This window comes from Dromiciops gliroides, chromosome 2, assembly GCF_019393635.1.
Source record: "Dromiciops gliroides isolate mDroGli1 chromosome 2, mDroGli1.pri, whole genome shotgun sequence".
NCBI lineage: Eukaryota > Metazoa > Chordata > Mammalia > Microbiotheria > Microbiotheriidae > Dromiciops > Dromiciops gliroides.
Genome location: NC_057862.1, coordinates 556,605,700 through 556,677,788, shown reverse-complemented (window position 1 = coordinate 556,677,788; position 72,089 = coordinate 556,605,700). Strand labels below are relative to the sequence as shown.

The 72,089-nt window shown below is 40.8% G+C and overlaps 4 pseudogenes; all 4 read right to left on the bottom strand.

Annotated features, from left to right (window-relative positions):
* Positions 1 to 34,629: 34,629 nt before the first annotated feature.
* On the bottom strand, positions 34,630 to 35,072 carry LOC122739303 (annotated as a pseudogene).
* A 4,339-nt stretch (positions 35,073 to 39,411) lies between these two features.
* On the bottom strand, positions 39,412 to 40,001 carry LOC122739302 (annotated as a pseudogene).
* Positions 40,002 to 44,105: 4,104 nt separating this feature from the next.
* On the bottom strand, positions 44,106 to 44,589 carry LOC122739301 (annotated as a pseudogene).
* Positions 44,590 to 48,606: 4,017 nt separating this feature from the next.
* LOC122739300 lies at positions 48,607 to 49,216 on the bottom strand (annotated as a pseudogene).
* Positions 49,217 to 72,089: the final 22,873 nt, after the last annotated feature.

The following is a 72,089-nucleotide window of genomic DNA, read 5'->3' as shown; positions in this document are numbered from 1 at the left end:
CTAGGCTCATCTGTAACCTTTCTGTTTTCTCCTTCCCATATTCAGGGATTAAAGGAAGCTGAAGATATACATCAGGACAACTGGAGATGGCCTCAGATGGTTAAGGCAATTGGGGTTAAGTGAATTGTTCAGGGTCACAAAGCTAGTGTCTGAGGTGATATTTGAACTGAGGTCCTCATGACTCCAGGGCCAGTGCTTTACTCAATGTGCCTCCTAGCTGTACACCTAGATTCCTAAAAGGGAGGACACTAAGTACCAAGGGTAGGAAACTGGACCTGCAATTTCATTGGTAAGGAAAACTTCTCTGTAAAATGTAGACTCTTAGAAAGTTGCTGGGAGTCCTGTAAAGTTAAATGACTTGTCCCAGTCCTATAGCAAGTCTGAGTGAGAGGGAGAATTTAAATCCAGATCTTCCTGGTTTTGAGACCAGCTCTACACCATGCTGTCTGTACTGAATAGGCAGAAGCAAAATTTCTTCCCTGCAAATTTAGAGGAGATTAAATCTCCCACTCAGTCTCTTGTCCTTGTCATGGTTCCTAAAATGGAACCAACCTTAGAAATTTAGGAGAAAACTGACAATTGGACCCTGGGGAGTCACATCAGTTATATGCCCTAACTCTTCTTATCCTCTAAGCCCCAGTGGCCCTCCACCCTTAAGAAAGTTCATATGAACACCCAAAGACAGGCATTTCTTCCTTGTTAAGTGAACTGAGTCATTGCTGTGATGCTCCAAAGGTTTGGAATGTCCTGTTGGTTCTGCTGCTATGAAAACAACCTGTCCAAAGAAAGAAATGGATACCCAACTTGGCTGCACAGCTCAGTCCTGCTCTAGTTGTGAAAGCACATTCTTAATCAGAAAAGAAAACAAATCATGCTCTTTTCACTTAGAGGAAAGAGCTAGCAGTGGAATGAGAGGCACATATTGTCTCTTAGTTTACCTGAGATAGTTTCAAGAGGGGTTATCTCTTGAGTCACTATTGTAGAGTCAACGGAGACTGTCATGGGAACGGCAGTCCTTCTGACCCCCATTTTTGAACAATTTAGTATGAATGAGTCTGATTCCAGGGTTTGGCTAGTACTGTCTTACTCTGCTTGCTCCAGAGAAAACTTCACCAGGTTTGTTCTTTACCATGGGTACAGTCGTATTCCAGGTAACTGTCTTTTCTAGACCATATCTCATTCTCTGGACATCCATCAGCATCTAAGTTACTCATTTCACTCAAGTTTCAGGAGGAGCTTTTGACCTGCTTGTCCCCTTTCCAAATGTCACATGATATGCATTATTACTCAGCCAATAATCTAAGTCGAAGCCATTGCTTTCACTAAAAATAATACCGGCAAATGGTAGATTTTTAATTGTCAATTGAGACCCATCCCCTCCCAGAACTTACATTTTAAGGAAAGTAACCTGGCCAGCCCTATTTACTCCTTCATTCCTCTGTTTTGCACTCCTGACACTCCAGACTTCCCCTACCATACCAATCCTCAATTACATTCTCCTTCTACCCAATGCCACTCTTCTACTTTCTTTTATGTATTGCATTTGCCCATTAGAATGTAAGCTCCTTGAGGGAGAGACTGTCTTTCTTTTGGCTAGCATCTGTATTCCTAGCAATTAGCACAGTATCTGGCACATAGCCAGTGCTTATAAATACTTATTGATTTGACTTTACCATTTCAGGCTTGCTTGCCACCCAAGAATACACAAAACAATGAGCTGCTCTAATATCCTTGCCAGATTACTAGAACATCCTGTGATCCCCTCTATCCTCTACCTTATACTATATTCTAGTTTTCTATTTGATGAATTGTTATGCCATTGGCTTACCTGGTCTAGTGGAAAACAAAGATCTGGACTGTAGCCCCAACTCTACTATTAACTTGTATGGTTTGGGAAAACTTACCTTACTTTTCTTTTCTTTTTTTTTGTGTGTGTGTGAGGCAATTGGGGTTAAGTGACTTGCCCAGGGTCACACAGCCAGTAAGTGTTAAGTGTCTGAGACCGAATTTGAACTCAGGTCCTCCTGACTCCAGGACCAGTGCTCTATCTACTGCTCCATCTAGCTGCCCCTTACTTTTCTATATCAGCTTTCTTTTCTATAAAATGGGTACAACAATATTTGCTCTATCTGTCTCTCAGGGATGTTGTAAATTAATTGGATTTAATCCAACAAGCATTTACCAAAGGCTTACTATAGGCAGGGCAGGAAATAGATTGGAGAGTATTTTGAAAAATGTTCAAAGCACCATAAAAATGTATGGTGTCATTATCATGATGTTTCTCAGCGTTGATTATCTTAATCTGTAACTCTTGATTTGTTTGCTACTTGTGGTGGCCCAGAGATCTTGGCATCTAGCATGGAGGTTTATAAAAATCATTTTGTGACAGGATGCCATTGCTTCCTAAGCTTTGATCTGTTTTGAATGCCCTGTTTTATATTATACATTTTTGTCTTTCCCAATATAATGTTTAATCCCTAATGGGCCATTCCTTCAGTATTGTTTAAGCTGAATTCTGTATCTTATATAAAAGTTTCTGTCAACCAATCAACAAACATTTGTTAATTGCTTACTATATACCTTACATTGTGCTAAGTTCTGGGGATGCAAAGGAAAAGCAAAAACAGTTTCTGCCCTCAAGGAGCTTATAGTCTAATTGAGGAGACAATATGCATATATCAGAGTAGATGGAAGGTAAACTTTGAAAGGAAAGTACAGCTCACAGCTCATTCCTGGATTGTCTCAGGGCAATACCCCTGAAACGTTCCTATGTGTTTCCTGGTTGGTAAATACTCCAGTGACAGCTGTGTCACTATATTGGGTTTCAGAGGTCAGGGGTTCTGAAATCTTGTGTGACAAGAAGTGGCATACATTTCTTTGCCCAATAAAATGACTTTTTTTTGTAAATGAGTGTTGTGGTAATACACCTTGGAAAACTATAATGTGGAGACACCTGGTAGAGTTAGAATATTATGCTCCCACACAGGGAGAGTCTATTGGATGTGGTTTTAGGAACTCTGGTTTGAAGAAGGCAGGCAGGACCGACAGCACCAGAAGCAACAAAACAGTGAGTTAAATGATCCTTGACTTCCTACACTCTCAAGGTTGAACTTATCAGAATCTTGGAGTTCAATGAAATCATAGGCTCTTAGAAAAGACCTCAGGGCAGCTAGGTGGCGAAGTGTATAGAGCACTGGCCCTGGAGTCAGGAGGACCTGAGTTCAAATACGGCCTCAGACACTTAACACTTACTAGCTGTGTGACCCTGGGCAAGTCACTTAACCCCAATTGCCTCACTTAAAAAAAAAAAAAAGACCTCACAGGTCATACAGTCCAAACCTCCTCTTTGTGGGATCCCTGACATGTGACCATCCAATCTCTGAATTCATTGTGTTTTGGTCAGTAGAATGTATCTCAAACTTACAAATGAGTAGTGTTAAAAAATCATTTGAATATCAGTTGATTGGAGCTTTGGAAAGCATTCTCTCAGATTTTTAAAAATTGTATTAAGTTCCTAGGCCAATTCATAATAGTCCATTTAGCCCGGACTGTAACTGGATTCTTATTCTACAGAACTGATCCACCATTATACTATTTTTTCCTACATAAACTGACTCTGAGTTACAACTCGGAACGCTAGAAACACACTTCTCTCCACTAGGCAAGAGCCTCAGCAGTGGGTGGGGGCTTCCTTTCCCAGACTCCTGTGCCAGATCACAATGGCAGAAATCAGACTTCATGACTGGTTCTCTGGTATTAGTGTGAGGCAACATGGGGCAGAGGATTTGAACCCAGAACCTGTGACTCAAAAATGCAGTGCCATTTCTTGACATGTACATAATTTCATATTTTATGTTTTAGGGAGAAAATATTGGTAGCAGCAATACTTAGAGAACTCCTGATCAGTTCTATAGGATACATTTTGGTAAATATTGACCTAAAGTTAATCCATATTCCAGTGGAGCCTCCCTCATAAGATGACTCATGGAGTGACAAGTTTAAAAACTGAGAATATGGTCCTTATTGAAAAGTTAAATACCATTTGAAATTGCTTCCATTTCTCAGGGCCTCACTTACTTACCTGTTAAATGAGAAAATTGAACCAGATTATCTCTAGGTTCTTTATTGACTTGAAATCTCATGATTTTTTTTTTTTGGCTGCTAAAATCTCACCCAATACATTCTTTCATATGAATGTATAACCAGTTACAGGCACATAGAAGAATATACAGAAAAGCCCATTAATATGTCAAGGACCTGTGATTTCTTAGGTATGAAAACTCCCTCCACTGTAGCTGATGGCAAGCCATTTAATAAAACCTTAGAGAACAGTATGAGATCTGGAGGTGCCTAGCCTTACAGAGACAGCAATTGTCAAAAAAGGAATTTGTATCCTGGTCTTCCTGACTCCAAGGCTAGGATTCTAGCCACTCTTTCATGTGGCTGCACAATAGGCCAAATCCAAAATTTTGTGTATTTCATTAATTAGTATCAAGGGTGTGCTGGAGTCAGTTTGAAACTGTGATTCTACAATTATTAAATTTTCAGTGCAAGTATATACACCATAAAAATTAACAATACAAATCAGAGGTTGATTTATTATTTTGTTGGTTATCTAGATTTAAGAAAAAAATGAGAGGAAATCTTAATAATATAGATTAAATTTATACATATGCATGCTTGTTTTTCCCCTGCTAGGCAGCTATTTGTTAAATATTTACTGCCATACCTCCAGTATTTTTATTATCAAAGAGAGACCTGCATTCCTTACAAAAAGTATCTCTGAAATTAAGTTGAATCAAGCCTGCTTGCTGCCATATTTTCAATGCTTCATTTTTTGTTCCTAAATTGAATTCACATATTGTCTACTTTTGCACCAGATTTTGCTTGAGACCAGGAAAAATTGATCAAATGAACTGTCTGCCAAACAACTTGTTCCTTCATCTACTCTAGCTATCCTGTTAACCACCAGCATTAAGTCCATGTCTCTGCCTCTCACTTTCTCACTTGAAAGAGCCTCTTGTATCCCATGTAGCACCTAATGGCAACTGTGATTCATAAGGAATCACTTATGTGGGGTGCAGGTTCCACATTGCTGGATGGAAGCCTTCACTCTTCTACACCATGGAGATGGAGGGGAGGAAACCGAAAAGGTGAATGGAATCTCAGTTGACAAAAACTAATTTCCTGAGTTGGATTTGGCCAGAAGACTATAGTTAAACACCTCTTTATCTTCAAAGGCTTCTAGGAAGCCTGGGGCCCCACCCTGGAGGTCAAGACCTCGATTTGACACCTCATTCCAAAGGCTCTACCTTCAAGAATTTGGAGTTGAGGTAAAAAAGGAACTTTCATCTACTAATTCAGTATCCCTGAAGTAGCCCTTGGAAGGTGCTCATCTTGTCATCCAGGGAGGCCAAATCTTGATTGCACATGCTTGTGGATTCTCTCATACGTGGCAGCAGAGGTATAGACAATATTAAGCTGGATTTTTCTTCATCATTTTCTTGTTTTTCTAAAATATCTGCATATATTCAACCATGTAAATACTTTTTCTCACTCAAAGAATGGCTCTTGGGAAGTAGGGAAGAAGAAACATAGGACTGGATGCTCCTGGTTTTGGCTTCTTTCCTATTGTTCATTGCTATTGAAGGCAAATCAATTAGCATGACAAGTCTAGGTTAGATAGAAAAAGTATTTAGTAATCACTTACTATGTGCCAGGCACTGTGTTAAATTCTGGAACTCCAAATATAAGACAATCCTTGTCCTCAAGGAGTTTATTTTCTAATGAGAGAAGGCAACATGTAAAGGGCTTGGATGTGGTGTGGTGATTGCTAGGAAGTGGAGTGAAAGCCTTGTTCCAGGCAAAGTTCACCATTCATAGCTAAGGCACCCAGGGGTATACAAAGTCGAAGGCTGCAATGGGTAGATGTGTTGGGGATAGGATGGGGAGATAAGGATAGTGTTTGAAGTGCTTGGCAGTTTGGTGAGGAGATGGCTGGAAAGTGGTATGGAGGCTTGGTTGTAGACAGATAAGGTGAAAATTCACCTATCAGAGCCTAGCAACTCAGGGGTGGAGCCCACAGTTTTGGTTGAGAGAGAGATAAAGATGATGGTTAGGTGCATAGAGTCCTTTACAGCATATATAATAAGCATTCAATAATTTGTTTGTTGAATGTTTGACTGATAGATTAGGACCGTGGTTCTCAAACTCTTTGGTCTCAGGACCACTCTACAGTTTTAAAAACTATTGAACCCAAAGAGCTTTTGTTTATGTGGGTTTTAGCTATTGATATCTACCACAGTACAAATTAAAATTAGTTTAAAATATTTAGTAATTTATTAAAATAGTTGAAATTAACCCATTATATGTTAACATAAATATTCTTATAAAAACAACTGTTTTTCCACAACAAAAACTTGATGAGAATGGATTTATTTTTGTCATTCTCTAATGTCTCACTTAATAAAAGACAGCTTGATTCTCATATCTGCTTTTGCATTAAATCTATGGTGATATGTTTTGGTTGAAGTAGGTTAAAAAATTTGGCCTCATACAGATATGTAGTTGGAAAGGGAGGAGTATTTTAATAAGTAAATAATGTATTAGCATTATTATGAAAATATCTTTGAGCTTGTGGAATCCCTTATAGGGTCTCAGGGGCCTATCAGTGTCTACAGACCATACTTTGAGGATTGCTGAATTAGGAAGATCAGTGGTGTCCCTTTGGGATGATTTTGATTCAGTCTTGCCTAAAATGGGGATTTGATTGATAGGTAGTCTGGTCATGAGAACACTTAGAAGGGGGGCTAGTAAAGATGGAGATAGAGATATGATAGCTGTCTTCAAAAGTCTAAAGAGGTGTCAGATAGAAGAGGGAATAGATTTGTTTTGCTTGACCCCAGAAGACAGAACAAGGAAGGAACAGGTAGAAGTCACAAAGAAGCAAATTTAAATTTGAGGTAAAGAAAAATTTCTAATGATTATAGTGGCCCCAAACTAGGATTTGCTACCTGGGGAAATAGGGTGTCTTCCATCACTGGTCATGTTGTGTGGTAATTAAAATTAAGGTAAATAGGCACAAAGTTCTGAGCATGTGCAATTTATTGATAAGTCTAGCAATTACCAACAAAATTGTTCTCTTCCCTCCTCGGCTAGCCCAAAGACCATAAGGTAGGGCTTCATATCATTTCGGGAAGTACAAGAGAACAAGGAACAGGAACCATCATATTTGACAAACAATATTAGTTAAAAAATCTGAAGTATCAAAGATGATAGAAAACAATATGATTGAATGAAAGTCTGGAATGCAGGGCTAGAAATAATTCCTCCTTCCATCTTGTTGCTATTGAAAGCTTGTTGGTGTTGTCCACTTGCTTGGCTAGCTAGAATCACAGCAATAACCGACTAGACTTTCTTGAAGGTAGTCTATGTTGGAAAAATAACAGACTTCCTGGCACTCACCTCTATCTTGCAAGTCTTGTTGGTGAGATAATAGAGCTCCCTTAATTGTGCTTGGGCAGTAAGATGCAGAGAGATCGTATATTTCTTTGCATTAAGGACAGCAACTCAGAGATGAAAGCCGAATTTTTGAGTTTAAAAATATGGTTTAGGCAGTTACAGAATAGAATCAATTACAGAATGGAATAAAATATAAAACCAAGATTTAATTTTCTCAGTTGTAGAGATGATTCTCATTCAAGTATGAATTGGCGTGGATGGGCTCTAAGGTCCTTCTAACTCTGAATTTCTATGATTTTGTTCTCTCTAAGCTTTCTCATAATGTCATGGGGGCAGGTTGGGGAGGTCAAATGCTAATGAAAACTGTATTTGGAGTTAGGAAGCTTGGCTTCATGTCTTGATTTTACCACCAACTTTCTGCTACTGTCTTAGAAAGATAATATATCTTCTCTGGGTCTCTATATTTCCTCACATTTAAGAAAGAGAGATCAGACAAGATGGTTTTGAAAGTCCCTTTCATCTCTAAATTCCCATGTCTTTAATTGCCCAAGATGATACTTGAGAAAACAGCTACTTAAACTTGGAAGAGCTATCTTGGGGAAGGAGATTAGACTTGCCCTAGAGGGTAGAAGTGGGAATAATGAGTGGAATATGTAAAGAGACAAGAATAAGCCTGATGTAAGTATACTGCACTGGATAAGGATATACCCCATAACAAGGAAAAACTTCCTAATAATTAGAACCAGCCATTAAGTGTAACAAACTACCCCAGGGGGGAAAAAGGCAAGCTAAGAACCAGTTTGAGGATGGCTGAGGATACCCAGGTGTGCCTGGTTGTGTCAGCATCTTATGGGGGCAAGCATTATGACTTGTCCTTCCTCTTCCCCTAAGCAGAGAGCTCTTCCTCATTGAGGGTCTTCAAGTAAAGATTAGATGACTCCTTATCAGGTATATTATAGAGAGGGCTTCTTGTTTAAGTTTGGATCGACTTAGATTGCATCTGAGTAAACCTTCCTCCAACTTTGAGATTTGGTCATTTAGAAATTCTAGCCTCAAATAGTTTAGATTGCTATCACTGTCAGATCTCAGAAGAGCCTTAGTTTTTCCCAGAGCCTGCTTCCTTGTTTATCTCCTAGTGGCTAATCTCCCCCCTTGTGGTGGAAATTATGAATACGTAAAATAACTGCATTTTTAATATATCACATTCAGGAAGAGTTCCATTCTTCCTCTTGGGAATACCTGAATATTGGGTCATCAAAGAAAACATGGGCAAGCAGATAGAACTGGTAACCCAAGTTGGATGATTCTCAGGGTGTGTCAGTCATAGGTATTTGGCTAATTAACTGCACATCTGAAACATTCTTCAAACAGGAAACAGGAACTCTTGAAACCAAGAAAAGTGAGAATCTGCTTCTAGCTTATAGATGCTGTAGTTCTGAAGGTCTCTATGTGAGACTGATGCCTTCCATCAAGGCCACTTCACAGTGTGAGCGAGGAGAGCTTCTTCCTTAGAAGAATAGTAAAAGTGCTTAGCTTCATAGGACTACCCTTAATTACTAGGCAGCTAGGTGGCTGAAATGGATAGAACACAGGAGTCAGGAAGCTCGTACTAGCTTCTTTCAGCTTCAAATTCTTCATCTGTAAAATGGAGATAGCAATTTCACCTACCTCAGAAGGTTGTTGTGAGGATAATCCAGCTAGTATTACTATTTATTACTCATTACCACAGAGGATTGAAAGTTAGGGTAGAATAGTAGAAATTGTAATATAATTGACTACTCTGAGCTTTATTCACCCTCATTTATGCCATAAAAAAGAAAGAGCACTTTGTTGTTCAATCATTTTTCAGTGATGTCTGACTCTTTGTGACTCCATTTGGAGTTTTCTTAGCAAAGATACTGGAAGGGTTTGCCATTTCCTTCTCCAGCTCAAGAAGCAAACAGGGTTAAATGCCTTGCCCAGTTTCACACAGCTAGTAAGTGTCTGAGGCCAGATTTGAACTCAGGAAGATGAGCCTTCCTGACTCCAGGCTAGACACTCTAGCTGCTGTGCCACATAGCTGCCCATGTGACAGCATTCCACATTTTTGAAGACATCAAGGGCAACTAGTTATTCTCTTACTATCTTTCTACTTAGCCTGGGTTTTGATTTTATAGTAATCATTTTTTCTCCTCTCTTTATAATCCAAAGACCATTTTCCCTGGCAGAGAAAAAATATATGGAATAGAAATTGAGTTGCTTTATCTTCTCTGTTATATCTGTCATAAATTATAATTGGCTTAGGCAGCTGGGTCACACAGTGGAGAGAACACTGGGTCTGGAGTCAAGAAGATCTGAGTTCAAATTCAATCTCAGATGCTTATTATCTATTTGACTCTGGGAAAGGTATTTAACTCCTATGTGTCCCAGTCTCCTCAACTGTCAAATGGGGATGATAATAGCATCTACCTCCTAGGGTTGTTGTGTGAATAAAATGAAAATATTTGTAAAGCATGTAGCACAATACTTGGCATATACTAGGTACTTAATAAGTCATTTTTTCCTTCCTTCCTCCACAAGCAGCACAGCTAGCCTATCCCCTTACTTGGTTCTCTATTTTCCCCTTCTCTATTTTCATCCTTTGTTTTCTGCCCTTAATTTCACATCCTATACATTAAAAAATATCTGTCATTGATGAGTTCTCTACATCCACATTGGTCTTTTCCTACAACTCTTCTTTTTCAGACTTCTGGGGGCAGAGCCAAGATGGCAGAGGAAAGACATTAAATGCACAGAGCTCCTGACACAATTACCCCCAAAACAGCAATAAAACAATCCCTGGAGCAGCAAAACCCACAAAACACCAGCTTTTCTTTTTCTTCATCATTGGCATTTCATTCTTGAGAACCTCCTAGTCTGACTTCTGAATTTTAGCCTTTGGGATCTTTCATATCCTTTTGTAAATCCTTTAAAATTTCCAGACTCTATGATGCATGTCAGACTATTGTTAGCTTTCCTCTGCTCTACAAAACAACAACAACAACAAATATAAAATGGAAATGCCACTTTATGTCAAGGTTCCCAGGAATCAACACTTCCCTGTTCATGGAAATCCTATCAATACAGGTTTCCCTTTTTAGTAGCTCCAACTTTTTTTTTTTTTTTTGTGAGGCAACTGGGGTTAAGTGACTTGCCAAGGGTCACACAGCTAGTAAGTGTTAAGTGTCTGAGGCCAGATTTGAACTCAGGTACTCCTGACTCCAGGGCCGGTGCTCTATTCACTGTGCCACCTAGCTGCCCCCGTACCTCCAACTTTTACAAGATGAAATTATCATTAATGCAAATGTAACATCAGTTCTGGATTTACTCTCCCAATCTCTGCTCACATTGGCAGGGTAGTTCCCTAGAGCATGTCTGCTATGTCTTTTTTGGCAGGGGGGGTGAGGCAATTGGGGTTAAGTGACTTGCCCAGGGTCACACAGCTAGTAATTGTTAAGTGTCTGAGGCTGGATTTGAACTCTGGTCCTCCTGAATCCAGGGCCGGTGCTCTATCTACTGCACGACCTAGCTGCCCCTGCTATGTCTTTTCAAGATTTTAAGGAACCTTAAGTGGCTGATGGGTAGTTTTCTAATCATTAATGGGCCTTAATCAGTGTACTCCCCTCCTACCATTACCAGTTGATATCTATTAGTCATTCAGGTTTAGCTAGCATTTAGTTAGTATTTATTGGGATGGCATAATAAAGTTAATTGGTATAAAACATTCTCCCATGTCCTGAAGTCTGTAACATACTTTTCCCCAAGAACATACAGAATCAAGGGGAAAATGGGTTCAAGCTTTGAGGACATGTGATGAAGGAGATTACTCACAGTTCTTGGAAGTCCTTTTGCTGGAGTCAAGATACTTCCTTTAGTTATGAAATGGCTTTTCTGCTTGACTCCTTGGAGAACCTTGCATATACCTTTCCTCATTGCATCCAGTCTGTTCTCAGCTCTTGATATAGACCCTGGCATCAGATGTTCTGGGGATACTGATAGGATGCAGATGGAAAGTTCAAAATCCTATGGGCCCTTCAAAGTTCACAAGGTCCTCCTCCTATCAAGAGGTTAGGAAGGAGACTTGGGCTTGCTTGTTTCCTCCCCCACCAATCATTTTTTTCCTCTGGGGTTTGGCTGGAGTGGCTTTCCTTTACAACTGATAGATGGTCAGATCTCTTGGTTCTGAAATATCTCAGGACTTTGCAGATGATGAAGTTTCAGTGTGTGACAAAGTTTCTTCAACCAACCCAAACACAATTCCTGTATAAGTCATATCCAATGTTTTTTAAAGACATAAAAATAGATGATGGACTTTTTCCATGCTAAGTCTAAAGCCTATGATTGATTTGTTCAAGGAGATACTTGAGCCTTGTTCACAAATAGTTCACATCTCTGGTTGATTGATTTAATTGAGATATACTCTCACCTGATAAAGCTATCAAGACTAAGTGGGGAAAGGTGATTGATTGCTTCAGTTGCTCTCGCCTCCATTGCTCCCAAGTGAAGAAAGAAGTTCTGAATCGATCACTTCTTTTGGAAGAGAGAGAGACTGATGACCCTATAAATGAAGGAGCTCAGATTATAAATTACAAACCTGGCATAGATGGATGACTTCATTAGAAATTGGGACTTTAATCATCCAGACATCTGCTATGATGCAGTGAAACTAAGGTAGAATAAAGTTTCATGGGCCAAGGTTACACAGCTGGTTAGTGGCAGAACTGAGTCTAAAACTCATGTTTCCTCTCTTTTCCTGTTAGTATGCTTCCATCCCTTCTGCTTTTTCTCTCTAGTATAGTATATCAAGTTATATAGTTGGCTTTCTCTTATTCCGTCTTAACAGCTCTTTCAGGAGTGGCCCTTTATAACTTTCTTAGTGATGCCAGGTAATTTGCAGAAAGTTCTAGGTGTACAGTTACCGTCAATGTGAAGAGCAGGTAATAGTCAATAAACATTTATTAAGCACTTACTATGTGCCAGGAATTGTGCTAAGCATTGGGAGACAAAAAGAGTCAAAAGATAATCCCTGACCTTAAGGAGCTCACAGTCTTATGGAGGAGACAACAAGCAAACAAATATAAAAACAAGCAGGATAAATAGGAAATAACAGAGAGAAGGAGCTATAATTAAAAGGGATTTTTTAAAATCCTAAAAGTATTTTATTATTTTCCAGTTATATGTAGAGATAGTTTTCACCTTTTGTTTTTATAAGACTTTTTGGTTCCAAATTTTTCTCCCTCTCTCCCTTCCCTCCCCTCTCTCCAAGACAACAAGCAATCTGATATAGGTTACATATGTACAATAACATTAAATATATTTCTGAATTAGTCATGTTATGAAAGAATCAGAACAAAAGGGAAAAACCTAAAAAAAGGGAAAAAAACCCAAAGTAGAAACAGTAAGGTTCAATCTGCATCCAGATTCCACAATTCTTTTTACTGAATGTGGAGAGTATTTTCCATCATGAGTCCTTTGGAATTATCTTGGATCATTGTATTGCTGAGAAGAGTTAATCATCACATAGTGTTGTTAGTACCATGTACAATGTTCTTCTGGTTCTGCTCATTTCACTCAGCATCAATTCATGTAAGTCTTTCCAGGTTTTTCTGAAATCTGCCTGATTATCTTTTCTTATAGTACAATAGCATTCCATTACATTCATTTACCACACCTTGTTTAGCCATTCCCCAATTGATGGGCATTCCCTCAGTTTCCAATTCTTTGCCACTACAAAAAGAGCAACTATAAAATTTTTTATACATGTGTGTCCTTTTCCCTTTTTATGATCTCTTTGGAATATAGACCCTATAGTGGTATTGCTGGGTCAAAGGGTATGCACAGTTGTATTGCCCTTTGGGCATAGTTCCAAATTGCTCTCCAGAATGGTTGGATCTGTTCACAACTCCACCAACAATGCATTAGTGTTCCAATTTTCCCACAGCTTCTCCAACATTTATTATTTTCCTATCCAATCTGGTAGGTATGAGGTGGTACCTCAGAGTTGTTTTAATTTGAATTTCTCTAATCAATAGTGATGTGGAGTATTTTTTCATATGGCAATGGATAGCTTTGATTTCTTTATCTGAAAATTGCCATTGACCATTTCTCAAACAATTAATAGTCTTAACAGAAACAGGTAGGAGTCTCAGAATTTACAGTTATTCCTAATTGTAACACACAGGCCAATTTAAAAGTGGCTTTAAAATTGACCAGTACTTTAGTTTTCAAGACTGTAAATATTCAACTAGATTTCCCAATCAAATTCAATTATTCTTTGGTTCTTCCCAGATAATCGTAGGTTAGCACTTAAAGTGACAGTACCCTCTTTCTAAGTCCTAATACTTTTAGTATCAACAACATTAACTCTTATCAGCACTACAATGGTCCAAGATAGTTCCAAAGGCTTCATGATGGAAAATGCTCTCCAAGTCCAAAAAAAAAGAACTATGGAATCTAGATGCTGATTGAACCATACTATTTCTATTTTGTTTTGTTTTGTTTTTCTTTTATGAGGTTGTTCCTTTTTGCTCTGATTCTTCTTTCACAGCATGACTAATGCAGAAATATGTTTAATGTTATTGTACATATATAACCTATATCAGATTGCTTACTGTCTTGGGGAGGGAAGGGAGGGAGAAAAATTTAAAACTAGAAATCTTATAAAAACAAATGTTGAAAACTATTTCTACATGTAATTGGAAAATAATAAAATACTTTTATGGAAAAAAAAGACCTAATTAAAAAAAGAAGGAAATGCACAATAGCATGCTTCAGTATGTGTTCATTCAATATAATTTCTTTCTCTGGAGCTGGATAGTGTGCTTTATCATTAGTCCTTTGGAATTGTCTTGGATCATTGTATTGCTGAGAGTAGTTAAGTCATTCAAAATTGCTCATAGAACACTAATGATGTCATTGTGCACAATATTCTTCTGGTTCTGCTCACTTCACTATACATCAGTTCATATAAGTCCTTCCAGGTTTTTCTGAAATCATCCTGCTTATCATTTCCCACAGCACAAAAATATTCCACCACAATCACACACCACAACTTTTCCAGTCATTCCCCAACTGATGGGCATGCCCTCTATCTCCAATTCATAGCCAACTCAAAGAGTTGCCATAAATATTTTTGTACAATTTTTTTCTTTTCTCTTTTTCACAACTACTATTGTTGTTTCCCTCCATCCTATTCCCTTCCCCATGATATTTACTCTATTATCTATCTTCTTTCACCCTATCCCTACTCAAAAGGGATTTACTTCTGATTGTCCCCTCCTCCACTCTGCCCTCCCTCCTTTCACCCCTCCCTCCTTTTCCCCTTCCCCTCCTACTTTCCAGCAGGGTTAGATAGATTACTCCACCCAATTGAGTGGGTATGTTAATCCCTCCTTGAGCCAACCCTGATGAGATTAAGGTTTTTGAGCCAATTCTGATGAGTGTGAGGTTCATTCACTGCCCTGCTCCTCCCCCATCTCTTCCTCCACTCCATAAGTCCTTTCCTGTTTCTTTCAATGGCATTTCACCCCATTCTACTTTTCCCCTTCCCCTCCCTCAGTACAGTCCCCTCATCTCTCAATTTTATCCTAAAGATGTCATTATGGGGCAGCTAGGTAACGCAACGGACAAAGCACCCACCCTGGACCCAGGAGGACCCGAACCCAAATTCTGCCCCAGTCACAAGACACTCACTGACTGCTCATCCACTCTGACAACCCCACAAAAAAGATAAACAAAAAATAAATGCTTTACACATATCATTCCTTCATAATCAATTCACACCTGTGCCCTCTGTCTAAATTTATTTCTATCATCTGCCCTAATACTGAGAAATTTCTTATGAGTTAGATGTATTATCTTCCCATGTAGGATGGTAAGCAGTTTAACCTTTTAACATCCTTCTTAATTTATTTTTTCTGTTTACCTTTTTATGATTCTCTAGGATGTTGTATCTGAAAGTCAAAATTTCTATTCAGTTCAGGTCTTTTCATCATGAATACCTGAAAGTCCTCAGTTTTGCTGGGTAGGTGATTTTTGGTTGTAATCTTAGTTCCTTTGCCCTCTGGTCCTTTAATGTAGAAACTCCTAGAGCTTGTGCTATCCTGACTGTGACTCCATAGTACATTAATTGTTTCTTTCTGGCTGCTTGCAATATTTTCTCCTTGACCTGGGAGCTCTGGGATTTGGCTATGATATTCCTGGGAGTTTTCATTTTGGAATCTCTTTCAGGAGGTGATTGGTGGATTTTTTCAATTTCTATTTTACCTTCTGCTTCTAGAATACCAGGGAAATGTTCCCTGACAATTTCCTGGAAGATTATGTCTAAGCTCTTTCCTTGATCATGGTTTTCAGGTAGTCCAAAAGTTTTCAAATTATCTCTCCTGTATCTATTTTCCAGGTCAGCTGTTTTTCCAAGGCGATATTTTACATTGCCCTCTATTTATTTTTTTATTCATTTGGATTTTCTTTATTGTGTCTTGATTTCTCAGTGTCATTTGCTTCTATTTGCTCAATCCTAATTTTTAAGCAATGATTTTCTTCAGAGAACTTTTGTACCTCCTTTTCCATTTAGCCAAGTTGTTGACTTTTTTTCATGACCCTCCTTCATCACTCTCATTTCTCTTTCCATTTTTTCTTCTACCTCTCTTACTTTATCTTCAAAGTCCTTTTTGAGTGTTTCTATGACCTGAAACCAATTCATGTTTTTCTTGGAAACTTTGGATAAAGGAACCCTGATGCTGCTATTCTCTTCTGAGGGTGTAACTTGATTTTCCTTGTCACTAAAAAACTTTCTATGGTCCTCATCTTTCCCTGTCTGCTCATCTTGACAGTCTTTCACTTGACTTTTAACTCTTTCTACTTCCATGTACTGTCCCAAGCTTCAAGGAGTCTAAGGCAGTGTTTAAGAAGGAGCATGTTCTTCACTCACCTGGCCTATTCTCTGGTCAGTAGATAACCCCAGGCCAACTTGCTAATTAACCAGGTAGCAAAACTTTGTGTGTTCTGGTTGTTAGCTCCAACAAGCTTGCTCCCCTCCCCCACCTGGGCCACTGCCACTCAAGCCTACTTCCTGGTTCCCAGAAGGGTTAAAACACCCAAGTTCCACCTCAGCACCAGCAGAGACCCCTGTAATCTCCCCCCATCATCTCTCTCACCAGACCATGAGCTTAGTTCTGAATTACACTGGTCCTGCAGCTTATTCAGAGGCTATGGGGTCTCTTTCTCTGGTGAGGTCTTCCTGGGACTGGATCTATGTCAGCATGATCTTGGGGTTAGGCTCCAATCCCACCTCAGCACACCCCAGAGTTTTTGCAGCTGCAAGTTTTAATGCAGACAGGGCATGGCTCACTTTACCAGAGTTAACTAAAAGCTGTTCTTTGGCAGTGTGATTCAATGGTTAAAGAAAAATAAATTTCTTTCTTGGCAACTTTTACACATTACAAATAATTTCTGATTTCAAACTATTCCACTACAAAAGATTTCAAAAGTGGCAGTATTTTTTAAACCAGCTTTTACAGTGTTCATCTAAGGCTATGGCTAGGAGAGAATTTACATTCCAATTCCAAATTCAAACTCTGAGTAGTTCACAATGTAAAGATATTTGCCCTTTCCCCACCTTTGGAGACTGACTACAGCTCAGGACAGTAATAGGGGTTTAGAATCGGCTTTTTATGAGCTACAACCAAAAATTTCCCATAGATTGTACACACAATTACAACATTTGACAGACACATAAATGCATATAAGACAACAAGCAAACAAACAGCTGTGAGATGTTACTTCCTCCTGTCTAGCCCACTCCAGGCTGTGGTAGGGGCTAATCAGGATTCCTGTTTACCTTAATTCTCCTCTCTCCTGCAAATAACAGGCATTTGGTGTTACAACAGAAAATCATCCATTTCTTTTTGCCTATGTCCAATTTTTCCCCAGTTTTTTTGAATGATACACCCAAAGGGTGGGGGTTACACAGAATGCTCTCTCCTTGTCCCTTCTTGGTGGGTTGGGCTAGACCAAACCACAAAAGACTACTGCACTTGTATCCAATTGGGTACTGACAAAAACCTGAGGATGTCTCCTGACTAAGAGGAACAAGAATCTGGAAGTATCCTGGCTATTCCAACCTCAGACCTTGGGGACCCACCCAACATGACTGAGACTCCCAACAGAGGAGAGAAGCACAATGTATATCCCACCTAGGGATTCTAAGAGCTAAGTGAGCAGCCTCCTATTTATCTGTCTGATGACTTCTCCCAGGTTTTGGCACCAGAAATGTTTGTGGAGGACTTGTAACCTTGTTGGGGGGGAGCTAACTCACCCAAAGAATTGGAGGCTCATCACAAATCTTTTTTTGGGGGGGGGATCATCACGAATCTTGTAAAATAAAAAGAGTTTTATTAGGATAGAGAAATATGGCCAGGGAACAGATCACCTTGGTGACTGTCCTCTAAAAGGGATTTTGAAAGACTTCCTGTAGAAGAGAGGATTTTATGTGTCTTCTAGGAAGCCAGGAGGTATAGATGAGAAGGTAGAGCATTTTGGCTATGGAGGAAAGCCAGAGAAAATGCCCATAATCAGGAAATGAAGTGTCTTGTTTAAGGAACAGCAAGGAGGCCGGTGTCACTGGATTGAAGAGTGTGTAATGGAGAGTCAAGTATAGGACTTGGAAAAGGTGGGTGTTTGGGGGAAAGAGCTAGGTTATAAAGGGCTTAGAATGCCTAGTAGAGGCTTTTGTGTTCGATCCTGGAGGCAACAGGAAGCCCCTAGATTTTATCAGGCAATGGGATGAGATGGTTAGATCTGTATAATAATAAAGAATTTAGTGGGGCAGCTCAGTGGCACAGTGGATAAAGAACCTGTCTTGGATTCAGGAGGACCTGAGTTCAAATCCAGCCTCAGACACTTTACGCTTACTAGCTGGGTGCTTTTATTTAAAGTTTTGAGTTCCAAATTCTATCCCTCCTTCCTGTCCCATTTGAACAAGAATTCCCTCTATAATTAGAGAAATGGTGATGGCATGAAGACCTCTAGTGAGGGAGGAACCCACAACCTCCTCAGGCAGCCCATTCCCCTTTTGCTGAGCTCTAATTGTTGGGAAGTTTTTCATTAAGCCTAAAAGCCTAAATTTGCCTCTCTACAGTTTCTACCTATTCCTCCTAGCTCTGCATTGTAATACAACATATGGGCTCATATAAGGGGTCCCAAAAGTCATAGTATGGCTTTAAGCTGTTTCTGGTCAGTGAGCTCTGGGAGCAGACGAGAGAGGTTTTTCCTGGCAGTTTGTCCTGTGGGCCCTGGCTGCATAGCTGTTTCCTTTCGAAGCTATGGACCCCAGGTGGTGAGTTAATAAATGAGCCCAGTTCTTTGAATTAGCTGAGCTGGAAGCGAGTTTGGGGATTTATTGTAGCTGAAAACTGAACTAAGACTTTTGGGACACCCTGAACATCAAGTGTAAAGGCTGGGCTAGCTGACCTCTGAAGTACTCTTCCAGCTGTTAAGATATCTCTGACTGATCTAGTTAACTAAAGCTAGATTCCTAATTGCTTAGTATGTGTGGAGGTAGAAAGGATGAAAGATGGTGGGGCAGTATAATGGCATGAAGATAGTCTTTGAGATGGGAGAGAAAGGCATTGGGGAGGAGGTGAATCTTGACCATAATTTTTAAAAAATGCTTTTATTTAAAGGTTTTTTTTTTTTTAGTGAGGCAATTGGGGTTAAGTGACTTGCCCAGGGTCACACAGCTAGTAAGTGTTAAGTGTCTGAGGCTGGATTTGAACTCAGGTACTCCTGACTCCAGGGCTGGTGCTCTATCCACTGCGCCACCTAGCCGCCCCTTATTTAAATTTTTGAGTTCCAAATTCTATCCCTCCTTCCTTCCCTCCCCACCTTAGGTGGTATGCAATAAGATATAGATTATATACATGTGCAATTATGCAAACCATTACCATATTAGTCACTTTGTATAATAAAACTTGAATAAAAGGAAAAATGAGTGAAAGGGAAAATAGCATGCTTCAGTCTGTGTTCAATCAATATCAGCTCTTTCTTTGGAGGTGGATAGTATGCTTTATCATTGGTCCTTTGGGATTGTGTTGGATCATTGTATTGCTGAGTTAAGTCATTCACAGTTCTTCATCAAACAATATTGCTGTCACTGTGCACAATTCTCTCCAGGTTGAACACAATTTTAAAGGAAGGGAGGGAATAGGATTTGGGGGCAAAGAAGTAGGGAGGGGATTGTAGATGGGGAGAATGGTGTGGGAGATGCTTTGGATTTAAAGAAGAGGACTGGAACAGGAAACAGACTGTAGTAGAAAATGGGATGAGGCAAAGAAAATGGGGAGAAAATGGAGGAACTTCATTCAAGCCCAGAGTGAGGAGTACTAATTTGGGGCAAGAGGTGACTTGGAAGCACTGCCAAGTTCTCCAAGAATTACATAATTCCTATTGAGAGAGCCAGCTGTGTCAGTGTTGGTAATCTGGATGTAATTAGGAAGTTAGATTTTAGAGCCACCAACAGGGCACGACTTGTCTGACTTGTTCATTTCCCACATTCCTGTTGCTGAATAAATACCTTTCAGTCTCCTACAGCTTTTTAGACAAAAGCCTGTATTAGTAACTGTAGAATGGCAAACAGTGCATAGTAAATAGTTTCCAGTGGCTCTTCCTGATCATTCTTTCCTACCCTCACCTAGCTGTCAGGACCATGCCTACATGCACACACATGCAAATTTGCATGTAGAACTGCCTTGATAAATATTTATTGCTTTAACTTTCAGTTCTAAATACCATGATGTGGCACCCACCAGCACTTCAATGAATCCCTGAACTCATTAATGTGATTGTATCTTGCAAGGGTTCAGAAGGCAAACCAGCTATGCTTTCTTGTCCCTTGTGCAATATTTGGAAACTTTAATAATTCATTATCTGGAGTCATTGGATCAGGTGTGTTTTTAGTGAATTCCAAATAATTTTGTTTTTTTCCTTTCCAAATACAGGACTTCAGAATATTTCAAGAATGGAAGGACTGGTACATTTACTGCTTCATTAAAATGGACCCTGCTAATTTAGAATCTGTAATAATCCATGGTGGAGCGGCTAGGTGACACAGTGGATAGAATGCCAGACCTGGCATCGGGAAAACCTGAGTTCAAATTTGACCTCAGATACTTGCTGGTTTTGTGACCCTGGACTAGTTGTGTTAATCCTATTTGCCTCAGTTTTCTCATCTGTAAAATGACCTGGAGAAGGAAATGGCAAAGTACTCTTGTATCTGTGCCAAGAAAACCCCAAATGGGGTCATAAAGAGTAAGACATGACTGAAAAGACTGAACAACAACAACAACAATTCATGGAAGAGTTGGGTTGAATTTGTATTCTCTATTAACATTTTTAAAGGAAGTAAATAGACTTGTAGGGAGGGAGATGATTGAAAGGCTCAAGAGAACAAGTACTTAGAACCACTAGTGAACAAATGACTGATAGATCACTTATGAGTTGTTCTATGCTTCACAAGGAAAAAAAAAATTTCCTTTCAAACCAAATTGTAAGTGCCTTGAGAATACCCTTTTACCAACTGGGAATGAATCATTTTGGACAGCCAGATCTAAATGGCCAAAAGGATTTACACATTTAAATATTATTATTTTTTCTTGTTTATCATTGGAGTGGAAATCTTTCTAATGCTACACTGCTCAATTTTATGAATTCCCACTGCTGCTTTTGCTACCAGGACCTTTTTTGTTCTTTATATTGGCACAAACTGTGTACCTATTGATTATTTTCTCATTTAAACGATTTCCTTGGATTCTGGAGCAATATTTTTCCACTAAATTATTATTTACTGAATAGTTATTATTAAATTAATAATTCAATTGTTAATTACACCGTGGACATGCCAGTTACAACTCAAAGGCAAAGGCCTAAACACTCCTTTCAGTATGTTAACATTTGATCACTTAACAATTTCTTTTATAAATCTGATTTAATATTTTCAATGAACAAAAAAATCAATTTTCTCTCCTTCCCCCAAGTCTTTACTGAAAAGAAAATGAAAAAAGCAAACCCTTTTGTGGTGCAGTGGATAAAGCACTGGCCCTGGATTCAGGAGTACCTGAGTTCAAATCCGGCCTCAGACACTTGACACTTACTAGCTGTGTGACCCTGAGCAAGTCACTTAACCCCCATTGCTCCGCAAAAACAAAACAAAACAAACAAAAAAAAGCAAACCCTTTTAACAAATATAGATAGTCATATATAACCATATGTCGATAGTCATATGTCCATATATCCATATCCATAGTCATATATATCTGAATGTGGATACACACACACATATGCGAACACATATACATACACATACACACATATGTTTTAACTTAGCTGTTACAAGTTACTAAGTTGGGTTTAGTTCTCTAGGTTTTTTTTATCTCTCACATTTGTGTTTGAAAGATACTACCCAGATCTGATTTTCTCAACAGGAATGCTTATGGAAGACATTGATTTTATTAAACTCATTTCCACATAGGTTTGTGCTAAGCTCTTCAGGATGTTATTTTTGGTTGTAGGCCTTCTTATTTTGTTTTTTGATATATCTTATTAAGATTTTCCTTTCCTTTTATATTTGCTAGCAAAGTACATGTCATATAATTATTGTTCATCCTTTATTTCCGATGAGGCAGAGTTGCACAAACTCATCAGCCTTACTCTTGCTTCCTGAGTCATCTAAATCCAATGGCAAGACAAAAGTCAGGATGACACATAGGGTGTGTGTACACACACACATACACATGAATACACACACACAGATATATACGTGTGTGTGTATATATATATCCATCCACATACATATACATACAAACACATGCACACACATATATAGGCATATAGTAACCACTTAATAAATGCTTACAAATTGACTGACTGAATCTTTTGTGCTTCTAATTATAGTTCATTAATACACAATCTTTTCCAGGTTACTTGCAGTATTTTTTTTTCTTAGATTTGCAAACTACAGACTTACAATCATATTCTTGAGTGTACCAAGTGTTGGTTCTCATTTAGTTGAAGACCTGTGGAGTTTCTCTTTTTTCTTCATCTTCTATTTCCAAGTATGAGTAGTTTCTTTTATGATTACTTGAAATATGGAACAATATTTTGGTTTTATTGTGGTTTTGAGGAAGTCCAATTATTCTCAAATCATCTCTACTCATGTTGTTCTCCATATCAACAGTTGTTGATAGTGTCTTGTAGGATTTAATTTTCCAGTTGGTTCTAATATTCCTTGTTGTATCATTAAAATTTTAAATTCTGGGAGCAGCTAGGTGGCTCAGTGGATAAAACACCAGCCCTGGATTCAGGAGGACCTGAATTCAAATCTGGCCTCAGACACTTGACACTTACTAGGCTGTGTGACCCTGGGCAAGTCACTTAACCCTCATTGCCCTACAAAAAACCAAAAACAAAAACAAAATTTGAATTCCTCTCTCTCCATTCTATTTTTAGGATACTGCTTCTTGGACAAAGTTTTCCAATTTCTGCTCTAAGCTTTTATTATCCTTCCAAGTATTTCTTTAAGAGTTCTAATTTAATTCTTTATCATCTTAATATCTTCCTATATTTCAGTAGGCTTTCAATTCATTGTTGGAGACTTCCTGGCTAATCCATTCTCTGGCAGACCCTTCTCTCCTCACCCCCATTTACTTGTGGTTATTTTTCAATTATTTTTTTATCCTGAAGTTTTTTTTCTTGAAGTTTTCTTAACCTATAATATTTTTGACTGTATTAGGATATTTATCTGTTTTCTCATATTTCTTTGCTAGATTTGGTTGTCATGGGTATCTTTCTTTACTGATTATTCTAAAGTGTTTTTTTTAACTCTGAAATTATTGAAGAAATTATTACTCTGATCCCTAAGTGTGGGAAATGGGGTGGAAGTAGAGAACTGAAAATAATCACATTGAACCCTTAGTCCTTAACTTGGAGTAGGACAGCCAAAAAGTCAGCTCTTATTTCCTCTAAAAATTTTTGTCTAGGATAAGGCTTCTTAAACTTTTCCCACTCGAGACCCTTTTTTGCCTGACAAATTTTTATGCAACTCTGGGTACATAGGTATATAAAATAGGTATATATAACCTTTTACTGTTGCCATTTTTTTCATGACTCCTACATTGTTACACAACTTCATATGGGGTCATGACCCACAGTTTAAGAAACTAGGGTCTAGGACACTGTGGTGGAGATTATGGTACTGGATGGGATAGCTGAGCCTGAGATCCCAATCATTGTCCCTATTACCTCCTGTAGTTCTAGACAGGTTAGCAAAGCTGGGATCACTGGGGTCTTTTTCTCCTTGTTACAGCCCCAGGTTGGGACACTGATTCAGATTAAGGTCCTATTCCCTCCAACAATCACTATATGGAGCTGCCCAGACCTTCTCTTTCTCTTAGTCATGGATGGGATGACTGAGCCCAGACTCTACCCTCTAAAATAGTTTTAGATGGGGTAACCACATTCAGGTCCTTCCCATTTCTTAGTCATCAATGAGTTGGAGGAGCAAGGAATCTAGGTATCTTAGAAAGGGACCCTCTGGCAGAGATCCTTTACATTTTTACCTCTTCTACAGTTCTGTAGTTCTAGATAGGGATACATAAGGACAAAAGGTCCCACTCTTGGTCCTGGCTCAGATCTAGGATTTCCAGAATGTTCCTTTGTTGTGGCATCTTTTTTTTTTTGGGGGGGGGGAGGAAGTTAGTGATGACCTCACTGGGGCTTCTCTTAGTTTATCTCTCTCATTTGTCAATCCTGTGTTTGCTATTTTACATTGTTTCTGAGAGAAAGGGAAGTAGAAGGGATCAAACATTTATTAAATTCCCACTTTGTGCCAGATACTACTAAGTGCTTTACAAATATCCTTTAAGAGAACCATTCTCATTGTCATCATTGTCTTTTCCCAAGTTATTACTCAGTTGTCTGATGAAATGCTTTATTACTGAAAAGTAACAGTTTCTGTTGCATCCATTTTGTGCCACCAACTAATGGCTGATCTCATCATCCATTAAATCATCTGTACACAAATGTCCTTTCAGGACCCTTAAAAACATGGCATAAAAGTTTGTACAATCAAACTCTCTCTTCATCAATCTTATAGAAGATCTGCAGAGAGAACCTAATAATAGCTGATATATCAGTCTGCACACATTATTTCATTTGATCCTTATAATAAGTCTGTAAGTTCTATTTGTTTGTATACATATATATACACACACATATATATACACATATATATGTATGTGTGTATACACATACACACATGTGAAAATAGATGACAAAACTGAGTCCCAGAGAGGCTATGGCTCTTGCCCATGGTCATATAGTGAGTAAGTGTTGGAATTAGGATTAACAGAATTACAGAATCTAATGCCAGGAATGAACTTTAGGATCCATCTAGCCCAAGGCATACCTGATAAAACAATCCCTTTTGTGCCAGTGCTGACAGGTTATCCTTGAAAACTTCAAGGTCTTCCAGACTCCAGGGCTGGTGCTCTATCCATGGTGTCACCTTGCTGCTTACATAATATTTAGCACAGGTTTTATTTAACATGACAAAAACTGCAAAACAGAAAAGACTTAAACCTACCCATAAAGAGTCAAGACAACTCTTCTTCCCTTCCAGGGGTTTAGATTTATTTCTAAGATTTTTTTTTATCTCTAGAAATCTTGGTCCAGAAACACTAGCCATGACTCAACCAGCCATCCTTAGTGTGATGGTTTTGTGCCATTGAGTATTCAGGGCAATGTGAGTTCATACCTGGTTGAGGTGGTATCATTAATACCACAGACAAAGGCCTCATTTTTGTTAAACTTGTGGACAAGGAAGTAACCTTGACAGGAAGCTAACCTTTGTTGCCCTGGCCACACTCTACAATTGGATAGCTCTAACGATTAAACATTTTTTTCTTTATATTGGATTAAAAATTGTCCCACTGTAACTCTTGCCCATTGGTCTCAGCTCTAAGGTCAATAAAAATAATTTGTATTCCACATGTTAGTCCTTCAAATATTGGGAAACTATTACATTTCTTCTATGCTTCTTGGGCTAATCGTCCCAAATTCCTGAGACTGAGTATCAAATGGCATGATTTTGAGCCTCCTGGCTATTTCAATTGCCACCTTAAGAACCCCCTTCAACTTGCCAATTTCCTTCCTAAAATGTGGTCCTCAGAGTAATTGCATTTTGTTTAAATACAGGAATCTTTTCAAGATTTATTGACATGGATAGAATTATTTACCCTTACACTAAATGGCCACATATCAGTACTTTTTATTTTTGTCTCCTTTATTATCAACCCATCATTACTTGCTATAGTCAATATGCAGAGCCTGCCTATAGCTTTATTGCACACTTGGATTTTTTTCCTCTAATGTATTGTGTGCTTAGAAAAAGAAATCCAAATTCATCAGATGTTAAAATTATATATAAAACAATAGTAAATAGGTTCTGAGTGAGGGTCAGAGGGTTTCTGTTTAAAAAAGTGGGGCAGCTAGGTGGCACAGTGGATAGAGCACCGACTCTGGAGTCAGAAGGACCTGAGTTCAAATCTGGCCTCAGACACTTGACATGTACTAGCTGTATGACCCTGGGCAAGTCACTTAACCCCAATTGCCTCACCCCGCCCCCAAAAAGGTAATTAAGATATATTAAGAGGTCTTGATGACACATCACAAAAAATTCTCAGAGGACTTTTGGGGGGCTTTATTCTTGGTTCTCTACATCTAACTGGTCCCAAACTACCCATTGTACCTACCCACCCTGGAGATCTTGGGACATATTGTTATCTTCCCAGCCACTGTAAATTGCTATTTTGAAGAATCCCATCCAGATCAGATACAATACCTCCTTACTTTCTACTTCTCCCAGTGAGAAAGTAATCAAAGCAATACTACCATGGCTTCATGCATAAAAATCTTATCTCCCTATCCAGATAGTCCATGAAAAGAGTAAGAAAATGAACTAACCTTTGACTCTGGCCATCATTCCTGTGACTCCCTGGATAAAAACTCCCTTTTCCATCCACCACTTTTCCAAATATTTTTGCTTCTTAGTAGTTTTTCAGTTGGTCTGATTCTTCATGACCTCATCTGATTTTTTTCTTGGCAAGTATAATGGAGTGGCTTGCCATTTCCTTCTCCAACTCATTTTACAAAGGAGGAAACTGAGGTAAGCAGGGCTGCCATAGCTAGTTCAGAGTCACACAAGTCAGATAAGTAAGTGTCTGAGGTTGGATTTGAACTCAGGAAGATGAGGCCCCTATTAGAATGTAACATTCTAGAGGGCAGAGATTATTTCGTTCTTGTATTCCCACAGTACCTGAAAAATAGTAGATGCTTAAAATGACTAATACTTTTTCGTTCATTCATTCTGAACTGTGTTCCTGGTGAATTAAAGTGTCAGATAGATGGATTCCTAACAGGTGATGTGTTAGAATACTTCTGTTTCCTCTCCCCTCCATGTTAGGCATACAGTTGGCACATAAATACTTTGAACTATATTGTTCAATTCTGTCCATATCTTTCAGGCAATGCTTATTTAAAACAACTTAGTTCCAATGACTACATCCACTTGAAAGGCATAGAACCACAAATCTGGAAAATTTAGCTCCATTTCTAGCCCCAATTTTGCCATTAAATAATTCACTATGTGTCTTTGACAAGTTAGTAAACTTTTCAGAATCACACACTCCCAAAGTTGGAAGAGACCTCAGAAGCCATGTTGATCCAACTAATTCCGAAACAAGAATCCTCTCTACACTACACATGCAACAAAGTCTTGCAGTCTACAGTGTCAGTTTCTTTACCTGCAAAATGTCGAGTTTGGACTGTATAAGTCCTAAGGTTCCATCTAGTGTTAACACTTCCTGAACTTCCCTGCCCTCTTCATTCAGATGCTTCATCTCTCTCAATTAGTCTGTATGAATAAGGTTTTACTATCCATGAAATAATTTGCTACTTCTGACATATACATTTTGAGAGTGATTTTAAATTATTAAATTATACATGGATAGTGTGGGTAGGAACAGCCTGTTAAATGGATGTAAAGCATAGTCTAGGCTACTTTGACTTAAGTTGTCTTACATGTAAGTATGTGACTTAAGTACATACACATATATGTATACACACATATATATTTGTATATATACATATTTATATACAAAATATCTCATAAGTAGAAACAACTAGGGTGGTGTGATTGGAGCTTTGCTCCAGGGCACCAAAATGAAAAGGATGCTAGCAGCACTTGTACTCTATTGGCAGGTAAAACAATTGAATTTAGCAAGAATAATTATCCCTAGTAGCCTCACCCATACTCTTTCTCAGTCAGGTTCTTCCTTCCTTCCTCTACCAGTGGCTGTGTCATCAGAAGTAGCTTTGAGTTATCTCGAGGTGTCTGTTTCCCTTTAATGGTCCAGAGTGCAGGGTATATCTCTACATGGGGCCTTATATTTCAAGGTCTGAGGTCTCTTCCATGATGCTCACTAACCCCTAACTGAATCTGTCTTTGTCTTAGGTGGAAGAATTGATAGTTATGTCCTGGTCACAAGAAAATATTTTCTTGATGAATTGGTTATGCTATAGTTTCAACAAGATCTTTTCATTTGTCTTTAAGCATATCTCTGAAGTCAGCTAGAAAAATGTTTTTTAATATTCAGTATTATTTTAAATAAGAGCAATTACAATATAAGATATGGTACTTTGAGTCAAGCAGCCATTTTTACTTCAGCATATCACTTGTTAAATTCTGCTATATCAAATGAGCTCATACAATGTCAGAGTTAGAAAGGACTTTAGAGATTATCTAGTACCATTTGGAGGATGAGAAAACTAAGGCCAAGAAGAGGGAAATGATTTGGTTCTACTTTATCTAGTTAGTAAATTTTAAAAGATATTTTCTTTCCATTAATAGCTATCTTCTTGTCACCAGGTGTATGTCAAACATATAAAAGAACTAAATAAATACTCTTCTCCTTTCCTTTTGGAAAATGTAAGAAGAGATATTTGATGGGTTGTGGGGGTATTTTTCCAGTCTAGCTTTTTGCTGACCTTAAGAAAGGCTGGTATTAAGCTTGACATATGGTATTGTCACATTCAATTTCATCAACTTTGTGTGTGTGTGTTTGCCAAAACAAACAAGCTCTTGTCTACACTGAGCATGAAGAAACAAGTCTTTTGGCAGTGTTTGGGCAAGCTTTTTGTAGGAACTTAAATTTTGGCCCTGTGTGTACTACTGCTGAAATCTTACTAAAGGTGAGGTCAGGCCAATCTAGGATTCGATGAGGGAGGTGGGGAAGGAAAGGATTATTTCATTCCTACAGTAATGAATTATGGGATTTTTGAGGGGAGTGAGTGCTTAATTTATTCAAAAGGACAGAGATAAAACATTGTATTTCAAGTCATTCCACTTATGTGGAAATACATGAACCTAGATGAGAAAGCACAGAAGAAAACATTTGAGTAGGGATCAAAGGAGGGAGAAACAGACAATACTGTGGTAAAAATAAACTAGATAGGGAGCAGCTAGGTGGTGCAGTGGATAAAGCACCAGCCCTGGATTCAGGAGGACCTAAGTTCAAATCCAACCTCAGACACTTGACGCTTACTAGCTGTGTGACCCTGAGCAAGTCACTTAACCCTCATTGCCCTACCAAAAAAAAAAAGTTAAAATATACTAGATAGAGAAAGGGAGGAGGAGAATTTCTACAATTTGAGATGGAAGTAAAAAACTTGGGAAGAAATGGTTATACCATCTTAGAGTTGATGATAAATTAGGAGAAAGTTGGACATAGTTTGTCAGTGTCCTTGATTTTAGGAGAGTAGATTTTAAAGAACCCAGATACAAAGCAGGTAGGATCCCATGGTCCTGGACTCTAAAAGCACCAAAGATATAACCCATGGCTTGGAATTGAAGGTGTGGATCTACCTGAATAAGATTCAGTTTTGTGGGCTTTCTCTTAAAGAAAAATCTCTCTTGGCTTATGCCCTGACCCAAAGATTTTCCTGGGAATATTAGAATTTGACCAGTTTTGCTGAGAAGTTTGAGAATCAAACAGGGGCCAGGTCTGAGGACTTAGAAAGATACAGAATCATGATATAAAGGAGCACACGTAGACCTTGCCCTTCACTGTACTGTGAATTGTGTGAACTGAGTGGGTTTAGGGGAGGCATGGTGAAGCTCTATAGGTTTTTTTCCTTTCAGGGACAAGGATCTCACATTTAAAATACTAACAGTTATAATGATGTTTATAACTATCTCAAAACTGTGCTATTCTTTCCATCTTTTTCTTCCTGTTCTACCACTCTGTCATACTGATGCAGAGTAGAAGAAAATCTCATTGAACTTAGGACTATTTTCTGTTTTTCTGTGTTTCATGGGAGCACAATGGCCAAAGAATCAACAAGAGACTAGTCTACTGTTGCTGAATATCTCTAGACTTAACTAGGCTTATTCTTGGAAGGCAGACATGTAGCTTGTTGGACACATAATCGTGCACATACTAGATGCTTAGTAAGTATAGAGTTGAGATCATTGCTACTCATTAAGGCACATGTAGACCATTGTGGTATGAATGTAGAATATACATTTTTCTATTGTGGAGTTGAAGTGAGAATTTTGAGGATCTGCATTGGTTTATATTCTGTAACATTTATGGAAAGGGTCATGCTTCATTCTTTTGGTTAGATGGAATGCTTAATGGGAAAGTGCTGCCCCCTTATCAGGCTACTTGTAGTCTCTGGACATAATTTTAGCCAATCCTTTAAGATGTGTGTTTGTGCACATGTGCGCGTGTGCATGGGAGAGCACGTGCATGGGGGAGTGGGGTAGGGATTAAGGGTGGCCATGGACTTCACCTTACCTTCAAAAAGAAACTATGGTTAAATACATGCTGTTAAATAGCAAACTGCCTTCTTCCTCTTTATTTTCTTGAGTTTATGAATTCCTGATTCTTAGTTTCCTGGATATTATCTTTCTGTTAATGCAAGTTTCCATTCTAGACATTAGGGACATAAAGCAGAAAAGCCAAATATTTCCTGAACATATTTAAGGAGTAACTAAGTGGAAGCATGGATTGGGTACAGTGGATAGAGCACAAGACATGGAGTCAGGAAGACCTATAGGTTGAATCCTGCCATGGACACTTACTAACTGTGTGACCTTGGGTAAGTCAATTTGCTTCTCTATGCTTCTATTTCCTCTTTGATAAAATGGGGATAATAGCTACCTTAAGGGTTGTAGTGAGGATCAAATGAGTTAAGATACAGAAAGCACTTTTTGATCCTTAAAGTGCTATATTATTGTTAGTTATTACCATTCCTGACCTGGAGTTTATAATCTAGTAGTTGAATGAAATATATACAGTACACAGACACTATAATAAAAGTCAGCAAGTGATTAAATTCACATGTGAAATCAGACAGAAATTCAAGGAAAAAGGTATCATTTCTATAATGGATGATCAGGGAAGGAAGTCATATCTAAAGTGGGTCTTATTAATAGGCAGGAACATTAGTAGGCAGAAAATGGGGTGGGCAAGCCTGTTCTAGGCATGGGGGGCATCATATGCAAAGGCAAGAGTTAGGAAAGGGAAGGATGAGATTAAAGATCAGTGAGTGACATGGATTGACTAGTGTAGAGTCACAGAGTAATTCTGGAAAGGAAAATTACAGCCACATTGTAGAGGTCCTTGAATGCTAGGAGATAATATTTTTTTTTTCAGTAGGTAATAGGAAGCCACTGAATCTTTTTTAATGAACTCAATTATACTGTGGCACTATCTATGTTTTGTTTTCCTGAATTTGCCATACCAGATGTCTCCCCTGGCATTGAAATGACTAACAATTATCGAATTGTTTTAAGATGAAATAGAAAAAGAATAAATGCAAAGTAATACATTTGGGATAAAAAAAATTGCCAAAGGACAATAGGGGATAGAACTTATTTGATAGGAGTTTGCATGAAAATTAGTTGAACAAAAGTTTAATATAAGGCAGGAGTAGCATATACCTACTCAAAAAAGTACACATAATCTGGGACTGCATATCATAGGACTGTGATAAATCTCTTTTGATCAAACTATATCTGGATTATTGTGTACAATTTCATCATGAAATTTTAAAAGGAAGAGTGATAAAGTAGAATGCATCTAGAAGACACTGACCTGTATGCTAAGGGTACTTGAGACTCTTTCATACAAGGAACAGTTGAAGAAACTCCACATACATGACCTGAGAACAAAACCGAGTGAAACATGACCTTAGGATCACAGGTTTAGCAATAAATAGGATCATAGAAGCCATCTAGCACAACCCTGTTATTTTACAAGTGAAAGGTGTAGGCACAGAAACATAGAATAATTTGCCCAAGGTCACAAAGGTACTAAATGGCAGGGATAGAATTTTAAACTGTGACCTCTGAGTCAAAATCCATTGTTCTTTCTACTCTACCATTTTGCTCTCAAATATTGGAATTGCTGATGAGTAGAAGGAGGAGGCAGATAGTTGCCAGAATGCCAAGCCTGGAGTCAGGAAGACCTGAGTTCAAGTCTGGCCTCAGACACTTATTAGCTGTGTGGCTAAGAGAAAATAATTTAACCCTGTTTGCTTCAGTTTCCTCATCCATACAATGAGCCAGAGAAGAAAATGGCAAACAATTGCAGTATAATTAATTGCCAAGAAAACCTCAAATTGGGTCAGGAAAAGTCTGACATGACTGAAAAACTGTAGAACACAAGAAGGAGCAGAAATGTTCTGTGTTGTTCCAAATGGGAAAATTAGGACCAAAGCATGGGAATGATTAGGAATTAGATTACAGTTTACTGTAAGAGGTTTCCTAAATATTAGAAATATTGAAAAATTGAATGAGCTGACTCAGAGGTTTGGTTCCGAGATAATCTTCACTGACAGTATTATAGTGAGGACTGCATGACAATTAAGTGAAAGAATTTTCACTTTTTGTATGGGAAGTTTGACTACATGACATTTGAGATAACTCCTAACTCAATTCTACAATTCTATGATGAAAATGAGAATTTAAAATAATTTCTGAAAATTGATTTAATCATATATTTTCCAAAATTAAATTCAAATTCAAAAGCCTTATTTGCCTCAGCATTACACTAGGTGCTAGACAGAGATAAAAATGGGGCAGCTAGGTGGTGTAGTGGATAGAGCACCGACCCTGGATTCAGGAGGACCTGAGTTCAAATTTGGCCTCAGACACTTAACACTTACTAACTGTGTGACCCTGGGCAAATCACTTAACCCCAATTGCCTCACCAAAAAGAAAAAATGAGGCAGTTTCTTCATGGAATTACATATAAATGAGAGTGAAGAAGGGGGAAACACATAGATAATAAAATATAAATTCCTAGGAACACCTTATATTTTTAGATTACCATCTATTCATTGATTGATTGACATGGGATGTAATGAATGGAAATGCATTTAAAATATTATTTTGAGTAGCTTGAAAAATGGAAGGTATCCTATAGTCATTATGATTATTTGGTAACCATCGACTGGTTACACCTAGGGCAGATGAGAGATCCAAGGGTAATTTCCTCATTGGTAGGGGAAGGAGAGAAGCCTTTGGAAGACATTTTTTGGGTAAGTATGGTGAAGAGACCTGTTTACAGCATCGCCAAAATCTCTATGTTGCCTTTCCCTTGAATGGTCCTATGCAATCTGGCCAAATTAATGTTTCATGGGCTCACTACATACATTGGATGAGGCAGCTTTTCCAAAAGCTATGACCACATTCACTACTCACTGGCTCAGTGAAGTAGCCCAGAAAGATGGAACAAATGAGATCTGCCTTGAACTTTTTAATTAAATCTTTGGCATCCATGTCTTGAGGTTTGAGATCCCTTCCTTCTCAGATCCTCCTCCCAGGAGAGAGAATGCTGGCCCTTTCTCTAGAGCTCTGACTGCAAAAGATATTAGGACTGAGTTTCTGGGTTCTGTTTATAAGTCTTCCTTTTGCAAGCTCCTCCCTTTACTCCACCCACATCAGGTAAGAACTCCTGGCCTGAGATAGTCTTTCCTTTCTCTGCTCTAGCTCTAGGGCAGAGTGTCTGGCCCTAAAATTCCAAGCAGAACGGAAATCTGATAAGCCTCCTCAGCCTTTCTTCTCAGGATAGGTGACATTAGCCATTTCCCTAGAATTCTGGTGCCAAGCCCAATGAGCAAGTAACAATAGAAGTAATTCCTGGGGAGTACTGGTTTTTTTTTTAATTTATCATTAAATGACCATCCATTAAATGACTGACCTGACTCGGATTACATGGGGTGGAAATGCTTTCAGGTGTTGTTTTGAGGTAGTTGAAATGCAAGGTGCCCCATGATCATTCTGATCTTTTGTCAACCATTTGGTGGGGCAGCTAATGAGAGAGATCCATGGCGTACTTTTTTCCACTGGGAAAAGAAAGGAAAGAAGGAAGGTGGAAGAGACCTCTGCAAAACTTTGGGAGCCTGCAGGGAAGAGTTCTATCCCCCCTAGCATTGCAAAATGCTCTTGGTCCTCTTTTCTAATGCAGGAAAATGGCCACTCTGTGTACAGGTGGGCTTATAGGTTTGACATCCTGTGCAAGGAGAAAGCAATGCTTTCCACATTTGCAGCCTGCTAGGCTCCTTACAGCCTCAGGGAACATGGAAGATTTTATCTTTCTGCTTACTGGATCTTCAAAGATGCCCACTTCCCACTCCTCCTTATCTCCCCCCTCCACTTCCCAGTAGTGCTTTCCTCAGGTGAAAGTTTTGGCCACCAAGACAATAAAGCTTGGACGAATCTTTCTTTGTTGTCAGACAGGTCTTGGGGCGCACTTCCAGCCCTGACACTCTTCAGTTCTTTAGGCAGGATGATATGAGATCTGTCTTCTTTTGAGGATCCAGAGATATATCCCTCTGGAAGCTCATGAGCATTTCTCTCAAGCCAGTGATAGGGAAGGTGATCTAGTCAGGGGACGCAGCTTTCCAAGGTGCCCTTCAGATCCTGGAGCATTGCTGGGGGTGCCTTGACCAAATCCTCCCGTACTTCTTTTCCTTTTCTTTTAAGGTCATCTACGGACTGTATTGCAGAAAGACCCACAATCCTAGCAGTCGTCAAATCGACAGGATTTCTGCTAGGAGCCCGGGCTGCAGGGAGCCAAACTTCTCAGACTCACAGCGACGACGAGGGTCAGCCTCCAGCCGGGTTCGCTCTCACTGGATAAGGATGTCTGTTCTTTCTTTCTTGGAAGCCTCGTCCACATACTTCCGAGAACAGTCCACTAGGGCTTGGGAGATGGCCTGCGGGAGAGCATAGATGTGGGAGACATGTCCCCCTCCTTTCACTGGGACCCGGATATCTCCTCCAGCAAAGCGCTCCTTGCCCAGCAGGAGGACTGGCTCCAACAGCTTGTGCTACAGGGTTGGAGGGGCCATCATCTCCAGTGGGCGCCCGTTTATCATGATCCCCCCGTTGCGTGTCTTGTAGCGGGCCACAGCGGTGGCCGTTGTCTTTGCTCTAAGACCTGGACGGACTGGATTGGCCCCTTGGCCAGCATGCTGCTGGTGGTCGGCACAGGCTCTGAGCCGGGTTGTTGGCGGAGCAGGAGGTGGCGGCGGCGGGGGCAGCGGTGCAACAGAAGCTGGAGTCAGTAGGGAGCTCCTCACTCTCCTGGGTTCGAGGCACGAAAGGTTTCCTGTACTTCGAATATCATGCCTTGCCAATTTTGGATTTCTTGTGCAAGTGTGGCCTTGCTCTCCTCAACTTCTACCGGGTTGTCCCTGCATGGCTTGTGCAGTTTGTGCAGGTGTAGATTTTCTTCACCCCCTAAGAATTGGGCCCTTTTCTCATATTCACACTGGAGGAACTGTCTAAAAGTTGAATGTGTCTTCTTTATACCTTGCCTCTCTCCTTCTCACACTGAGACAATTTCTGTTCTCCTAGTTTTAGCTCTCTTGGTCAAATGCCATTTAAAACTACCTGAGTAATAGAAGATCCCAGCTCCAAGAGACCTCTGATTTTCAGCCTAGTCCCTAATGTATATATACCATGGTTTGTTGTAGAATCTCTCATGGATGGATGGGTAAATGGATGGAAGGCTGGTTGGCTGGCTGGCTGCATGCTTAGGTGGTTGGTTGGTTGGATGCTTGGTTGTGTGTGTGGACCAATGGATTCATGTGCACATATATGTATACATGTATCTACATATAGAAAATCTCCCACATTTATACATATATGTGAGATTCGACACCACACATATTCCATATATATGATCTTTTACTCAGAGTAATCTATATATGGGATTCTTTTGACATATGTGTGTAGATGCACATAGAGACATATCTTTGTACATGTAAATATAGGTGAACATGTATTCATTAATGACCACACATGCTTATATATACAGTTGTGGTTACTATACATATCCTAAATGTATTGTTGGTTTTTTAAGCCACCTCAGTCTTATCTGGATCAACCTGATCCTCCTGGGGGATTTCTTGGCAACTATGCTGGACTGCTTTGCTCTTTCCTTGGCTTGACTTGTTGTGGTTGTTGTTAAAAAAAAAAAGAATATCTTATATTTCCAACTATATCCAAATAATTTATTTTTGAGCGTGTGATATTATATTCCCCCCAAAATAACTTTTTTTTTTTTGCAGGGCAATGAGGGTTAAATGACTTGCACGGGGTCACACAGCTAATAAGTGTCAAGTGTCTGAGGCCAGCTTTGAACTCAAGTCCTCCTGAATCCAGGGCTGGTGCTCTATCCCCTGCACCACCTAACTGCCCCTACAAAATTACTTATTAAAATAATTTGTTATTGTTTGTGTTTTTTTTTTACTTTTGAGTTCCTTAATTCTATTCCCCTCTTCCTCCTTGCCCTCATCCCACCCCCATGCCCCAACTCTAAGCAATCATATATAGGTTATGCATGTGCCCTGATGGAAAGTACTTCTCCTGTTGTAATTGTGTACCAGAGGACACATTAAAAAAAGCATGAAAGGGGGCAGCTAGGTGGCGCAGTGGATAAGGCACCAGCCTTGGATTCAGGAGGACCTGAGTTCAAACCCAGCCTCAGACACTTACTAGCTGTGTGACCCTGGGCAAGTCACTTAACCCCCATTGCCCTGAAAAAAAAAAGCAAAAGAAAAAAGAAAAAAAAAAGCATGAAAGACAGTAAGTGACAAAGCTTGCTTCAGGCTTTATTCAAACAACATAAGTTTATTCTCTTGAGCCAGATATTATACTTCATCATGAGTCCTTTGGGATTGTCTTCGGTCATGGTGTTGCTGAGAATAGCTCAGTTATTTGAAGTTCATCACAGAATATTGCTGTCACTGTGTGCAATGTTCTTCTGGTTCTGCTCACTTCCCTCAGCATCAGTTGATTTAAGTCTTGCCAGGCTTGGGTGAAATCATCCTGAATGTTGTCATTTCTCTTAGCAAATTCATATTCCATCATGATTCTGTGGCACAGCTTGTTTCATCATCCCTCAAGTGTTGAGCATGGCTTCAGTGTCCAGGTCTTATTCTGTGCAAAAAGGGTATTATAAACATTTTGGTCCCAATTTGTCTTATTCCATTTTTTCATGTCTTTGGGATTTCATCAAGCAGTGGTAATGCTGGAGCCAAGGGTAGGCCCAGTGGTATGGGCCTTTTTGGGGAGAGTTCCAAATTGGTCTCCAGAATGATTGGATCAGTCCACAGGTCCACCAACAGTGCATTAGTGTCCCTGTTTTCCCAATCCCCTCTAGCATTTTTCATTGTATTGTAAAACTAATTTTTAAAAGTTTTTTGGGGGGGTGAGGCAATTGGGGTTAAGTGACTTGCCCACAGAGCTAGTGTTAAGTGTCTGAGCCCAGGTACTCCTGAATCCAGGACCGGTGCTTTATCCACTATGCCACCTAGCTGCCGGTAAAGCTAATGTACAAGCAAATTTTAAACAAGCTTTGTGTTCCAACTTCTAGTCATGTCTGCTTTTCCTCTTTTTCTCTTTCCAGAGGCATTAGCAGGATGATATAAGATACCCAATGGATTTTTTTTGTGTGTGAGGCAATTGAGGTTAAGTGACTTGCCCAGGGTCACACAGCCAGTAAGTGTTAAGTGTCTGAGGCCAGGTTTGAACTCAGGTCCTCCTGAATCCAGGGCTGATGCTCCATCCACTGTGTCACCTAGCTGCCCCGCCCAATGCAATTTTTAAACAATTTCCCAATGTTTCAAAGATGTTTTCCCAATGCAATTTGAAATTCATTTTGTCTTCCTTGTAAGGTGCAGTGTCTCCTGTCATTTCCCCTGGCCCATGCCAGCAGCCTTTTCCAAGGGCAAGATTTGGTGATCCTTGTGCTGGGGGGCTAATGTACAGGAATCACAGAGGGTTCTGTGGTCTTCCACACAGAAGAGCTTCTCCTGTTTGCCATGTTGATCACAGGTGGTCAGGCCCACAATGGTGTGCAGTAGATGAGGTCTGAGCTTTTTGGCAGTGATGGCCAGTTTCTGCAGGTTCCTGGTGATCACCAAATCACTGCTGACTGTGGTGATTTTTCCACACAGTGGGCAGGTCCATGGTTCCTGGGCACCCTCCCTGGCCTGGAGGAGACAGCCTTTGCAAAAGCTATGGCCACAATCACCAGTCACTGGCTCAGTGAAGTAGCCCAGGCAGATGGAGCAAGTGAGATCTGCCTTGAGCTTTTCAATCAATTCTTTGGCATCCATGTCCCTAGGGTTGAGATCCTTTCCTTCTCAGATCCTCCTCCCAGGACAGAGAATGCTGGCCCTTTCCCTGGAGCTCTGGCTGCAAAAGATACCAGGACCCAGTTGCTGGCTTCCTTTTATAGGTCTTCCTTTGGCTAGCCCCTCCCTTTTCTCCACCCAGATCAGGTGAGAACTCCTGGCCTGGGATAGTCTTTCCTCTCTCTGCTCTAGCTCTAGGCCTGAGTCCTCACCTTGGTCCATTTTGCATAGTAAGGGTCCCCCATGCACAGTTGAGTTCACACCTAAGCCCTCCAGCCTAGAGTTGTCTGGCCCCTCATTTCCAGGCACAACTGACCTCTGATTTCCTCCTCAGCCATTCTTCTCAGGGTAGATAACATCAGGCCTTTCTCTTGAATTCTGGTGCCAAGCCCAGTGAACAAGTACAAATTGAAATAATTCCTGGGGAGTCCTGTTTTGCTTTGGTTTGGGTTTTATTTTTTAAATTTATCATTAAATGACTGACCTGACTCAGATTACATGGGGTGGAAATGCTTTCAGGTGTTGTTGAGAGTTAGTTGCAATGTAAGGTGCCCCATGATCATCCTGATCTGTTGGCAGCCATGTAGTGGGGCAGCTAATGAGAAAGCTCCAGGGGTACTTTTTCCATTGGGAAAGGAAAGGAGAGAAGGAAGGTGGAAGAGTCCTCTGTAAAACGTTGGAGACTGCAGGGAAGAGTTCTATCCCCCCTAGCATTGCAAAATGCTCTTGGTCCTCTTTTCTAATGCAGGAAAATGGCCACTCTGTGTAAAGGTGGGCTTACAGGATTGGCATCCTGTGCAAGGAGAAAGCAATGCTTTCCACATTTGCAGCCTGCTAGGCTCCTTACAGCCTCAGGGAACATGGAAGATTTTATCTTTCTGCTGACTGGATCTTCAAAGTTGCCCACTTCCCACTCCTCCTTTTCTCCCCCCTCCACTTCCCAGTAGTGCTTTCCTCAGGTGAAGATCTGGGCCACCAAGACAATAAAGCTTGGACGAATCTTTCTTTGTTGTCAGACAGGTCCTGGGGCACACTTCCAGCCCTGACCCTCTTCAGATCTTTAGGCAGGATGATATGAGATCTGTCTTCTTTTGAGGACCCAGAGATATATCCCTCTGGAAGCTCATGAGCATTTCTCTCAAGTCAGTGATGGGGAAGGTGATCTAGTCAGGGGACGGAGCTTTCCAAGGTGCCCTTCAGACCCTGGAGCATTGCTGGGGATGCCTTGACCAAATCCTCCCGTACTTCTTTTCTTTTTCTTTTAAGATCGTCTACGAACTGTATTGCAGAAAGACCCACAATCGTAGCAGTCGTCAAATCGACAGGATTTCTGCTGGGAGCCCGGGCTCCACAGGAGCCAAACTTATAAGAGTCGCAATGACGACAAGGGTCAGCCCCCAGCCGGGTTCGCTCTTACTGGAAAAGGATGTCTGTTCTTTCTTTCTTGGAAGCCTCGTTCACATTCTTCTGAGAAGAGCCCACTAGGTCTTGGGAGATGGCTTGCGGGAGAGCATAAATGTGGGCGACATGTCCCTCTCCTTTCACTGGGTCCCGGATACCTCTGCCAGCAAAGCGCTCCTTGCCCAGCAGGAGGACTGGCTCCAACAGCTTGTGCTACAAGGTTGGAGGGGCCATCATCTCCAGTGGGCGCCCGTTTATCATGATCCCCCAGTTGCGTGTCTTGTAGCGGGTCACAGCGGTGGCAGTTGTCTTTGCTCTAAGACCTGGACGGACTGGAGCGACCCCTTGGCCAGCATGCTGCTGGTGGTTGGCACAGGCTCTGAGTCGGGTTGTTGGCGGAGCAGGAGGTGGCGGCGGCGGCGGGGGCAGTGGAGCGACAGAAGCTGGAGCCAGTAGCTAGCTCCTTACCCGCCTGGGTTCGAGGCAAGAAAGGTCTCCTCTACTTCGAATATCATGCCTTGCCGATTTTGGATTTCTTGTGCAAGTGTGGCCTTGCTCTCCTCAACTTCTACCGGGTTGTCCCTGCATGGCTCGTGCGATTTATTCAGGTGTAGATTTTCTTCACCCACTAAGAATTGGGCCCTTTTCTCATATTCACACTTGCTGAACTCTCTAAAAGGTGAATGTGTCCTCTTTATACCTTGCCTCTCTCCCTCTCGCACCGTCTAAGACAATTTCTGTTCTCCTAGTTTCAGCTTTCTTGGTCAAATGCCATTTAAAACTACTTGAGTAATAGAAGATCCCAGCTCCAAGAGACCTCTGAGTTTCAGCCCAGTGTCTAATGTATAGCTACCATGGTTTGTTGTAGAATCTCTCATGGATGGATGAGTAGATGGATCAATGAGTAGATGGATGAATGGATGGTTGGTTGGTTGGTTGGATGGATGGATGCATGGATGGATGGATGGAAGGCTGCACGCTTTGGCAGGCGGTTGGTTGGTTGGTTGGATGCTTGGTTGTGTGTGTGGACCAATGGATTCATGTGCACAAATATGTATACATGTATCTACATGTAGAAAATCTCTCACATTTATACAAATATGTAAGATTCGACATATATTCCATATATATGACATTTTACTCAGAGTATTCTATATATGAGATTCTTTTGACATATGTCTATGTGTGTAGATGCTCATAGATATATATATATGTACATGTAAATACAGGTGAACATATATGCATTAATGACCACACATGCTTATATATACAGTTGTGCTTACTATACATATCCTAAATATATTGTCATTTTTTAAAGCCACTTTAGCCTTATCTGGCTCTAGCTGATCTTTCTGGGGGATTTCTTGGCAACTATGCTGGACTGCTTTGCACTTTCCTTGCCCCTTGACTTGTTGTTGTTGTTGTTGTTAAAAAAAAAAGAATATCTTATGTTCCCAACTATATTCAAATAATTTATTTTTGAGCATGTGATATTATATTTCCCCCCAAATGACAATTTTTTTTGTGGGGCAATGAGGGTTAAGTGACTTGCCAAGGGTCATACAGCTAGTAAGTGTCAAGGGTCGGAGGCCAGATTTGAACTCAGGTCCTCCTGAATCCAGGGCTGATGCACTATCCACTGTGTCACCTAGCTGTCCCCCCAAAATTACATATGAAAACAATTTATTATCGTTTGTGGTTTTTTACTTTTGAGTTCCTTAATTCTATACCTCGCTTGCTCCTTGCTCTCCTGCCACCCCCATGCCCCAACTCTAAGCAATCATATATAGGTTATGGATGTGCAATGGTGGAAACTAGTTCTACTGTTGTAATTTTATGCCAGAAGACTCACATTAAAAAAAAAAGCATGAAAGAAAGTAAGTGACAAAGAGCGTGCTTCAGGCTTTATTCAAACAACGAGTTTTATTCTCTCAAGGCAGATATTATACTTCATCATGAGTCCTTTGGGATTGTCTGGGGCGTGGTGTTGCTGAGAATAGCTCAGTTAATGAAGTTCAACATAGAATACAGATGTCACAGGGTGCAATGTTGTCCTGGTTCTGCTCACTTCCCTCAGCATCAGTTGATGTAAGTCTTGCCAGACTTGGGTGAAATCATCCTGATTGTTGTCATTTCTCTTAGCAAAATCATATTCCATCATGAATCTGTGGCACAGCTTGTTTCATCATCCCTCAATTGTTGAGCATGGCTTCAGTGTCCAGGTCTTATTCTGTGCAAAAAGGGTATTATAAACATTTTGGTCCTGATTTGTCTCATTAAATTTTTTCATGTCTTTGGGATTTCATCAAGCAGTGGTAATGCTGGAGCCAAGGGTAGGCCCAGTGGTAAGGGCCTTTTTGGGGAGAGTTCCAAATTGTTCTCCAGAATGATTGGATCAATCCACAGGTCCACCAACAGTGCATCAGTGTCCCTGTTTTCCCAATCCCCTCTAGCATTTTTCATTGTATTTTAAAACTAATTTTTAAAAAAAAATTTTTTGGGGGGTGGTGAGGCTATTGGGGTTAAGTGAATTGCCCAGGGTCACACAGCTAGTAAGTGTTAAGTGTCTGAGGCCAGGTTTGAACTCAGGTCCTCCTGAATCCAGGGCTGATGCTCCATCCACTGTGTCACCTAACTGCCCCGCCCAATGCAATTTTTAAACAATTTCCCAACGTTTCAAAGATGTTTCCCAATGCAATTTGAAATTCATTTTGTCTTCCTTGTAAGGTGCAGTGTCTCCTGTCATTTCCCCTGGCCCATGCCAGCAGCCTTTTCCAAGGGCAAGATTTGGTGATCCTTGTGCTGGGGGGCTAATGTACAGGAATCACAGAGGGTTCTGTGGTCTTCCACACAGAAGAGCTTCTCCTGTTTGCCATGTTGATCACAGGTGGTCAGGCCCACAATGGTGTGCAGTAGATGAGGTCTGAGCTTTTTGGCAGTGATGGCCAGTTTCTGCAGGTTCCTGGTGATCACCAAATCACTGCTGACTGTGGTGATTTTTCCACACAGTGGGCAGGTCCATGGTTCCTGGGCACCCTCCCTGGCCTGGAGGAGACAGCCTTTGCAAAAGCTATGGCCACAATCACCAGTCACTGGCTCAGTGAAGTAGCCCAGGCAGATGGAGCAAGTGAGATCTGCCTTGAGCTTTTCAATCAATTCTTTGGCATCCATGTCCCTAGGGTTGAGATCCTTTCCTTCTCAGATCCTCCTCCCAGGACAGAGAATGCTGGCCCTTTCCCTGGAGCTCTGGCTGCAAAAGATACCAGGACCCAGTTGCTGGCTTCCTTTTATAGGTCTTCCTTTGGCTAGCCCCTCCCTTTTCTCCACCCAGATCAGGTGAGAACTCCTGGCCTGGGATAGTCTTTCCTCTCTCTGCTCTAGCTCTAGGCCTGAGTCCTCACCTTGGTCCATTTTGCATAGTAAGGGTCCCCCATGCACAGTTGAGTTCACACCTAAGCCCTCCAGCCTAGAGTTGTCTGGCCCCTCACTTCCAGGCACAACTGACCTCTGATTCCCTCCTCAGCCATTCTTCTCAGGGTAGATAACATCAGGCCTTTCTCTTGAATTCTGGTGCCAAGCCCAGTGAACAAGTACAAATTGAAATAATTCCTGGGGAGTCCTGTTTTGCTTTGGTTTGGGTTTTATTTTTTAAATTTATCATTAAATGACTGACCTGACTCAGATTACATGGGGTGGAAATGCTTTCAGGTGTTGTTGTGAGTTAGTTGCAATGTAAGGTGCCCCATGATCATCCTGATCTGTTGGCAGCCATGTAGTGGGGCAGCTAATGAGAGAGCTCCAGGGGTACTTTTTCCATTGGGAAAGGAAAGGAGAGAAGGAAGGTGGAAGAGTCCTCTGTAAAACGTTGGAGACTGCAGGGAAGAGTTCTATCCCCCCTAGCATTGCAAAATGCTCTTGGTCCTCTTTTCTAATGCAGGAAAATGGCCACTCTGTGTAAAAGTGGGCTTACAGGATTGGCATCCTGTGCAAGGAGAAAGCAATGCTTTCCACATTTGCAGCCTGCTAGGCTCCTTACAGCCTCAGGGAACATGGAAGATTTTATCTTTCTGCTGACTGGATCTTCAAAGATGCCCACTTCCCACTCCTCCTTATCTCCCCCCTCCACTTCCCAGTAGTGCTTTCCTCAGGTGAAAGTTTTGGCCACCAAGACAATAAAGCTTGGACGAATCTTTCTTTGTTGTCAGACAGGTCCTGGGGCGCACTTCCAGCCCTGACACTCTTCAGTTCTTTAGGCAGGATGATATGAGATCTGTCTTCTTTTGAGGATCCAGAGATATATCCCTCTGGAAGCTCATGAGCATTTCTCTCAAGCCAGTGATAGGGAAGGTGATCCAGTCAGGGGACGCAGCTTTCCAAGGTGCCCTTCAGATCCTGGAGCATTGCTGGGGGTGCCTTGACCAAATCCTCCCGTACTTCTTTTCCTTTTCTTTTAAGGTCATCTACGGACTGTATTGCAGAAAGACCCACAATCCTAGCAGTCGTCCAATCGACAGGATTTCTGCTAGGAGCCCGGGCTGCAGGGAGCCAAACTTCTCAGACTCACAGCGACGACGAGGGTCAGCCCCCAGCCAGGTTCGCTCTCACTGGATAAGGATGTCTGTTCTTTCTTTCTTGGAAACCTCGTCCACATACTTCTGAGAAGAGGCCACTAGGGCTTGGGAGATGGCCTGCGGGAGAGCATAAATGTGGGAGACATGCCCCCCTCCTTTCACTGGGACCCGGATATCTCCGCCAGCAAAGCGCTCCTTGCCCAGCAGGAGGACTGGCTCCAACAGCTTGTGCTACAGGGTTGGAGGGGCCATCATCTCCAGTGGGCGCCCGTTTACATGATCCCCCAGTTGCGTGTCTTGTAGCGGGTCACAGCGGTGGCAGTTGTCTTTGCTCTAAGACCTGGACGGACTGGATTGGCCCCTTGGCCAGCATGCTGCTGGTGGTCTGCACAGGCTCTGAGTCGGGTTGTTGGCGGAGCAGGAGGTGGCGGCGGCGGCGGGGGCAGTGGAGCGACAGAAGCTGGAGCCAGTAGCTAGCTCCTCACCCGCCTGGGTTCGAGGCAAGAAAGGTCTCCTCTACTTCGAATATCATGCCTTGCCGATTTTGGATTTCCTGTGCAAGTGTGGCCTTGCTCTCCTCAACTTCTACCGGGTTGTCCCTGCATGGCTCGTGCGATTTATTCAGGTGTAGATTTTCTTCACCCACTAAGAATTGGGCCCTTTTCTCATATTCACACTTGCTGAACTCTCTAAAAGGTGAATGTGTCCTCTTTATACCTTGCCTCTCTCCCTCTCGCACCGTCTAAGACAATTTCTGTTCTCCTAGTTTCAGCTTTCTTGGTCAAATGCCATTTAAAACTACTTGAGTAATAGAAGATCCCAGCTCCAAGAGACCTCTGAGTTTCAGCCCAGTGTCTAATGTATAGCTACCATGGTTTGTTGTAGAATCTCTCATGGATGGATGAGTAGATGGATCAATGGATAGATGGATGAATGGATGGTTGGTTGGATGGATGGATGGATGCATGGATGGATGGATTGATGGATAGATGGAAGGCTGCACGCTTTGGCAGGCGGTTGGTTCGTTGGTTGGATGCTTGGTTGTGTGTGTGGACCAATGGATTCATGTGCACAAATATGTATACATGTATCTACATGTAGAAAATCTCTCACATTTATACAAATATGTAAGATTTGACACACATATTCCATATATGACATTTTACTCAGAGTATTCTATATATGAGATTCTTTTGACATATGTCTATGTGTGTAGATGCTCATAGATAGATAGATAGATATATTTTTACATGTAAATACAGGTGAACATATATTCATTAATGACCACACATGCTTATATATACAGTTGTGCTTACTATACATATCCTAAATATATTGTCATTTTTTAAAGCCACTTTAGCCTTATCTGGCTCTAGCTGATCTTTCTGGGGGATTTCTTGGCAACTATGCTGGACTGCTTTGCACTTTCCTTGCCTTGACTTGTTGTTGTTGTTAAAAAAAAAAGAACATCTTATGTTCCCAACTATATTCAAATAATTTATTTTTGAGCATGTGATATTGTATTTCCCCCCAAATGACAATTTTTTTGTGGGGCAATGAGGGTTAAGTGACTTGCCAAGGGTCATACAGCTAGTAAGTGTCAAGGGTCGGAGGCCAGATTTGAACTCAGGTCCTCCTGAATCCAGGGCTGATGCACTATCCACTGTGTCACCTAGCTGTCCCCCCAAAATTACATATGAAAACAATTTATTATCGTTTGTGGTTTTTTACTTTTGAGTTCCTTAATTCTATACCTCGCTTGCTCCTTGCTCCTTGCTCTCCTGCCAACCCCATGCCCCAACTCTAAGCAATCATATATAGGTTATGGATGTGCAATGGTGGAAACTAGTTCTACTGTTGTAATTTTGTGCCAGAAGACTCACATTAAAAAAAAAAGCATGAAAGAAAGTAAGTGACAAAGAGCGTGCTTCAGGCTTTATTCAAACAACGAGTTTTATTCTCTCAAGGCAGATATTATACTTCATCATGAGTCCTTTGGGATTGTCTGGGGCGTGGTGTTGCTGAGAATAGCTCAGTTAATGAAGTTCAACATAGAATACAGATGTCACAGGGTGCAATGTTGTCCTGGTTCTGCTCACTTCCCTCAGCATCAGTTGATGTAAGTCTTGCCAGACTTGGGTGAAATCATCCTGATTGTTGTCATTTCTCTTAGCAAAATCATATTCCATCATGAATCTGTGGCACAGCTTGTTTCATCATCCCTCAATTGTTGAGCATGGCTTCAGTGTCCAGGTCTTATTCTGTGCAAAAAGGGTATTATAAACATTTTGGTCCTGATTTGTCTCATTAAATTTTTTCATGTCTTTAGGATTTCATCAAGCAGTGGTAATGCTGGAGCCAAGGGTAGGCCCAGTGGTATGGGCCTTTTTGGGGAGAGTTCCAAATTGTTCTCCAGAATGATTGGATCAATCCACAGGTCCACCAACAGTGCATCGGTGTCCCTGTTTTCCCAATCCCCTCTAGCATTTTTCATTGTATTTTAAAACTAATTTTTTTAAAAAAACTTTTTTTGGGGGGCGGTGAGGCTATTGGGGTTAAGTGAATTGCCCAGGGTCACACAGCTAGTAAGTGTTAAGTGTCTGAGGCCAGGTTTGAACTCAGGTCCTCCTGAATCCAGGGCTGATGCTCCATCCACTGTGTCACCTAGCTGCCCCGCCCAATGCAATTTTTAAACAATTTCCCAATGTTTCAAAGATGTTTTCCCAATGCAATTTGAAATTCATTTTGTCTTCCTTGTAAGTTGCAGTGTCTCCTGTCATTTCCCCTGGCCCATGCCAGCAGCCTTTTCCAAGGGCAAGATTTGGTGATCCTTGTGCTGGGGGGCTAATGTACAGGAATCACAGAGGGTTCTGTGGTCTTCCACACAGAAGAGCTTCTCCTGTTTGCCATGTTGATCACAGGTGGTCAGGCCCACAATGGTGTGCAGTAGATGAGGTCTGAGCTTTTTGGCAGTGATGGCCAGTTTCTGCAGGTTCCTGGTGATCACCAAATCACTGCTGACTGTGGTGATTTTTCCACACAGTGGGCAGGTCCATGGTTCCTGGGCACCCTCCCTGGCCTGGAGGAGACAGCCTTTGCAAAAGCTATGGCCACAATCACCAGTCACTGGCTCAGTGAAGTAGCCCAGGCAGATGGAGCAAGTGAGATCTGCCTTGAGCTTTTCAATCAATTCTTTGGCATCCATGTCCCTAGGGTTGAGATCCTTTCCTTCTCAGATCCTCCTCCCAGGACAGAGAATGCTGGCCCTTTCCCTGGAGCTCTGGCTGCAAAAGATACCAGGACCCAGTTGCTGGCTTCCTTTTATAGGTCTTCCTTTGGCTAGCCCCTCCCTTTTCTCCACCCAGATCAGGTGAGAACTCCTGGCCTGGGATAGTCTTTCCTCTCTCTGCTCTAGCTCTAGGCCTGAGTCCTCACCTTGGTCCATTTTGCATAGTAAGGGTCCCCCATGCACAGTTGAGTTCACACCTAAGCCCTCCAGCCTAGAGTTGTCTGGCCCCTCACTTCCAGGCACAACTGACCTCTGATTCCCTCCTCAGCCATTCTTCTCAGGGTAGATAACATCAGGCCTTTCTCTTGAATTCTGGTGCCAAGCCCAGTGAACAAGTACAAATTGAAATAATTCCTGGGGAGTCCTGTTTTGCTTTGGTTTGGGTTTTATTTTTTAAATTTATCATTAAATGACTGACCTGACTCAGATTACATGGGGTGGAAATGCTTTCAGGTGTTGTTGTGAGTTAGTTGCAATGTAAGGTGCCCCATGATCATCCTGATCTGTTGGCAGTCATGTAGTGGGGCAGCTAATGAGAGAGCTCCAGGGGTACTTTTTCCATTGGGAAAGGAAAGGAGAGAAGGAAGGTGGAAGAGTCCTCTGTAAAACGTTGGAGACTGCAGGGAAGAGTTCTATCCCCCCTAGCATTGCAAAATGCTCTTGGTCCTCTTTTCTAATGCAGGAAAATGGCCACTCTGTGTAAAGGTGGGCTTACAGGATTGGCATCCTGTGCAAGGAGAAAGCAATGCTTTCCACATTTGCAGCCTGCTAGGCTCCTTACAGCCTCAGGGAACATGGAAGATTTTATCTTTCTGCTGACTGGATCTTCAAAGATGCCCACTTCCCACTCCTCCTTATCTCCCCCCTCCACTTCCCAGTAGTGCTTTCCTCAGGTGAAAGTTTTGGCCACCAAGACAATAAAGCTTGGACGAATCTTTCTTTGTTGTCAGACAGGTCCTGGGGCGCACTTCCAGCCCTGACACTCTTCAGTTCTTTAGGCAGGATGATATGAGATCTGTCTTCTTTTGAGGATCCAGAGATATATCCCTCTGGAAGCTCATGAACATTTCTCTCAAGCCAGTGATGGGGAAGGTGATCCAGTCAGGGGACGCAGCTTTCCAAGGTGCCCTTCAGATCCTGGAGCATTGCTGGGGGTGCCTTGACCAAATCCTCCCGTACTTCTTTTCCTTTTCTTTTAAGGTCATCTACGGACTGTATTGCAGAAAGACCCACAATCCTAGCAGTCGTCAAATCGACAGGATTTCTGCTAGGAGCCCGGGCTGCAGGGGAGCGAAACTTGTAAGACTCGCAGCGACGACGAGGGTCAGCCCCCAGCCGGGTTCGCTCTCACTGGATAAGGATGTCTGTTCTTTCTTTCTTGGAAGCCTTGTCCACATACTTCTGAGAAGAGGCCACTAGGGCTTGGGAGATGGCCTGCGGGAGAGCATAAATGTGGGAGACATGTCCCCCTCCTTTCACTGGGACCCGGATATCTCCGCCAGCAAAGCGCTCCTTGCCCAGCAGGAGGACTGGCTCCAACAGCTTGTACTACAGGGTTGGTGGCGCCATCATTTCCAGTGGGCGCCCGTTTACCGTGATCCCCGTCCCCCCACCCCCCGCACCCCGTTGCGTCTCTTGTAGCGGGCCACAGCGGTGGCCGTCGTCTTTGCTCTAAGACCTGGACGGACTGGAGCGACCCCTTGGCCAGCATGCTGCTGGTGGTCTGCACAGGCTCCGAACCGGGTTGTCGGCAGAGCGGCGGCGGGGGCAGCGGAGCGACAGAAGCTGGAGCCAGTAGGGAGCTCCTCACCCGCCTGGGTTCGAGGCAGAATGGCTCTCCTCTACTTCGAATATCATGCCTTGCCGATTTTGGATTTCTTGTGCAAGTGTGGCCTCGCTCTCCTCAACTTCTACCGGGTTGTCCCTGCATGGCTGGTGCGGTTTATGCAGGTGTAGATTTTCGTTACCCACTAAGAATTGGGGCCTTTTCTCATATTCACACTGAAGGAACTCTCTAAAAGGTGAATGTGTCCTCTTTATACCTTGCCTCTCTCCTTCTCACACCGTCTAAAACAATTTCTGTTTTCCTAGTTTCAGTTCTCTTGGTCAAATGCCATTTACAAGTACTTCAGTAATAGACGATTCTAGCTCCAAGAGACCTCTGAGTTTCAGCCTAGTACCATGGTTTGTTGTACCATGTTGTCTCATGGATGGATGGGTAGATGGCTCGCTGGCTGGCTGGCTGGCTGGCTGCATGCTTTGGTGGTTGGTTATTTGGTTGGTTGGATGTTTGGTTGTGTGTGTTGACCCATGGATTCAGGCCTACATATATGTATACATGTATCTACATATAGATAATACCCCACATTCGTACATATATTGAGATTTGACACATACATCTTCAATATATATGACATTTTACTCAGAGTATTCTGTATATGACAGTCTTTTGACATATGTGTATGCATGTAGATGCACAGAGATATATCTTTGTACATGTTCATGTAAATATAGGTGAACATATATGCATTAATGACTGCACATGCTTATATATACAGTTTTGATTACTATACATATCGTAAATACATGGTCATTTTTTAAGCCACTCCAGTCGTATCTGGATCGACCTGATCCTCCTGGAGGATTTCTTGGCAACTATGCTGGATGGTTTTGCCCTTTCCTTGGCTTGACTTGTGGTTGTTAAAAAAAAGAATATCTTATATTTCCAACTGTATTAAAATAATTTATTTTTGAGCGTGTAATATTATATTTCCCCCAAATGACATTAAAACAATTTATTAACAGTTGTGTTTTTTTAAATGTTGAGTTCCTTAATTCTATACCTCCCTTCCTCCTTGTTCTCCTGCCACCCCCATGCCCCAACTCTAAGCAATCATATATAGCTATGCATGTGCAATGATGGAAACTACTTCTACTGTTGTAATTTTGTACCAGAAGAATCACATTTTAAAAAAGCATGAAAAAAAGTAAGTGACAAAGAGCGTGCTTCAGGCTTTATTCAAACAACATAACTTTTATTCTCTTGAGGCAGATATCATACTTCATCGTGAGTCCTGTGGGATTGTCTTGGGTCATGGTGTTGCTGAGAATAGCTCAGTTATTTGAAGTTCATCACAGAATATCACTGTCACAGGGTGCAATGTTGTCCTGGTTCTGCTCACTTCCCTCAGCATCAGTTGATGTAAGTCTTGCCAGACTTGGGTGAAATCATCCTGATTGTTGTCATTTCTCTTAGCAAAATCATATTCCATCATGATTCTGTGGCACAGCTTGTTTCATCATCCCTCAATTGTTGAGCATGGCTTCAGTGTCCAGGTCTTATTCTGTGCAAAAAGGGTATTATAAACATTTTGGTCCTGATTTGTCTCATTAAATTTTTTCATGTCTTTGGGATTTCATCAAGCAGTGGTAATGCTGGAGCCAAGGGTAGGCCCAGTGGTATGGGCCTTTTTGGGGAGAGTTCCAAATTGTTCTCCAGAATGATTGGATCAATCCACAGGTCCACCAACAGTGCATCGGTGTCCCTGTTTTCCCAATCCCCTCTAGCATTTTTCATTGTATTTTAAAACTAATTTTTTTAAAAAAACTTTTTTTGGGGGGCGGTGAGGCTATTGGGGTTAAGTGAATTGCCCAGGGTCACACAGCCAGTAAGTGTTAAGTGTCTGAGGCCAGGTTTGAACTCAGGTCCTCCTGAATCCAGGGCTGATGCTCCATCCACTGTGTCACCTAGCTGCCCCGCCCAATGCAATTTTTAAACAATTTCCCAATGTTTCAAAGATGTTTTCCCAATGCAATTTGAAATTCATTTTGTCTTCCTTGTAAGTTGCAGTGTCTCCTGTCATTTCCCCTGGCCCATGCCAGCAGCCTTTTCCAAGGGCAAGATTTGGTGATCCTTGTGCTGGGGGGCTAATGTACAGGAATCACAGAGGGTTCTGTGGTCTTCCACACAGAAGAGCTTCTCCTGTTTGCCATGTTGATCACAGGTGGTCAGGCCCACAATGGTGTGCAGTAGATGAGGTCTGAGCTTTTTGGCAGTGATGGCCAGTTTCTGCAGGTTCCTGGTGATCACCAAATCACTGCTGACTGTGGTGATTTTTCCACACAGTGGGCAGGTCCATGGTTCCTGGGCACCCTCCCTGGCCTGGAGGAGACAGCCTTTGCAAAAGCTATGGCCACAATCACCAGTCACTGGCTCAGTGAAGTAGCCCAGGCAGATGGAGCAAGTGAGATCTGCCTTGAGCTTTTCAATCAATTCTTTGGCATCCATGTCCCTAGGGTTGAGATCCTTTCCTTCTCAGATCCTCCTCCCAGGACAGAGAATGCTGGCCCTTTCCCTGGAGCTCTGGCTGCAAAAGATACCAGGACCCAGTTGCTGGCTTCCTTTTATAGGTCTTCCTTTGGCTAGCCCCTCCCTTTTCTCCACCCAGATCAGGTGAGAACTCCTGGCCTGGGATAGTCTTTCCTCTCTCTGCTCTAGCTCTAGGCCTGAGTCCTCACCTTGGTCCATTTTGCATAGTAAGGGTCCCCCATGCACAGTTGAGTTCACACCTAAGCCCTCCAGCCTAGAGTTGTCTGGCCCCTCACTTCCAGGCACAACTGACCTCTGATTCCCTCCTCAGCCATTCTTCTCAGGGTAGATAACATCAGGCCTTTCTCTTGAATTCTGGTGCCAAGCCCAGTGAACAAGTACAAATTGAAATAATTCCTGGGGAGTCCTGTTTTGCTTTGGTTTGGGTTTTATTTTTTAAATTTATCATTAAATGACTGACCTGACTCAGATTACATGGGGTGGAAATGCTTTCAGGTGTTGTTGTGAGTTAGTTGCAATGTAAGGTGCCCCATGATCATCCTGATCTGTTGGCAGCCATGTAGTGGGGCAGCAAATGAGAGAGCTCCAGGGGTACTTTTTCCATTGGGAAAGGAAAGGAGAGAAGGAAGGTGGAAGAAGCCTCTGCAAAACTTTGGGAGCCTACAGGGAAGAGTTCTATCCCCCTAGCACTGCAAAACACTCTTGGACCTCTCTCTCTCTCTCTCTCTCTCTCTCTCTCTCTCTCTCTCTCTTTTTTTTTTTTTGGTGAGGCAATTGGGATTAAGTGACTTGCCCAGGGTCACACAGCTAGTAAGTGTTAAGTGTCTGAGGCCAGATTTGAACTCAGGTACTCCTGAATCCAGGGCTGGTGCTCTATCCTCTGCGCCATCTAGCTGCCCCTGTCCTCTTTTCTTTTTTTTTTTGCAGGCAATGGGGGTTAAGTGACTTGCCCAGGGTCACACAGCTAGTAAGTGTCAAGTGTCTGAGGCCAGATTTGAACTCAGGTACTCCTGAATTCAGGGCCGGTGCTTTAACCACTGCGCCATCTAGCTGCCCCTCTGTCCTCTTTTCTAATGCTGGAAAATGGCTACTCTCTGTACAAGTGGGCTTACAGGATTGACATCCTGTGCAAGGAGAAAGCAATGCTTTCCACATTTGCAGCCTGCTAGGCTCCTTACAGTCTCAGGGAACATGGAAGATTTTATCTTTCTGCTGACTGGATCTTCAAAGATGCCCACTTCCCACTCCTCCTTATCTTCCCCCTTCACTTCCCAGTAGTGTTTTCTGCAGGTGAAGTTCTGGGCCACCAAGACAATAAAGCTTGGACGAATCTTTCTTTGTTGTCAGACTGGTCCTGGGACTCACTTCCATCTCTGACACTCTTCAGATCTTTGGGCTGGATGATAAGAGATCTGTCTTCTTTTGAGGGACCAGAGATATATCCCTCTGGAAGCTCATGAGCATTTCTCTCAAGTCAGTGATGGGGAAGGTGATCCAGTCAAGGGAGGCACCTTTCCAAGGTGCCCTTCAGATCCTGGAGCATTTCCGGGGGTGCCTTGTCCCAATCATCCTCTACTTTTTTTCTCTTTTGTGTGGTTGTGGGGGCAGTGCAATGAGGGTTAAGTGACTTGCCCTGGGTCACACAACTTGTAAGTGTCAGGTGTCTGAGGGCAGATTTGAACTCAGGTCCTTCTGAATCCAGGACTGGTGCTTTATTCACTTTGCCTCCTAGCTGGCTCCCCTCCTCTGCTTCTTTTCTTTTTTTTTTTTTAAAGTCATCTATGAACTTTATTGCAAAAAGACACAGAATCCTAGCAATCGTCCAATTGATAGGATTTCTGCTAGGGATTCTGGGCTCCAGCTGAGCCAAACTTCTTGGACTCACAGGGTGCAAGGTCAACCACTAGTTGCATTCAGTGGTACTCTTTTTTTTTTTTTAAAGTGAGGCAATTGGGGTTAAGTGACTTGCCCAGGGTCACACAGCTAATAAGTGTAAAGTGTCTGATGTTGGATTTGAACTCAGGTCCTCCTGACTCCAGGGCTGGTGCTCTATCCATTGGGCCACCTAGCTGTCCCCAGTGGTACTCTTTAAGGATGTATTTTCTTTCTTTCTTGGAAGCGTCCTCCACATACTTCTGATAATTGGATACCAGGGTTTGGGAGATGGCCTGGTGGAGAACCTAAATTTGGTAGATATGTTCTCCTTTCACTTGTACTTTTCCTTGCCTAGTAGGAGGAAGGCTCCAACAGCTTGTCCTGCAGGTTTCTCACTTCAGGTGATGACTCCTGTTCTTGGATAGTCTTTCCTTTCTCTGCTCTTTGGCTGAGTTCCCACCTTGGTCCTTTTTGCATAGTAAGGGTCTCATTCTTGGTGGATTTCCCACCTATGCCCTGCAGGCCATAGTTTTCTGGCCCCTCCATTTCAATTGTACCTTACCTCCCATTTTTCCTTTTCTTATATTCCTTCTTTTGAGAGATATTGTTAGTTATTCCCCTTCATCTCTGGAAGCACAAATTAACAATACTAATTTGTTGTGTTCTCTTTATATTTTTTCATTTCCTTTGTCCCCCTTTCTGCTTTACATCCCTGAAAAAAAGGGATAACTTATGTATTCTCATACTGTTTTCTGAGTATTCTTTTCTTGGTTCATCTATTTTTTTTTGTCTTCTCTTTATCTGTTGTCAAGCAATAAATGATTATTGTTAAATTCAATCAGCCTTTGTGTTAATTGAAGCTCATCTGTTGTCATCTCATTTGCCCTTTATGATTTAATTTGCTTTTAATTGTCATTCACATTTAAATAGTGCTCTTGCATCACAATGTCCCTTATGTAACGATTGGAATGATGCCACCTGCTGGAGACTTACTGTGTGTAGGAAAGCTCCACCATGAGGAGAAGCCCTCTGAGGGCAAGGGCATGAAGCTTTTCTTTGGTGTCAGGAAGTGACATTTGCTTGTGGGAGGAAGAGGGGGCGAGGCTGGCTCTCTCGCTCTTTTTCCTCAGGACTCAGGTGGAGAAGGGAGCTAGAAATGAGCTCTCCCTTTAATAGATAGATGAATCTAGGTCTTTCTCTCTCTCTTTACCAAATTCTTATTCTCCTTAATAAATGCTTAAAAGTCTAACTCTTGCTAAAGCTTATAATTTATTGGCGACCACTTATTAGATATTTTAGACAGACTAGCTAGAATTGTAGCCCTATACACTTAAATACATAATTTGATTTGATTTCCCAGAATATCTTTTTGAAATAGGAATGGTAATTACACTACCTTTGAATTGTGAAAGCCTTCAGAGGTCATCTAGCATAGTTCATATCTTAATAATGAGATTCATTTCTACTGTATTCCAGGCAAATTGTCATCCTGTTTCTACTTGACAACTGATGCTTAATTATGTCCCAAAGCAGCCCATTATACTTATTGGGGCAGCTAGGTGGCGCAGTGGATAAAGCACCGGCCCTGGATTCAGGAGTACCTGAGTTAAAATCTGGCCTCAGACACTTGACAGTTACTAGCTGTGTGACCCTGGGCAAGTCACTTAACCCTCATTGCCCCACGAAAAACAAGAACATTATACTTATTGTTGGCTCTAAAACTTTTTAGGCAGATATAGATACAATATTTTTTGGAACTTCCATCCATTTCTTTATATTTTTCTGTAATTAACCAAAATTATTTACATCTCTAAATATTTGAAGAGAGTTATCATATGCTCCTGCCTCTTCCCCCCAGTCTTCTCTTTTTAAGGCTCATAACCTCTCCTTTCTTTTAAATGTTTCTCACGTAGTATAATTTCAAATTCTTCCAATTTGGTAACCCTCTTTGATCTTTTCAATTTGATTCCTTGCATGTGACAACTATTATTCAAATCCATATGCCAGGTATGGTTTGGTGAGGGACTATCATCTCTCCTTTCTGAACATTATACTTTTTATTAATGCTTCTAGCATTAACATTAACTGCTCCTGTACCTACTTATTTTATAGGTCATAAAACAGATGTATTTTATGTGACTTGCTCAAGGTAACATGGCTAGTAAATGGTAGAGCCAGGACTTTAAACCACTTCTTTCAGCTCCAAGTCTATCCTTTCTTTTACTCCACAATGCCTCTTATATGCTCTATTGTTCTTTGTATTCTCTCTCTCTCTCTCTCTCTCTCTCTCTCTCTCTCTCTCTCTCTCTCTCTCTCTCTCTCTTTCTCATATAGATCCTAGGGTCTAGCAGGATAGATCATGCTTGTTTCTTGGCAAATATTCTATAGATTGTCTAGGATAGGGTGGAGATATAATATCAAATAATAATCAAGCAACAGAATTCCATTTATGTAAAGAGATACATCCCAATGTGAGTGATAACCTTCTATAGATTTTGTCTTGCATACATGAGAAAGGCATCAGAAACTCAGACTAGCTCTGGTATCTTTATCCCTCATCCATAAAATATAAATATACCAAGTCATTAAAAAACTTCCTAGAGCTCAAAGAAGGAAAAGTCTCCCTCAGGAAGGCTAGCTTTTTTCTGACCTGCTGGTTTGACAGGTTTCCTTTGGTGTGCAGATCCTATCAAGTTATTCAAACTCTCTTGATGGAGGGCTTGTTGACAGAAAGGTGTTGAGGGATAACATTTTTGTAGGAGAAGTCACCAAGGGGTGAAAGAGATCTTAACCAAAGGCAGAGTTTCTGTGGGATAAACAGTCACACGCCTTTATTTAAACATTTCCATGGAGAGGACAGGGCAGGGTAACTATAGGCACAGCATTCAGCTGTCTGAAGAGGACAGAACCTAATCACACTGAGCATGAATAAGACATTAAAATATTTTGGATAAGCTCAAATAACTTTCCTTCAGGTAAAACCAAGGTGTTCAGGTGAGCCAGCAATATGCTCTAGTAGAAAAACCACTAGATTTGGATAGTCAGAAAAACTGAGTTCAGATCAGTTCTGATACTTGCAATCCATGTGCAATTGGGCAAATTGCTTCTCTTTTATGGGCCTCTACTCATTTTACTATGTACTTGGCATACAGAAAGAGCTTAATAAGTGCTTGTTGCCTTCCCTTGCCATGTAAAATGTAGGACATAGAGTTGATGATTCTTAAAAGTCCTTCTAGCTCAAATGTGTGCACATAATATACACATATGTATTTTCTATTTTATACATACATACATACTATATAGAATATATGTCATGCAATACATATATACATATAATACATAACATATAATACATACTTATATACACATATACATACATACACACACAATACACCAATAGAGGCTCATTGGTGGTTAATTTTGGGTATTTGGCTGCAAAATAGCTGCTGTATCTTTTGTTGGTGCCCTGGTGAAACTGAACATCAAACCACAAGGCCCAAATATTCAGTGCTTTCCTGGTCTTTCTGAGTGCCTGATTTAAAAAAAAATTCATTGCTTTAGAACCCTTCATTTTCCACTTTCATTTTCTTTTCTTTGATCAGAACTTCTTTATTGAACAATGGGCCAAGGAGACTGTTCTATTCACCCCACTGCCTAAAGTTGCATAGCCTGGAAGGAATGAGTTACAGTCTTTACCTACTTTGAAAAGTGTTTAAGTTCTGATCTTGGAGTTCATAAAGACAGTATTGGCTTTGGGCCAGAATTGGGAAGGAGTCAAAGTTTGTTATGAATGCCTATTTTTGATCCCTTCCCATTTATCCTTCTTCCCCATCATATGGGTTCTTATCCCTACTGTCAGGAAGGAAAGATATCTATAATCTTGCTAAATTTCAGGGAGTTTAATGAATTACCCCTCTTGGGAATGTTTATACTTTAAAAGCCGAATGAAGAGCGAAGGTGTTACATAGTGCCATACATATCCTACACTGAGTATAGAAAATATTTGTTGAATTCAAATCACTAGTTGTAGAATTTTAGGTATGGATGGTGAAGGTAGAAAGATTTTTGGGGATAGGGTGGCTTCATGCATCTCAAATGATATTAAGCAAAAACTTGCTTTTCCTCTATATAAGACTGGCTTTAGGCACAAGGTCAAAGAATAGTGGAAACCTATTGAAATGACATCATGACGGAATGTAAATAGCTAGAAAGTCTGGTAGCATCTTGTAAAAAAACCAAAACCAAACCAAACCAAACAAACAAAAACCCTGAGAAGCACAAAAATTGGGGCTCAAGAAAACTTGAATACTTTGTTTTAGAACCTGATACTTCTGCCATACACTTCATTTTGGTCTTGGCATTCTAGGCCTTTAGAATAATGGGGTCTTCAGTATTGCAATAGCCTTTTCGTAGGTTTCACTGCCTTGATCCTTTCCCTCACTCTTCTCTTGTCCAGTAGATTCTTCACATGAATTCCAGGCTAATCTTCCTTATGAAAAGATCTTGTCATGTCACTCTACAGCTTAAAAAGGAAAAAAAAAGAAAACTTTTTTATGGTCTGCTATTGCTTGCCAAGTAAAGTTCAAACATCACTGCCTAGCATTCAAAGCCCTTCACCACCTGGTGCTACCCTGTTGTGCTCCTTATCTCAATATTCTCCTTTTGCTTAGGCCACATTGCTGTCAAACTAAAATGTTCTCTCTTTCTTCCTCTACACATTTGCTCACACTTTTCTGTGTGTCTGGAGTGTTTGTCTGTAACTTCTCCTGTTGAATCCCTACACAGTCTTGAAAGCCCAGTTCAGTCTACTTCCTACTTAATTTAAATCTTTTAAAATCTTCTTTTTCACTAATATCTCTGCCCCCACTTCCATCTCATAAAGCACTTGGGATGTATTTGTCTATTATCTTTATCCTATACTATTAGGTATTGCATATCAGCTTAGGATCTTATCTCTGAGCTAATCTATGTGCTCTAGAAGGGACTTTCTTTGTTTCTCCTTAAGTACCTATCACAGTGCTTGCACATCATAGATTCATAAAAAATATGTGCTGAACCTGAGTTAACTGAACAAAACTCATTTTGGAGAAAACACTGGGGTTTCAGCTAGTCTACTTTTATCTGCTAACACTTCCTCATTGCAAAGCAACTCTATGCGTTTCAGAACTGGATGTTTAGGAAATGGGCCAAATTTCTGGGAAATGTTGTTTAAAGGTCCAAATTTTGTGGGAGGTTCTGGTGACCCAAACTGATGAAGTTTGTTCTTTGCCTTCATTTAAATTCACATTTACCTTTAGTTTCCCTCTGACCTCTTTATAAGTGAGGCAAAATTCAGGTGAGTAGAAACATTGATAAATAAGTGAGAAGAATATGTACAATGTCTGTTAATTGACATTCACCAGGAGAAGTTGGGGAAAGAGAAAGCAGGCCTTTTCTTGGGACTTTCCTCAGTTCTTTACTCAGTGAGTAAAATTCATGGATTCAGCTGGAGAATTCTGCTCTGAGATGCCCATAGGGCTAATCATTCTCATTGACCTATCCCTTCTTTGCTGTGGCTCAGTCCTACTATTTCTTCCCCCTTTTTCCTTTTCCCCCTATGTTGCTATTATTGCTGGCTCAAATTACATATTAGGCAGGGCTGGGGAGGGTGATGCAATTATTACTACTGCTACTTTTCAGCTATTGAGATACTCAATGCTTTTTCTCAGTTCATCTGCTCCAAACTGTGTATGTCTCTTTTTTCTTTTAACATTATTATTATTATTTTTCTTCTCTTCTTCTAGGTAGTCCTTCATTTTTCTGTACTTACATTTCCAATCTATTGTTTATTCTTGTTTGTTTGTTTGTTTCTTTGATGAGGCTTGCCATCACAGATTCCAGTTTTTTATGTTACCCATTATTTTTATTGTGTAGACCATAAATCTGCTCGCATAATTCTCATTTTTCTTTGGATTCATTTAGAAATAACATGTTATGTTTCCATGTTCTCCTCAAATTCCATATGGTCCATTGTCTCAGTAAGTGTTATACCATTTTCCTTTATTTTAAAGTATTTATTCATAGATGTCTGTACTTGTTTATTAGATCTGGAGGCCATATTGCCTTCTTTTATTACTATTTTTCCTTTCAATTTATCTATATATGTTCAAGATCTTTGAATTTTCTTCTTCCTGAAGTCTTTGGTAATTCCAGTCTGTCCTCCTCCTTTGTCCCCCTTATTTTTCCTATCATTCACTTTCCTCTTACTGTGGTTTCTTTTTGGATTAGATCTCAAAACAGTTCAGCTTCTCCCACACTGGGCAATTCATGTTTCACCTGCCTAAGTCTCTGTCCCACCTTTTGGGACTTTTGGGACATTAGAACTGATCCCAGCTGGATACTGTACTCTTTCCCTGAGGCTTGGTGGTGGGGGTATGGTACCTTCTGCATGTGCAGTATTCTGTCCTACTCCTTCTGTTTCTTAGTGCTTTGACTCGGCACTGGTTATTTTGAGCTTTGCAACATTGGTGCAATAGGGTTGTCTGCATTGGCACCAGCTTTGTTGGTGTTATAGTGTCATTGGCCTGACTCTGGGTCTACTGGTGCTACAGAGTTGTTTCTCTAGGCACTGGAAGTTCAAAGCTTTTGTTTTTTTTGGAACACTTGTTCTACAGGATTGGGGCCCCTGTCAGGCTTTTGTTCTCTAGGGTCTGTGGCTGCCTGTCTGTCAGTCATAGCCAGGGCAAATTTCTGAGCCTTGGAGCTGGGGTTTCTATAGCACTGAAAAGAGAAATGGGGGACAAGAGTGTGGGGATTGGTTTTTGGTAGATCCATGTCATATTCTTGGATCTGCTATTGTATCCTCACTGCTGATAGTATGGAAGATGGGGAAGGGGTGTTGAATGAACTCAAGGTCAGTGGACGTCGGTTTATTTGCTTAAACTACAAGGGACATATGAAGGAAGGAGCTATTTGCATCCAGTAAAAGAACTGATAAATAGAAGTATGTATAGAATGGTTTTATACATGCACACACACATTTGTGTCTAATGGTAGCCATCTTTAGGGCAGGGGAGGGGAGGGAAGAAAAAAAGGGGAAAAAGAACATTACATGATAACTTTATCATATATTTAAAAGGGATACATAAAAAATTTGTAGTGTCATGTATAATCTTTCTTTTTTCTATTTTAATATGTTATGGAAATGCTTGTTTTATTTTTAATTTCAGAATAAAATAAATTAAAATAAAGATTCTGTGTTTCTTGGACCATGCACACAACTAAAGTTACTTTTTTTTGGTGTATAATTTCTGTTTTGGAGAGGTTTGCAATTAGCTCAAGTGGATTCCTATCCCTCTCTGCATTAGCAAATGACTATTCTGTGAAAATTACACTGTAAGCTATTGGGAATGGGGTTGATTCTTTCTATGTTTTATACAGCACCTTGAATGCTTTTGGCACTCTTCAATTTTGATAAAACATGAGAAATAAAATATGGTAACTAGGAAACTAAACCAAATTGAGACCTGAGGCAAAAATCCAAAACATTGCATTTTCCAAATAGGTAAGATTCTCTCAACCTTTTCTCCTATCTAAAGGAAGAAGTACCTTTGTCCCTTAAGTCTCCATTGATGCAAAATATCATACTCCATGTCTTTCTGGGCCTGAGGGATCTTAACTCCAAAAGCTTCCTTCTCTACCTGTTTTAATTGTTCCTACTTAATTAATTTATACTTTCAAACATGGACACATCTTTCCCTTTTTGAAAAAAAAAAGCTTTTGCTTGACCCTGAAGCTCCTCAATTTTCACCTTAATCCTTTCTTTTTACTGAAAAACTTCTCAAACAAGTAATATATGACAAAAGCTCATATTTATATTCTACTTGAAATATTACACAATACTTTATTCATCATAGCACTGTTAAATAGGAGGACAAATATAATTATTATTCCCATCTTATAGAAAAAGGAAAGTGAGGCTGAGAAGTCTATTGACTTATCTATGATCACAAAACTACAAAACATTAGAGTCAGGTCGTCAACTCATATTTCCTGATTTCAAGTACAATGCTCTTTCTGGAAAATGTGGTGTCATAGTAGGTTACATTCAGTGCTTCCATTTTCTTGATACCTATTCTGAATTCCTTTCAATCTGGGCTCCATCCCCACAACACTAATGAAACTGTACTTTGAAAAGATCACTAATAATTTCCTTCTTGCTAAATCTAGTGGCCTTTTCTTAGTTTCATTCTCATTTTCATTCTCACTGTGGCATCTGGAAATGTTGTCTATTTTTTTCCTTTGATTTCCAGAACACTGTCGTATGATTTTCCTTTTCTAATTCCTCCTTTTAATCTCCTTTGATGACTCATTTTTCTCTTTCTCACCTAACAGTGAGTATTATCCTAAGGCTCTGTCCTTGGTCTTTTGCCCTTCTATATCTATATTATCACTCTCCTGGAGCAATAGACTGCTTTTGGGTTTCAACCACTTCTTGGTGGATTATTCACATATATACATACATAAATACATTTGTGTGTGTATGTATACATATACAAGAAGAACTGAAACTGAGCTAGTGACTTGTATCTTTTATCTCCTTCTGGGTACAGTGTGTCCCCTGAGGAAAAGCTGCCATAAGTCTTGGACTAGGGCAGGCATTTTCTATTTGCCTCAAAAAAACCCACTTTCATCTATTCCAGTACAATACAATGTCTACTGCCTGCTGCTGGCTCATTCCCTTAGTTGGTATGTGAAGATCTTCCATTGCAAATAAGAGCAATCCTTTCTTTGACTGTAGGTCTCCCATCTCCTGTTGAACCTATCCTGTGAGAGTAGAGGAATGGCACCCTCCAATCAATAATGAATATTCTCATACCTGGTCATGCCCTTCATATCCCAGTGACTTTGATCTTTTGTAGATCATCATCCAAATCCCATTCCATACCCCTGCAACCCAATTCTTCATTCCAATCCCCCTTTACTCTCCCATTCTAAAGTTTCAACCTAACTCTACCCAGCCCTTCCACTGTGCCCTCTGGAGTGCCTGTCCTTTAGGGAAAAAATTTCTCTTCATCTTAAAACTTCTGCCACTACTATCTACTAGATCTTATTGAAACCTGGCTTCCCCTTAATGACAAATCATTCCTGGCCACCCTTTCTTTACTGGCTGTACCTTCATTTATTCTCCTCAGGTCACTGGTTAAGGTAGCAGAGTTGGAATTTTCCTTGCTCCCCATTACCACTTACAACTCCCTCTTCCTCCACCATTCAGTAACCTCTTTTTCTTTGAGTTTCATGCTATTCATATCTACCACCCAATCAAAATCCTAGTAACTGTTGTCTATAGACCCCCAATGAGTTTGATACCTGGCTCATAATTTTTTCTCTCCTCCCCAACTCCTGCCCTCATACCAGAGGACTTCGACATACATAGTGATTCTCCCTAACATACCCTAACCACTAAGTTCCTCAACTTACTCACTTCCCACCTCAACCATACACAATGATGGCCATTCCCTTGAGCTTGCCATCATCCACAAATGTACCACTTCCATGTTCAAGAATTCTGAAATTTATTTATCAGATCATAATCTTTTGCCTTTTCACCTCTCCTTCTGCCTTCCCTCATGCAACCCTACTCTTCATCTTCACTGTGGCCTTCAATTCCTTGACCCCTCAGTTGCCTCTTAGGTCATCCCCCCTCTACTAGCCACTCTTTTCTCTTCTCCCCAGTCTTGACTCCTTGATGAACTAATTCAATTCCTCATTGTCTTCATCTCTTGAACCCCTAGCAGCCTTATCATATTGTTTGCACCTAACTGAGACTCAGACTTGGTTCACTCTTATACTCTTGAACAAAGATGGAGAAAAATCATGTGACTGTTCTGACTGGGTCCACTACAAATTTCTGTTACACAACCTCAACTGGCCATTTATGGCTTGGCTTCTAGGTGATCCTATACCTCCCTTACTAACTCACTCTTTTGCTTTCCATAGTGGCTCATCTAAATATTTTGATCTCTCATAAAACTTACCATGTCTCCCCCTCTCCTTGCCTCATATTTTGAAGAAAAAAATTTGAGGCCATTTGATGTGAGCCCCCCTTCTTCCTTTCTCCTCATCTTCTATCACTCAAATGCCTTCTGCCACTTTCCTTCCTTTATCCTTGTCTCACATATGATGAAGTAGCTTCACCCCTTACCAATATTAACTCCTCTACTTGTTTCCATTCCATACTGCCTCCTCCAACAGATGGCCTCCCTTTGCTATCTTTGCTCTCATCTATCTTCAGTCTTTCCTTGTCTACTGGCTGTTTTTCTGTTACCTAAAAACACAACCATGTCTCCCCCATCCTTAAAAAAAATCCTCATTGATCCATTCCTCCCTGCTAACTATATCCAATACTTCTGCCCTTTGTAGAAAAACTCCTCAAAAAGGTTGTTGAGAATAAAGCCTCCACTTTCTCTCCTCTCACTCTCTTCTTTTAATCTGTTTTCTGACCTTATTATTCCACCAAAACTACTCTTTTCAAAGGTACTGATGATTTTAGTTGCCAAGTCCAATGGCTTTTTCTCAGCCCTCATTCTCCTTAACTTCTCTGCAACCTTTGACACTGTTAATCACTCTCTCCTTGATACTCTTTTCTCTTTAGGTTTTGGAACCTCATTCTCTCCTGTCCTCATACCTATCTGACCACTTCTTCTTTGTTTCCTCTTTGTCCCCTTCCAAATCATTCCCTCTAACTGTACTTGTCCCTCAAGGTTCTGCCCCGACCCTTTTTCTCTTCTCCCTTTATAGTACACTTGTGAGTATAATGCTCCCAAGGATTTAATTATCACATCTATGCAAATGATTCTTAAAGCTACCTATCCTGCCCCCAATTCTCTGCTGAACTTAAATCTCACCTCCCTGGTTGTCTCTCAGACATCTCAAACTGGATCTCCAGTAGACATCTTAAATTCAATATAGTTCTTCTCATATCTTTTCTGTTACCGTGGAGGACATTACCATCTTGAGGCTCAAAACCTAGGAACCATCCTGAAATTCTCACTATTTCTCAACCCTCTCCCTATATCCAATCTACTGTCAAGGTCCATCAAGTTCGCCTTTGCAACATCTCCTTCCCTCTTCTCTCCTCTAATACTGTCACCACACTAGTACAGGCCCTCATCACCTCATACCTATATCATTGAAATAGCCCATTGATGGTTGTGCCTGCCTTAAGACTCTCTCCACTCCAATATATCCTCCACTCAGTCACTAAAGTGATTTTCCTAAAGTGAAGGTTTGATTATGTCACCCTCTTACTCAATAAACCCTACTGACTTTCTATTGGCTGCAGGGTCAAATATAAAATATTCTTTATTTGATGTTCCAATCTGTTCATAACATGGCCCCCTTGAACCGTTCCAGTCTTCTTAAACCTTATTCTCTGATGGGGACTCTTTGATCCAGTGACACTGGCCTGACTGTTCTACAAACACTCTCCATCTATCAGCTTGGGTCATTTTCTCTGACTGTCCTCTGGGAACACTCTCTGTCCTTTGCTCTGACACCTGACCTCCCTGGCTTCCTATAAGTCCCAACTAAAATCCCACCTTCTACAAAGAGCCTTTCCCCCTCTCCCTTAACTTCAATGCCTCTCTTCTGTTGATTATCATTTCTATATTATGTTTGCTCATACTGTCTGTTGCCATGTTGTCTCCCTCACTAGACTGTGGGCTCCTTGAGAGCCAGGACTATCTTTTATCTTTCTTTGTAGCCCCAGTACTTAGCAGAGTACCTGGAAAATAATAGACACTTAATAAGTTTTTATGGCCTTACTGATTGTTTTCTACCAATCACTCATATATGTTTTTCTTTACTCTGTTCTGGTTTTGTTAAGGAAGAGAAGACAGGACAATAGTAACTCCTGGGAATAAGGATCTGAGAAAAGTGGGTCTGTCAATGCAAGATTATGGTTGGATGATGTGTAAAAATGAAAAACAGGGAGTGATGAAAAAAGATAGCCACTGGTACCCATCCCTTTGGAGGAGATTGAGACTAGAGGGAAGATTTAGTACTTGCCTTGGTAAGTCAGGGAGGTAGAGGGGGGAGAAGGAGATAATATGGTTTGTGACTGGGTGAGATGAGGGGCAACATGACGGATGTTTAATATGTGACAGACAGCTTGGTGATATGGGAGGCAGAAGTGGTAAGCAGGATAGAAATAAGACTGTTGAATAAAACCTGAAAAAGAATAGTTGGTGTGTGGATATGTGTGCTGGGAGCATGGTCATTTGTAGAGGAATTGTGTGTGTGTGTGTGTGTGTGTGTCGAGAACAGCAGCCATCTTGAAGCTTGCTATATACTGATCTAGGTCCATCATCTTCTAACTTTACAAACCCAGGCAAACATTGATATACCTACATTAGACCGAATTCTTATTTAAGAAACACAGGTGGTAGGGGCAGCTAGGTGGTGCAGTGGATAGAGCACCGACCCTGGAGTCAGGAGGATCCGAGTTCAAATCCGGCCTCAGACACTTGACACTTACAAGCTGTGTGACCTTGGGCAAGTCACTTAACCCTCATTGCCTAACTAAAAACCAAAACCAAAAACAAAAACAAGAAACACAGGTGGTGCAGTGAATACTACAATTTCCTTATCTCTAAAATGGGGAAAACAATAGTACCTCCCTCCTAGGATTGTTGTAGGGATAAAATAAAATAACTTTTGTAAAGTGTTTTGTGAACCGTTAGAGTGTTGTATAAATACTAGCTATTCTTTCTGTGGAATTCCCTTTAAAATGAGCAAACCCAGTGGGTTTTTTTTTGGGGGGGGGAGGGAGGAGTCAGGGGAGGCACAGGGGAAGGAGAGACAACAGTGTCCAAAGAGAAGAACATGGCTGGCGATGGTGATTATCCTAATATCCCAAGTATTACCTTTCAACACTCCTTCCTTGTGCTGTACACATGAAACAATTACAAATGGTTCAACTTTAATAAAATTTCCCCTTGTCCCTTGGAGTTTTAGCAGGTTTGCATTTTTGAATCACTGTGTAACTTATTTGTTCAGGGAGGTTCCTCCTTTTCCCTCCTCTGTCTCTCGAGTGGCCATGGCACTCTTTCTAAGCAAACATTTTTAGTCAGTAACAGAGTGCTCCTGTTTGAAAAGCCACCCATATTCATGCCTGACTCCCTGAGATGGGTAATAAGGCGCTGCCCTGTTTGGGAAAGAAATTTTTGAGACATTCTTAAGATCTTCCCTTATTCTTTCTGGCATCAGCCAGGGAATTTCCAAGTAAAGTGGGATGGGAGAGAACAGCTTTGCATCACTGTTAGAGAGATATTATCGTCTGCCCAACCTGCTTGCCAGTTACAATAATGCAGTCATTTGGGATTCTCTCTTGCCCCTAGCATCACTTTCTATTAAAACTGCTGCTCTTCAGACAGACTTAAAACCTCTTCTCAGTTTGCTTATAGTCTGACTGGATCCTTTTATATCTTTTGGGAGTAGTTCATTTATGTATATGCAAACAAAAAGCCAAAATATAGCCTGTTTATAGTAGAAGCACCACCTTAACCATCCAGCTGTTTGATGAATAACTAAACTATTGAGTCAATAATGTGACAAAGAGCACACTTTATCTATCTAGACAATCTTCTACTCTCTCATTCAATACCCCTATTCTTTTGTTCTAACTAGTAATTGATAAAATTGATATTATTAACTAGTATTTGAAAAAAGTCCATAAAGCATATTATGTTCCTCATATAATACTTTTTACAGGGCAATGAGGGTTAAGTGACTTGCCTGGAGCCACACAGCTAGTAAGTGTTAAGTGTCTGAGGCAGGATTTTAACTCAGGTCCTCCTGAATCCAGGGCTGGTGCTTTATTCACTGTACCACCTAACTTCCCCATATATAATACTTTCTTGAAGAGTTTTATAACTTTTATAGTACTTTAGTTTTCCCACCTGTAATGTAGGGTATGCAAAAACTATCACAGCCTAGGGAAAAGGTATAATTTGTCTTCTTATTCCCAGCAATGAAGTAACATTCACATTGCCAAAGAGTACTGGGCAGCCACTGAAACTTCCCATAGAAAATATGATGGATTATTTTTTAGAAAAATATCTCCAGTATCTGCCTTCTATGTACCTACTACAGAGGGATTGATCATTTAGAGTACAATTCAATGGAAAGAGCCACAAGTCCTAAATTAAAATCTCTGCATTGCTTCTTTCTACCTCTGTGACCTTTGACAATTCAATTAACTAACCTCCCCAAGCCCCAATTTCTCCATCTGTCAAATGAAGGGGGTTGATTTAGATGATGAGTGAGATGAATAGTTATAGAGCATTTGTTAAGCACTTCCTAAGCATGTGCTTAGATGTAGAGATTCAAGTAAAAGTGAGCAAGATAATTGATGCCCTCAAGGAACTTACATTTTAATAGGGGAAAGTAACACATAGAGTGAAGCTCAAAGAAGGGAAGTCCATGGTTGGATAAGTCCAGGAACTTCAGCGGAGGAGGTCTGGAGATGAGAAAGAAAAGGTCACAGCTATTCTATCAAAGCCTCTCAGGTTGACCCAGGATTGCAGTACAGTTTTGGAGATGTGATCTTACTGGATTTCCTCAAATATTTCCCCTCCGATATATTGTCTTTATTTTGAGAAGAAAATCAAGAAGAAGCATTAGTATTGAGGAAAGACTGCTGCAATAGTTCCCGGTCAGGAGATCATTTTATTCTTTTTCACTAATTATCTATGTGACCATTGTCAAACTACTTTTTTTTCAGGCCTCCAGAGTTTCTTCATCTATAAAATAAAGGGGTTGAAGGTGATAATATCTAACCATACTTCTTTAGAGATATTTAAAAATATTAAGAAAAATGTCTCCCTATGTAGTTTGACCCAACTTCACATTCCCTCACAACCAGTTAAGAAAAATTACAACTCTTCGGCCAGTAGAATCTCCAAGAGAAAATGTGCTAAAGTAGGCAAAATATTCCATATTCAAAGCAGCCAGCTTGTAACTCCTGCTAGGAGTGGGGAGAAGAGAGAACTGCTCAGTATCACACCCCTCCATATGGCTTCCCCTCAAATCCCCTTTCTTCTATAGAGTTCTTTCCTTCAGAGAAAGGGGAGGGAGCTTAGAGATCATTGACAGCAGTACCTTCCAATGAGTCAGGCACACAGCACTGTCTTTTTCCCAGAGCATCTCCAGCCCTAAAGCTGCATAGTAGTCCCTCTAAGCACCATCTCACGAGTCGAATTTGCTCCTGGGAAGGCGCTGATGAGGGATACAATTTCTTTGGAACTTCAGCAAACTCATTATAAGCCACTCTTCATAATACTAGCTGTACCCGACGTCAAAACACTGTAGCAACATTCCCAGATTTACTAAGGGAACACAGATAGTATGTGTCCTCTTGGATTCCCTTTTTAGAAGGGAAGATTAATGGCAGAGTTAAATAACCCATGCAGGATTTGAAATAACACACCCTGGGAACCCTGGACTACCAAACCCTCTGCTACCTCCCTTACCTTTTCCTGTACCACATTTACTACTCAGTTATATCCCAGTGGTGTTCACATGCTGAAGGAGAGCTTAACAGCGATCTAGAGATTGAACATTTTATATCCTAGCTCACCTCCCACCCATTTTCTAGGCCAGTGGGGGTTCTGGCCACACTATGGCTTGGCGCTGCACTTGCTACTTCCTCCTCTCCATCTAGGTACTTAATGCCTTACATCTAAAACCAGACAGTTTGCGGTAGAATTGATACCTCGCAAATGATCCCTCTCTGTCTCCCTGTGATTTATGCATTTATGTTGTATAAGTGCTCTTTAGTGACACAGAAGCAGTTAAAATATTGTTTTCATGAATCTGAGATCTCTGAAAGAAAAGGACTTCTGACCCCTAACCTTTTTTCTGAGCCTGTGTCTCCCTAGAAGGCTAGAAGCTCCGCAGCTATTCACTGGCCTGATCTTAATAAGGCATGGAAGGAATGGAAACTTTAACCTTCTGGGCTGGTTCACCCCTCCTGAGGCAGCCTGGAGGCCTTCCACTCCTAGGGAGTGAGGATGGTGAGGGGACAGTGTGGACATCCAATCAATAGAGCCCACTGAAGTTCCTGAACTCAAGGGATTCACCAGTTTTATCCTCCACAGCAGCAGATATTATTGTCATATGCCTCCATGCCTAGCCAACCCTATTTTAAAAAATCTGGACCTCTGATTTCCTCCATATAGGAAGCTTCCATTGAGGAAACGCCTACCAAAGCAGGTCAGTGTGTTCTCTTAGTGTGCTACTTAGAGTACTGAGAAGTTAAGCGAATTTCCCAGGGTCACACAGTCAGAACGTGGCATAAGCAGGGTTTGAACCTAGGTCTTCCTGATTTCTAGGCTAACTTTTTATTTACTGTACATAATATCAGAATTCAAGGATCAGGAATATCAGTGTATTTTTAAAAATGTGTCCTTTAGTTATTGCAGTTTAATTTAAAACAAAAGAATAAGGATTAATGGTCAATTATTTTTATATGTGCCTTTAGATCTTGTATTTAAAACCATGTGTTATTTATAGCTATAATATTAAGAACTACTAAAATGGAAAAAAAGATTTTACATAGTATGGTAGAAAGAGCACTCACTTGATTGTGGGTATCAGTTCTGCTATTTACTAGTTGTGGGACATTGGGCAAGTCACAATCTCTCTGACTCAAGTTTTTCATCAGGAAAATGGGGACATTAATATCTGTTTGGCAAATCATTTCAAGAATCAGATTAGACAGTGTTTGTGAAAATACATTATTAATTGAAATATATATATATATATAGAATTATTATTTTGATTAGCAACAAAAATAACAACAATAAACTATTGTATTAATTAGAGTAGCTCTCTGGCAAAATTTTGAAGTATGAAGAATCTATTGTTTCTTCCAGCTTTAAATCAATGATATTGTGATGCTCTTCTTGATCCTTCTAACTCCTAATGCTCTATTTCCCCAAATTCTTGTATTTATTTTTCATATATTTTGTATATAATTATCTTTGTATATGTCATCTCTTGCAATTGAGTGTAAGCTCCTGGAGAGCAGAAACTCTTTTATTTTTGTGTAGCACTAGGTCTGGCATATAATAGGCACTTAATAAATGCTTATTGATTAACTGATTGATCCAATGTGCCACTGGTGTCCATATCATGGCAAGAAGGCTAGAGGAAGGCTCCTCACATGTGGGGTGAATCCCTGAAACCCCACAGTGGATTTATAAGTGGACATGAACAGGAGTTGCACTGTTTTAGAAGTATCTGAACAGATGGTGCTAAAGCAAGAGCAACAGGACAATTAGCAGCTTTTTTTTTTTTTGAGGCAGCGAAGATTAAGTGACTTATTCAGGGTCACACAGCTAGTGTTTGAGGTCAAATTTGAACTCAGGTCCTCTTGAATACAGGGCCTGTGCTTTATTCAATGTGCCACCCAGCTGCCCCCAGAAGCTTTTTCTAAACCAACTTCTTCCCTGACTCCTCTCATTATACAGTCTCCATGCCCACTCTCCAAAATACACATTTTGTCTAATCTGGATATTGCAGGTTTACTTATGTATGTGTCTCTACAACTTTGGGGTCCCTGAAATGAAACTGCTTAATGACACTTCCTTTGGATGTCTTGAAGACACAGTGGATTATAGTCACATGAATTTTAAATTGTGAGACTTTTTAGAGTAGGCTTTCCAAAACTCACAGCTAAATATAAAGGGAAAGAGAGTTAGTGTGGTGTTCATCTAATTTGTATGAAATATATGTCTCTTCTGGATTCTTCTGCAGCATAATAGAAAATTGAGATGATTTATGGTTCGGGCAGCAGGGAAGGCAGGAAAGGAAAGAAGTATATTTAAGGAGGTGAAACAGCAATTCCAAGGAAAGCAAATTCTATTACCAATAGATGAAAAACAATGCTGTTTGCTCCAAAGCAAGGACTCTGAAAAGCATTAACAGAGGCCACTCCATCCTGTTGTGCTTCCTCCTGTTCTTTGTTACCCACTTCCCCCAAAAGTACACCATACCTGCACTCTGAAAAATTCTGTGCTCTGTCAACGTACTGCTTTTGTACTCATCCTATTAAAAACCCTGGAATAAGTGATAATAGATTTCTTTTGTGAAAACATTACAAAGCAAGTGCCTTCACATGCATCATTTCAAGAGTGTGGGAGGCAGCATGGTATAGAGGAAAGAGTCCTGACTCAGACAACTTGGGTTCAAAACACATCTCTGCCACTTACTATTAGTATGACTTTGGGTAAAGTTATTTAACTACTCTGAGTAGCTCAGTGGCAGAGGATAGAGAGCTGGGCCTGGAGTGAGGAAGACCTGAGTTCAAATCCAGACTCACACACTTAGCTCTGTG